General features: G+C 35.2%; 1 protein-coding gene across 2 annotated transcripts; it reads left to right on the plus strand.

Moving 5' to 3' along the window:
• Positions 1 to 11372: 11372 nt before the first annotated feature.
• LOC129275960 (polyamine-transporting ATPase 13A3-like) lies at positions 11373 to 49851 on the plus strand. Of its 2 annotated transcripts, none has more exons than XM_064109656.1 (28): positions 11373 to 11454; positions 15613 to 15780; positions 16548 to 16630; positions 20207 to 20450; positions 21231 to 21388; positions 21888 to 21957; positions 22396 to 22530; positions 23339 to 23405; positions 24183 to 24311; positions 24888 to 25064; positions 27528 to 27638; positions 28673 to 28719; positions 29111 to 29299; positions 29849 to 30055; positions 30805 to 30912; positions 31272 to 31425; positions 32238 to 32358; positions 33379 to 33503; positions 35909 to 36084; positions 37362 to 37472; positions 38013 to 38092; positions 38837 to 38989; positions 39267 to 39363; positions 43013 to 43085; positions 43537 to 43687; positions 45939 to 46090; positions 46391 to 46575; positions 47559 to 49851. In XM_064109656.1, exons 1-28 carry the CDS (start codon positions 11404 to 11406, stop codon positions 47739 to 47741), a joined length of 3705 nt encoding a protein of 1234 aa, XP_063965726.1. In that variant the 5' UTR covers positions 11373 to 11403; the 3' UTR covers positions 47742 to 49851. The 2 variants fall into 2 exon arrangements, with proteins under 2 accessions (XP_063965726.1, XP_063965727.1); XM_064109657.1 differs by having other exon boundaries at positions 20279 to 20450.
• The last annotated feature ends 16070 nt before the right edge of the window (positions 49852 to 65921 follow it).

Genomic DNA, 65921 nt, shown 5'->3' on the forward strand with positions numbered 1-65921 from the left:
TTATGGTTTACTTTCGTAAACTATTAAAATTGGGTATTCCGGGGGTACCCATCTCAACGTCCACAAGTGATTTTTTAGTCATGAAATGAATTATTCATAATTTAATTTTCTCTGCAATTGAATGCTCCAGTCTTCATGGTCTAAGTATGTATGATGCATAATTCACATGTGCTATTATTTTGAAAAGATTTAATTCCCAATTTATCATAATATTTGCAATTTTGTCATAATTTTTCTTTTTGAAAATTATGCTATTTTGTGACTAAGGCTACGCCTCGTCTGCTCTTTTTACCGATAATATCGATATCAAGGTATTCTAGTTAGGAAGCCTTTCGAGAAACAGGTTTAGTAAGATTGGAACTAACTCCGTGGTTGGTGGATAAAGATATGACTAACTTGTCCATGTGTTGAGAAACGGGCCCCTGAGTACCCCAAACCTAGATCTACTCGTAAATGTACGGGCGCCCTTTACTTTGATGACGTCATTATCAATTAGCGAATTAGCTGCAGTGATACCGAGACCGAGTCTTCGTGGCATTATTCTTGTTAATTTTCGGCTGTATTTGGCCTTTTGCGGGATGTTACTAAGATGAAATTCGATGTAGTAGATTTCTACAACGAGCCGCCAATTAGGTAAGTTAATGTTTTTTTTGCATGTATAAAATAGGGCAATTAGTAGTTCTAACATATTTTGTCAGCGTCATTTATGTCCCACATATCGAGTTTTGTGTTTGTCAAGTTCCTCATTAAACGGCCCTGCCCTGCTGCGAAATTTTTTCCTTTCGAACTCTGCAATTTGCACATTTTGTAATTGTATTTATTGAGACAAGTAAAACATTCAAATTAATGTCAAGGGATAAAAAAAAAGTGTTTGAAAAACATGTACAAAGGCACTTTGAATCCCAAAAATATGAAAGATGTAGGCTAATTATTGTAGGCCTACACTGGCCTAACGTTAAATTTAAACATCAGAAAAACAATCAGAAAATAAAACAGTGTAAATTACCATAGAAAATGGCATAGCCATGACATACACTACCGTTCACAATTCTTTGACTCACTATTACCTGTTTTTGCCAGAGAACAATAAAATCAGTGGACCAAATCTATTCTCTGGTTGAAACCACTCTGGGGCTACACCGCTATTCCAACGCGTGTTGGAAAAGTCGACGCCAGACGGGTACGTTTTGGCCTTGAATTTCCAGCAAATTAATCAAAATTACGGCCTAAATTTAGGTCTATGTTATCAATTATATACTAATTTCATAATTATAATGTAAAACGGGTACTCACGGGTTCTTTTCTTTCCAAATTTTGTGTTTTCATCGCCTCTTCTGGCCAACTCTTGCGATGGATTTTGTCGCCATAGGATCCTGTACGTGCAAATCCAGGGCGAGTTGTCACATGACGCTCGCGAGTCTCTAGGGGTAATGGCCTTTAATCAAGGCGTTCTTTTTGCTATAATTTTATAATGACGCTTAAATATCGAAATCAATGTAGACGAGTCTGTGCAGGGGCATAACAGGGGTATATAAGAGGGGGCATAGTACATGTCGCATGTGGAAGATACAAGTTACGTAATGTAAGTCCCGAGCACTAGCGTACCTAGGGGGGGGCAGTCTGCCCCCCCCCCCCCCGATGAGTCACAAACCCATGCAAATTACATATCTCTGCCCCCCCGGCCCCCCTGACGAGCTTGAAAACCTATTTTGCCCCCCCCCCCCGACGAGCTTGAATACCTATTTTGCCCCCCCTGGCGAGCTTGAAGACTTTTTTTTTGCTTGTCAAATTTTTTCTGGTACGATTGAAGACCTTTTTCATTGAAGAGCCTTTTTTCCCTTTTTTTTTTGCTTGTCAAATTTTTTGGCGGCCGATTTTGCCCCCCTGTGGAAAATCCTAGGTACGCCATGCACTGCCCGCGCTACATGTATGTTGGTAGCCCTGGGACCTCTGGATATTAACTAATCCAATTTAATTACAGATGGCAGATTTTTTTATTATCTGAGTAGCCCCCCCCCCCCCCGGATTATTTGTTCTCACATTACTTTCCTTTTTAAATTTCCTTTCGTTCTTTCTTTCATTTTTCTTTCTTTCTTCCTTCCGTTGCTCCTATGTTTTTTTTTCAGGTGAAATCCACTCGGGGGATGGCCAGCCATGCCCCCATCTGTTTATGCCTCTGAGATGTAGGCTATACTCATGATCTTAATCTTCGATTTTCCAAAGTAGGGGGGTGCAATTTCTCAAGTAAAATTTGACAACCCCCCCAAAAAGGTTATCACAGAAAAATTGTCATTTTGTCTCGCGTAAGATTTGACAAGTAAAAAGAAAAGATGGTTACTAAAAATAAAAGACTCATTTTGTCCGTGTAATATTTGGCAAGCCTCCCCCCCCCCCCAAGTTTAACATATCGGAGGCGCGATGGCTCAGTCGGTAGAGCAGGGGTTTCGGATTCCAGTGACCCGGGTTCGATTCCCAAGTGGTGCGCTAGTGCCCTTAAGGCTTATCCTCATTACCAGGTCCCTCGGAGAGGACCTTAAGCCGTTGGTCCCCTGGTTGCTTGCTCACAGGCATTCGTGCTTTTTTAGCAGTCAGGTAAAAAATCTCGATATAACATAACATTAAAAAAAAGTGAAGGTCATTTTGTCCTGCGTGAAATTTTAAAAGTAATAAAAAGATGGTCACTAAAATTGAAGTTCATTTTGTTTGTGAAATATTTGGCAAGCCCCCCTCCCAAAAAAAGGTTTTAACTAAAAATGATTGAAGGCCATTTTGTTCCTCTTAAAATTTGTCAAGTATAAAAAAAAAAATCACTAAAAAATGAAGGTCATTTGTCCCACGTAAAATTTGACAAGCCCCCCCCCCCCCTAAAAAAAAATGAAAGGTAGCTGATAATGATTGAAGATAATTTTTTCTTGCATAACATTTTACAAAAAAAAGTGTGTTACTATTTGGCGAGCCCCCTACCCTCCAAAAAAAAGGTTTAATTAATAATGATCGAAGGTCATTTTGTCTCTCGTAAAATTTGACAAATAAAAAAAAAGTTGTCACTAAAAAAAGAAGGTCATCTTGTCGCGCGTTATATTTGGCAAGCCCCCACCCCCCTAAAAAAGTTTGTCATTAAATATAGAAAGTCATATGTTCAAAGTAAAATAAATTTGGGAAGCAAAAAAGAAAAGGACAAAAAAGAGCAAAGAATATGAACAAAATATCCCCATTACAAATATTGCTGTGATTCTCATAAGGAGGTGGGGGGGGGGGACTTAACTTTGTACGAACGACATTTTTTTTTTACATCCAAAATATTGACTATGAATCTCAAAAGGTGGAACGGGCCAGAAATGCTCAACCCCCCCCCCCCCCCCCCCGATCTGCCATTGATTCCAATCGATAATGACTTTTCCCTGCAATACTGATGCTTGAAATCAAGATACTGAAGATTGATATATTGTAATATAAATTATGAACGTCTGACAAAAAGATAACCAACCGATCACCTGACCGATCAGCTGACCAGTACGTGAATCACATCGTAGTTGATCAGTCCCCACAGCGTTTGGAACGCTCACCAAGAATTCAAGAAAAAAGACTGAAAATGTAAGTTTAACCTCAATCCATTAAATTTCAAATGTCGTAGAAGTTTCCTTATCATGTTTAAAACTAATTAATACCTAAATTGTTACCATCCACTATGTATTAAGGCGTACATTTGCCAAAGTTCTTGGGTGCAAATAGAAACGGCAATGTCTAACCGGTTTTATCACTGATGTCGCCTATGAGGTCCATACATGTAATGTTTGGACCTCATTGGTACTAGGAGTGGTTGAAACAGGGAAAAGTGATTCAAACTTTAATGGTGACTGGTTACTATATAGACCAAAAGCTTCGGTCTCTGTAATGTTGGTTGTTCAGCTGAACTCCGTTGGCTTCACTCACCAAATACAGAGACCAAAGTTGTAGCGCGATCTGTACAGGGGTCTCAATGGCCATATGTTTATGTGTATTAAGTTCGGATAAAACAGGGCAGTGAAGTTGCGCGACAGCCGAGGTAAGTCACTGTTTTTGTTCCTTTTAACTTGATTTTCCCCGTTTTTTGGCAATTAATGCCAAGAGGGAATATTAATTTGCATTTTGGTCGCGTTAATTTTCAAAAGTTTTATTCATTAAAGACAAAAATTGAAGAGCCCCGACGGGGGGATTTTGCATTGTAAGTCCCCTAATGGTGGCTGCACGATAGCGAGCCGTCTGTGTATGAGGAGAAATTAAAAAAATAAAAACATGTTAAAAATCTCCTCGAAACAGACGGCTGCCAGCTGTCTAGTTAGTATACTACTATTCTAACCTCGCAATACGTAGCTATCATAGCCGGTTCGACTTAAAGACATTCTCGTATCTGTCACAGTGTTAAATTGGCGAGATCAAACACATAATTTCTACAATCACTCAAACTTTTTATAAAATAAAAAAGACATGCACGGGAAAATAATATTGTACTACACAAAATTATTACATTTAAAACTTACATCGTGTACTTTGAGGTTCATAAAAATCCATTTTACAGAGACGATCTTGTCACTCGTACATCCAAAAAAAGTTGCGATCTTGAAAATATCGAGTTTCGCGAGATTTGACTTCGGGTTTTATTTTCTCATATCATCGCCATTCGATGAAACATCAAATTTCTTTCTTTGCGAACATGATTTCGAGTTCGAAAAGTTGTTTTGATGCTGGAAATACAAAACGGGTAAGTAAAATTGTGTTTTTTGAAGTGATTTTTTTTGCATAATTCATGAATATTTGCAATTTTTGTTCGGCCTTTATTTATCTTTTATTTCTCAGGCGACGTTTTCTTGATGCCGATGTATGAATTGGGGAAGGTTTTTTTCTTCGGGCGATGGTTATTTTCCGAGTTCACAAATGTGTCGCATATCGCCCGCAAATCTAAAACGCAAGGCGATGTGGGACTAATGAATCATAATTTTTCTTGAGTTTGAGCGAGGATGAACTGGCATTAATAATGACCCTTTTGAAATGGTTGTTTGATATAAATAACAATTGGTACCTCTAATGAATAACAAATGTGGCATTGAACTTGTGCAGTGATGAGGTGAATTGATATGAATAGACCGAGCGGATCGCGATCGAGCTCTGTGACTGTGTGTCGCTAGCTGGTGCATATTGGCAGCCAAAAGGGCCAAAATTAACAATATCAAAAATCAAGAAACCCTCAGAAATAAATGTTCACATGTAGTATCTCAGTCTTTCATAAATAAATGCAGCCTCTTTATTTTTGACGTATTTACTAGTCGTCCAAAGTAATGTTTTCATTTCTGAATGTCATATTTCTGAGAGTTTCTTTATTTTTGAGATTATTAATTTTGACCCTTTTGGCTGCCCATAAGTGCAGTGGTCACGCCGCCGGTAAAACACGTAATCTACACGTGGCGTGTGTGTGTGTGCATGTATACAATAAGGGCTTTTAGGAGCAGTGAACGTGAACGACGTAGCAGTCCTCTGATCGTTCGAGTCAACGTCGTCGTCTGCCCTCGTTCACTACAGATGCGAATACTTTAGATTTCACTCGACTTGTACGTGTACGTACGTCCACTTGAAACAGCGCGATAACCAGCGGGTCATGACACGCTGCCCGACCCGGAAGATCTGGCGTACCATCGCCCGGCGACCCGGTCGGGTGATGCGAAGGTGCAACTTGTGCACATGTGCCCTTTCACTTGCTTTGATTCCTTTTTACGCGAGTTGGGATATATATCGATGTATATTTTCGAGATCAGAAAGCAATTTCAAATATGATAAACATAATGCATCGTACAACTTACATTAATTTTGTGAAAAGTCACTGAAAACTGTCTTTTAAAAGGGAAAGGTTGATCTTCATGCTGGGCTTGAACGGTTAAAATGACGTCACTCACGTGCACGTCGTCTATGATTTAGGAGAACCGCAAAATGGATGTGGCGAGGTTCTCAATTTTGATAGTGGATGTGTGTGAAGACCTGAGGCATATGGCAGGCCAAAAAATGACGTCATTTCGTACCAGTCCACTATGTGGACGTACATTTCTAAAAGTGCTCAATGACAAGTCATGTGCAATCATCAGGCGTGAAGCCAAAGGAGACAAAGGGGGTATGTCAGCCCCCTCTTCAAATACAGTATATATTTTTTGACAGCAAATTGGTTACATCAGGGATGGAAGGGGTATATCTCTTTTCAAACATAGTATTGACACCAGGGGTGGATCTAGGATTTTCCAAGGGTGGGGGGGGGCACATTTTCCCGAGGAAAACGAAAAAAAAAAAAATGTTTTCAACCAAAAATGAAGTACATTTCTTCTACGAAAAAATCTGACAAGCAAAAAAAAGTCCTCACTTTCAAAGGGGGGGGGGGGCACACTTAAGTTTTCACAGCATTTAAATTTTAATTGTGCCTCTCAAGGGGGGGGGGGCACAGGCTGGCTGTGCCCCCTTGACACCAGAGGTTAGTTACACCCCCCCTGGGCACCCCCAATTTAAATGCATGCCCTGTCCATGACCAGTGGAGGATCCAAAGGGGGGGGGGGGCACATCCTACCCACCCCCTTGAGAAGTTGAGAGCCATTATAAAACAAAAATTGATGTAAAATGCTGCTTTTACACGTGTACCCTCCCCCTTTTATTGGTGGCGGCAAGCCAAAAAAATATTTTTGGGGGGTCCACCTGAAAAAAAAAAAAGGGTTAACCAAAATTTTAGGGGGGCCCATCTAGGGGGGACCCAGGGAAAAAAATTGACAAGGGGAAAAAAAGGGTTATCAACAGAAAATTAAGGGGGTCCGTTTTTTTTTTACTCCTCCCCCCCTTCATGCAGGTATATCCTGGACCCGCCTCTACTGCAGCCTTTGAACAAAAAAACTTACACAGCTTGTAATACACAGCTTGTAATACACAGTCATACAAATTCAAATTTTTCAAATTAAGTTTATTGATATAAAATCCTGACATTGAAGGATCATCATAAAAAAACAAAGAAACATAAGAAAAAAAAAAAATAGAGCATAAGCATAATATAGTAACAACGCGGTACACACAGCATACACAAAACCATATTTCATATTTTGCTCCGCCCCCCCCCGGCTCTCCCCTCCTCACGCATAAAGCCTGAATCTTCCCACTTTGTACTTGCATCAGTCAGCCACTCTCGTGATCACATGACACATGCACACACAGCATATCCACATTCAGCATTGCTGGAGTCATCGAGGTACATGTACAGTGCAACATGCAAATGAGTGTTGGCAGCCAAAAACACTAATCTCATGAATAAATTAGCATGATGATATTTTTTAATATTTTGACATATACTTCTTCATCATAGAGCCTTGACACTCTTCCCATAGACGCATAAGCGAGACCTACACACCCGGATAGATTTCCCTAGAAAATCCATAGAGGGTGAAATCGGTTTGTACTGGTGAATTTTATTTATCTATGAACCTTCATACGCCTAATGCGTATAAAAGGTATACAAATTATTTCACTATAAATGGCAAAAATGAGAGGTTTCTTACCAGACAGATCTCGTGTAGATCCCTCGATCCGTTTGTCAACAAAGCAAATACAAGGGCCTGACCCTTGAACCGCTTCGTTATGACGTTACTTCGATTAGCGATGTTACAAAATGCCGTTGTGAAGAACAATAGATAAAAATTATTATTTAACAAATAGTAAAATTTAATACGGGATTATAAATAATTATTAGTATTATGATAATTATTTATAATCACGTATATTAAATTTTACTATTTATTAAATAATAATTTTTTCTGCTCGCGCTTCGCGCTCGCATTAATTGTTTAGTTATTTAGCTATCCTGTTCCAGATTACAAAAATTGATTAAAATTGTCCATTCTCTATGAAGAAATGTCAAAATGTTTCAGCTCGCGCTTCGCGCTCGCATTATTTGATTGTTGAAATATGTAACGTCCTCATGGCAAAGTGCAAGCAGTTCATAACAGGTACCTTTTCGATCAGTTCAAAACGTATATAAAAATTTTCTGCTCGTGCTTTGCGCTCGCATTATTAATGTAAGGAAGATCCCCAATTACTCATCCTTTTCATGATTTACAAAACACGAATAGAGCTGTGTCTCATTCAGTAGGTCTCAATCTCAAAATTTTCCTCTCGCGCTTCGCGCTCGCATCCATTGTTTAGTTAATTCTGTTTAAGTTACAAAATTGCTTATAATTTCCATTCTTTATGAAAGATGCAGATAAAAAATGTCAAAAAATTCACCTTGCGCTTTGCGCTTGCATTATTTGATTTTTAAAATATGTAACGTCTTTGTGGCTTACTGCAAGCAGTCTTCCACAGGTACCTTTTCCATCAGTTCATTTCTGCTCGCGCTTCGCGTTCATAGTAATTATTTAATTGAATACACATCTTTTTCAGGATAACAAACATTGCCCAGAATGCTTAGATTTTAGGAAAATTACATAAAATTTCCAAAAAAATTAGCTCGCGCTTCGCGCTCGCATTATACAAATAAGGTTTATGATATAATATATTTATGTTGATTTATGAGAATAAAGCTAAGAAGTAACTATTAGGACTACCCCTTCAAGGAAACGAAAATTCATCTTGAGCGGCCGATTGGGAAAATATGGCTGAAAAAATTCCGGGCCCCCCTATTGACGAAGGCTGGATCCGCCCCTGCATAGATAACATTTATAGATTTATGTAACAAATAAAAAGTTTAAAAAACGTGATTTGGGAGAACAATTATAGAATAGGCCCTAGACATAATGTGACAAAATGCTATAATGACTCAATGACAAATCTTTTTGAGTTGTAGATCTACATGTAATTGTGGTGTGGGCCAAAATGATAACATAATAGATACCGGTAATAGGTCTATAAAAAAATTAGATCTAAAACGTTAATCATAAATTAACTGTGAGGCATCATGCGCACTATGCTCACCTTACAAATATGAATATTTATTAGCATCTCTACCATGATCAGAGAGACATACAATTTACAAGGCAGTGAGTTTTCCGTGCTAATTAAATAAGTCTGTCGAAAATGATAGGACAGTAGTCTAGACTGACTCACTCGTTACCGCGTATTATTCACCTGACGGCGAAAAGTATGGGGTGGGACTGTTCTGAGGTCAGTGCCGCTTCCAATCTCATTTCAAGGTAGGAACATGCGAAGTAAAAGAGTCTGACTTACCAATTGTTGTGTTGACCCAAAAGTAGATTTTGGTTTTACTCAAACCGGATTCCAATGTCTAATGGGTGAAATATCGTCCTTGATTGTAAGATTGTTTATAAAATCGTGTAAAATCATCAGGAAATTTGTCATTATTCTCATCTGACCCATAGTCTCCTATGTAGGTACAGCAACATGCCCTCTTGTGCTAAATAACAGAAAGCTACTGCTAGCGCGACCACCACTGATCAGTGGCGACCACAGAGCTGGATAAAATATGCTTCTACCCGTTTCCGGTGAAGCAACATATTAGGAAGCTCCGAGATCCAGCGACGGTAGTCGTTTTCCCACCTGACATTCAATATTTTGTTCACTATTTTTTAAACTCTAGAATTATCGTTGTCACAGGCGGTGTAAGCGGAGGGGGGGGGGGGGAGTACACGTAGGCAGGGGGTGGTTACAGGGGTTCAAAGCCCCCTTCAATTTTTTTGATACGCAAACCCCCCCCCTATTTTTATTTTTTTGCTTGTCAATTTTTTTGGGTAGGAAATGACCTAAAATTGGTGGTGAAGACCTTTTTGATCCCCCCATCAATAGACCGATGACGGCCATCGGTCACGAAATGGTTGAAGATTGAATGCCGCTTAACTCCAGCATCTATGGTGCGTAAAATCTCCTTTTGATGGGTAAAAAGGGGCGCAATAATAAAGAGAAAATAATAGAAAATACAATCAGCTTACCACATTTCCAAAATATATGCTGGAAAACACTGAATTTTTTTGACAAGCATTCAGGATCAGGTTCTTCTTTGACCGTTCGCTGTTATGTTTGTAATACAGCTGAGTGTATGGACGCACCAGCCAATCATATTCGTGTTACCATTTTCGGTACATGAACTGACAATGGTAACACGAACGTGATTGGCTGGCACCAATTGTGTAAGAGCAGGGAAGGGGAATATTAAAGTATTAAGGCTTTCAGTGGTGCTTGTCCATGAAAACCGGGCATTTGGGTACCAACTTACAAAGTTCTGAGTTTGTTTAAACCATACAGAGCAGTGTTATTGTTTAAAAAAAAAAAAATCGTGATTAACTTTTCATAATCAACAATATTTTGGTCATATCGTGTTTTTAATGCGATATATCAACACAATCATAAAACCATTATCAAGTATTTAATATTTCAATGTTGCATAATTTTGATAAGAATGATATCAAAGTATTGCCCAGCACTATTCTAAGACTTAAGTATTATAATACTGTATTAAGTTTTTAATTGAAATATTCTAGGCATATGAATATTTTTGAGATAGTGAAGCAAAATAGTACAGAGAAAGTGTAGGAGGAATTGAGCTCATTAGTGACAAGGGCCAAGTTTAATCTTGAAAATTTTAGAGATAAGGTGGGGGGGAGGGGTGGAAGAAGTAATTACTGAAAATCTAAAGGAAATACATTCCAACTTTGTTTATTTCTTCTTCAAAATCTACCTAGAATACTTATTACATGTGCATGTGTCTACCTCTCATTTAATACATGTACAGTACATGCTACCTCATCTGCCTATTATGTCTATTGAAGGATTTTTTTTTTACTTGCTTTGAAATAATTACATGTAGGTACTTTTTTAGATACTTCAAGTCTTGAGTTACTTTCCTTCTCACATAATTTTCACATCTCTCTTTCTCATTGAAAATGCACTTCTCAACTCATTAAATAGGGAAAAACTGAAGTGGCAAGGGCAGGGTATCTTTTTCATGAAAACATTGTAAGTACATACATGTACAGTATTCTAATGACCTGATTTGTAGCAACTTACATGTATAATACATGTACATGCATACAAACAACGTATTGGATCTCAAAATTCATGTAGGCTACATGTACATGATGATGTAACTATGAAGGGTGGGTGGGTCATATCGCCAATTGCCTCCATTCTTTCTTCCTACAAAAATCTTGTTATTACTACTTGTAGATGTATACTAAGCCCATGCACTTTTAATACTTCAAGCACCATATCTTGATGAAATACAATGCACACCAATATTTGAGTGTCGTTGAATTTCTACCTAAGCACACTTTCACTTTCATCACGAGCCTCTTCCAGTGTTGTTTTTTTTTGCTATATAAAGTTAATGTTCAGTGTGATTATTTTCAATGTTATTTTTATCGCCCAACAGATAACACAACCTGTCAACTCTGCAAGATGCAGAAAAGCCAAGTAAATGTTCTAAATCGTGGCACAGAGGATGAATTGGTAAGCATATTCTTTACCTTTTTACAAAATTTAAAAGGATTGATCAGTCTTGAGAAATATGCTCAAATAATAATAAACAAATATATCAGGCTTGAGAAAGTATAGTGGAATTATTTATCCGAGGCTGGTCTGGCAATTACTATTTTTCCCGAGGGGCGAAGCCCCGAGGGAAATATAGTAGTTTTGCCAGTCCAACCGAGGATTAATAATTCCCACTAATGCTTTCGAATGAAACGCCTGATATATTTGTTTTATATCCTACTTTTAATAATTTATAACCAAAATCTATGCGCTGAGCTTGCAAATTGCTGGTTACCTGCGTTGAATTACCTACTTTTCTCCGAGCCACCGCGCTCAGCGGAACGCAGGGGGGTGTTTCATCAACATTTTCATCTGACAAGTTGTCAGATCTGACATCTTTCTCTGATGTTGATTGGCTGAGAGGTACTGTTACTATGGTAACTGTCGGATAAAATGGGACTTGTCGGATAAAACGTCCGACAAGTCCTTTCATGAAACGCCCTCCAGATTAGTGTCTGCGCTGACGCATCGCGCTGGACTTGCGCGCCCGGGAGAGAGAGCGCGCAAGCCGGTGCGCCGAGATATATCCAGTTTTGTGAAATAATGACGTCAGAATATTGGTATATCCAAAAATATATCGAGGTCTGACGTCACGCAACATCATAGTTGAAATATATTCGGTCACATGATGCTACTTGAACCAATCACTATACAGGATTCAATCTATGTAGGATATAATAGGCATTATATAGCGCTATCTATCTAGAAATAGTCTATTCCAAGGTGCGATGTTATTATTATTACCCCGGCTTTAGCTCAAGCTGCCTTGCAGCAATATGCATTCAAGGAATTAATCCTGCCGGGTACCCATTCACCTCACCTGGCTTAATTGCAGCACAATGTGGATAAATTTCTTGCTGATGGAAATTTACGCCACGGCTGAGATTCGACCCCACAACCCTCTGTTTCAAAGTCAGAAGACTTATCCACTGGGCCACAACGCTCCAAGTGAATATAATCAAGTTTGTGATATGCACTCCATTTCATTCCAGCTGACAATACCCATAACACCCTTTCCCCCACTACTCATCTGGGGTCCCGTTTCATAAAGGTCACAACCGTTGTAACTTTGCCATAATGGCAACTACCATGATAACAGGGCTCAGCAGCCAATCAAAAGCAAGGTTGCCATGGTAGTTGCCATAATGGCAAAGTTACAACAGTTGCAAGTCCTTTATGAAACGGGCCCCAGATCCTTTAAAATAGGGCTTCCTCTATGGACGATTTAAGTTTGAATTAATATGTTGGTAATTAGCATTGTCCCAATGTTTATATTAGCATACATGTACGTGTAGCACCACCAAGCTTAAAGAGAAATTCCAGTAGTTGCAGTAAACACTGATTTCATGAGAAAGTCTGTAAAACCAGGCTTAATTGTCAGTATATCATCGAGGATCTAGATCTGGTACAGTTACATAAACTGAACTTTGTGAAATCTTGAAATCTAAGCTGAATAATGTTCAGACTGAACTTCCCCAACACAGATAAGCGCACGTGGGACAGTGTATAATTATTGCTTTGAGCGTCGGGCCCGACGCTCTTCCCGAATCCTGTGCTTATTTGCTGATTTCTCAGCAATTACACAATTTCTTCCAGAATCCTTTGGCACATGCGGTTTATTTATACAAACAGACACTTTGGTGGTCATTTCATTGGATTCTGTACGAAGTCATTTTGATATCGTTACCAAAACTAGCATTTACCTTTAAAATGAAGCTGAAAATGAATTTTGAGTCTAGAATCGCCATTGTGATTTAAAATATGTTATTATGTTTTGTATCCTAATATTACCTTCGGTGTTTGTGCCAGGGCAAGTCAATCTGGTGCTGCTCAAGGTCATTTTTAGTTTTACTAATATTTTTTAAATTGTTACTGGTGGGAGTATATAGTACCTGTGCCGAGTTGTATAAGTTAAATTCTTTGAAATCTGTGGGTACAATACACATACATGTACATCGGTATAGCGTACACTAAGGTATATTATAAACATGCACATGTATGCACTAATAAAAAAATCAATCTTTATATATATTTTGTAAAATGTACATGTATGTACAATGTATTGAAGTTGTCTTCATTAGGGTACAATTATTTAATTTTTGTTCAATAATTATTAAGAAAAAGCAAAATGTACACACTTAACAGAACACCGTACAGTACACTCATATCCATGGCATGAGAACATTCATTATGAATAAACATGAAACTTGTCATTTCCCAATTTCAATGTTACAATACACAAGTATTGCCTAAAAGATTTCACAAATATGCTTGATTGTATGCACAGAAGAATAATATAAAAAAAAATATGAATTTGTCAATGTGAGCAACTGTGGATTATCACACTGGCAAGTATCCAAATAGTGAAGGACAAATTGGGTTTTTGATAACAGTCTTTTTTCCAATATCAACCAAGTTTACAAGGCTTATAAATTCAATGCCACAAGTAATTTATTCATCACATTGATTCAAGATTTCTGTAACATACAGTACACTGTATTGTATTACCCTTGTAAACTGTGCTTTGTACGTATAAAGTGTGTACATGTACATACATGTACATTTTTTTAAGCCTGTACAGTTTGATACTTTTCATCTTGTGATTTCCCTTTTAATGGAAATTTTGAAAATCATGTACATGTACAGCTTGTGGAATTTGGATTAAAAGGAAAAAAGATCTCATGTGAATCCCCAAATTTCAGATTTTAATTATAGTGGCAATGACAATAATTTTTGCCCCAATTTTACATTCTAATTTGCTAGGGTTTAAAGTAAATTTCAGGGTGACAGTACATGTTCATTTAATACAGTGTAATTCTGGATTTAGGTTGAATCCTAATGATTTATTTTACAATCTCAAGTGATTTTATTTTAATCATTTGAGATTTAAGAACTTATGTTTAGGATTCAAACTAAATCCAGAATTTGATTAGTCCTTACAGTCTTCCTGGATTTATTTTAAATCTGTGCAATTTAGATACTTAATACTTAAAGGTCAGGTCCACCCCAGTAAAATGTTGATTGGAATAAATAGAAAAAAAATCAAACTAGCATAACGCTGAAAATTTCATCAAAATCGGATGTAAAATAAGAAAGTTATGACATTTCAAAGTTTCGCTTATTTTCACAAAATAGTTGCATGAACGACTCAGTGACATGCAAATGAGACAGTCGATGATGTCCCTCACCCACCATTTCTTTTGTTTTCTATTGTTTGAATTATACAATATTTCATTTTTTACAGATTTGACAATAAAGACCAACTTGATTGAACCATAGCATTAAACAATGCTAATTCCACATGTTCATGGAGGAAATACCTGTTGTTTCACTTGACAATGAGGAGAAAATTAGAATATTTCATATTTCATGAAATAAAATACAAAAAAAATAGTGAGTGGATGACGTTATCAGTCTCCTCATTTTCATACCGACCAGGATGTGCATATAACTGTTTTGTGAAATTAAGCAAAACTTTAAAATTTCATAACTTTTTTATTTCACATCCGATTTTGATGAAATTTTCAGTGTTATACTTGTTGGATTTTCTCTTTTTATTCAAATCAACTTTTTGTTGGGGTGGACTTGTCCTTTAATGTATTTGATTGGTCAGACCATTGTTGTTATCAGTGGTATAGTAAGTTATGATAATTTTTCATCATATATTTTTTTCTTTCTCCTTTTTCCTCTATTTTTCTTCTTCTTACATGTAGGTCCTATTCTTCTTGTTCTTGTTATTTGCATTTCCTCTTCTCCTATCCCTTTCCCCTCTTGTTCTCGCCTTAGCTCTTGTTCCTATTCTTCTTCATCCTGTTATTTTTTTCACTTTTGTTCTTGAAATTATTGTGATTGGTCATCATATTTGTTGACATTGTTGTCTATTTCTTTTACTTCTTCCCTCTCCCATACTCTACCTGTAATCCTACATGTACCCTTTCTTCTTTGAATGAGTTGTGAGGTGTAGTAGTTGAGGTAGCATTACATTTTAAGAATGGTCATTATCTAGAGAAGAATGATTGTTTTTAGGGGCATTTCTCTAACAAATAATGATTTTCTTCCCATCTCATGCACCTGTAGGTATGCACAGGGTATAGGCGTAGCATTGCGAAGACCATTCTCTGTGTTCTTCTGTCGGTCATCACTGTTGGAGGACTTCAGCTAGTCTTCTACTGGAAGCCAGAATGGCGTCTTTGGTGCACCTCGTCAAAGTGCGTCTTAAAGAGAGCCACCAAAGTCCTTTTGCAGGTAACGTAATGATAATCCACATCTGTTATGTAAAAAGCATTGATTGAAATGCTTAGAAGGTGTTATTTCTTTAATACACGTATGCTATGATTTACAATTTCAATTTTAAACAAACTGTTAATATGAATGTTTGTATACAATTTAGACACTGAAGTATTAAAATATAAGCTTTTGGTCTCACATTTTGTTTCATAGGCCATCTGCAGTTCCACCAAATTATTGAAGAAGTAATTACACTGTACATACAATAAGATGATGAAGACGATGAGATAATGAATAATGATGATGATGATTATGATTAGTAATGATGATGATGATAATGATAGTGATGATGATAGTGATAATGATATTGATAATGGTAATGATGATGAATATCCTAATGATGATGATGATAATGATGATGAATATGATAATAATGAAAAAAAGTAATGATAATGAGAACCATAACAGCAATAAGGGCCATTACCACAAACAATATAAAACAAATGGTGGTGATGATACCAATGTATTATTTTGCATCTGGTATGAATTATCAGAGCTCTGTTTGATGTACAGTTAATAGCCCAATAATTATAAAACATCAACATTTGTTGCCATTCTTTTTTTATAATCTCTACTGTATTTTTTATTCATCAAATTAGTTTATTTCAGTTTTTTAAAATGTCAACAGTAAATACATATAGTATATAAATACCTTACAAGATTAATTTGATATGTAAACCTTATTTTCATCTGAATCTCTTAATTCTTCTCTTTGAATACTTTAGAATCAGTATAAGGAGGTCTGTGTCGCCGAGGTCAAATCTCGTCCACTATCAGAAGCAACTATTAACAGCTTACATATAAACAGGTTTGTTGGGCTACATACCATTTTCTTTGGGGGGGGGGGGTGGGGAGTTATTTCCATTTACACTGTATGTCAAATCAGGAATGACATGATTTGTTGTCTTTATCAGTGTTGAAAGTCTTATTTTGTTTTGTCTTTTATTTTGCTGAATTCCAGGAAATATAACAAAATGTTTGTAAAAACCATTGAAGTGTTTCAGGCATTTTTATAATAAAAATAAAAAAAAGATTGCACTGTGGATGAAGTTTTTTAACATATTACAATTATTATGATTATTATCATTAAAAGTAATAGAATTAATTAGTAAATTGCATAAAGACAAATTTTAATAACTTCAAGCTACAAATATGAGAATTTGAAGGATTTTGTAGGTTGCAATTGTTTCATGCTGAATAATGTTAGTAGAAAGGTTGCTTGTGCATGGTGAATGCTCCAATGTATTAAAGCATGGGGTTTGCCTGACATATACAGTATTTGGCAATGTAATTGTTGGTTTTGGAATCCCCTGTACATGGTAGATTTAATTTCCTTCAATGCTTATTGTGCACCTTCAGCCCCATATGCATTGTGCACCCTTTCAAAGCATCCGTATGTCACAGTTGCACACGGTTATAATCTGCCTGTTTCTGTAGTGTTCAGTTTCATATCATCATTATCATGATGTCATTTTCCCACTGAAAACAACCCAACAATGTTTATTGGGTAATGGGTGCATATGTAGTGCCGATACAATTATATTTGGTACTGTACTCTCCTACATGTACATGTATGTATGACTCAGGACTATAAAATGAATAGAATTTACAATTGCAATTTACCTGAACACAAGAAATTATCTTTTGCCTTGGACCACCTTATAAAGTGTAATGAATAAGGGCAATGTTGATTATTTTAATAATCTTTTAATTTAAGGATCTACAATACATGTATGTTCTTGCAGTTTTGTATGGAAAAAAAAATGCATTTTTGCCCACAAATGTTCTTTAAACTAAAAAAGTTGACACACTTTGCTTGATAAAAATGTGATTTTGATATTTGGATAGAAAAATATCAATTAATTTCAGATATTCAAATTGTCAGTGTTAAAATGTGATCATTTGGGAACAGGTTGATTTAAAACTCTGTAGGAATTTTGGTTCAGAAGAGTGCAAGCTTGTGGACTACAGTTACACAATGGTCAGATAATAAAGTGCAGATTTTGTCACGCGGTTATAATAATAAGGAAGTGACTGTTCCTGAAATAAGTGAAAAAATCTAGGTGTTCATAAATACAGGCGTCTGTCCAGTCGAGGGTAACCTTTTTAGGATTTCTCAAAGGCGTTTGCACTTTGCCATACTAGAAAATACATGTACAAATGTATTGTGTAATGTACAGGTATATGTCACCAGGCATAAATTTGTATGATTATGCCAAAACTTATTGAAATTTGTTGGCATCAAATTTTTTTTTGTTGATATTTGTTACATGTACATTACCTTATTTCAAAAGAACAGAATGCATTTCTAATATCAAAATTATAATCTTAGGCTTTAGAGGATTTTTATTACCCAATGCTGCGAAATTAACCAAATGGCTGCAATGCAATTAACCAGCACCTGCTGTGCAATTATGTAAATAAATTCTATGTTTGCAAACTTGTACAGGCACAGAGCATGTTTTACAGTTAAAGCTTTCATTTATATTGATCGGCATTTCAAGACGGCTGTATGACTGCATTTATGCTCATTTAAAACCACATAAAGAAAATGTTTTGTGAATCATAAATGTTTTAGAATCACTTTTAATATATTTACTTTTTGAAGCACAGTCATTATGTTTCGAAACACAGTCATTATGTTTTGAAACATTTCTGTTAGAAAATATTCTTGCTATTTCTAATGCAGATTGATGCTCAACATGTCCTTGTGAAGATAAAGGTCAACTTCACTGAATGTTTTTGGCAATGAGAGCCTGTGAATACAGTGATTAAAAACAAACTCTGTTGCCTTCAAAGTAATCTATTTGAGCCAAACTGTTTGCTCATTAAATTTGGAAAAAAAAACCCACAAAAACAAAAACACTATGAATCATGGAGGAAAGTGATTGCTTGATTAAAACAAAAACAATTCATGATGACCAACATGTCTTAAAACCTTTGAAATAACACAAAGAAGAAAATAATAGATTTTTGATGAACTTGTTCTTTAATGATAATGAAATGAGGGATGAATGGCACCTTTGAATGAAATAGGTCATGTTGTGCCTCTCTTTTTTTAATAGCATTTGATGCGTCATCACCGCTGCATAATTACAGTACACCTATCAGAACATGTTGCACTGTACATTGATACAGATACATGTAGTGTACACTGTATTCAGCAATTAAAATCATTGCAATTGGTGTCTGCTTATCAAAAATCATCCGATACTACATGTATAAATCATTTATTGTTTTTTTGCTTGTATCCCATTTCTCCCTTGTGTTTTTATCCCTGTCCTGTCTTTAAATAAATCCTTCCAAATGTGTGAAATTTCATATTCTGCCCCTTTAAAATTACCAAAATAATTCAACTATCCCTCCTTTAAAATTATTCACTTTTTGTAATTTTCTGTGCTTTATTGTACCATCTGCATCTTGCTTTTTATTGCATTTACATGTATTTGATACTCCTTTGTTTTGCTTTGATATTTTGTTGACTATACCTCATTGCTTTATTGTTTTCCTTTTCGCCCATTTCCCTCTTGCTCTCTGTGCACCCTTATTACCGGTATTCATCCCTGTCATGATTTGCCTGAAAAATCTAAAAACTTTCCTCACTTTTTGTAAAAAATACACAATTATAATCATCATTCAACTTAACATGGAATTGAATTGAAGCCTTTCCCAATCTGATATACACATGTATACATATCAAAACCACTCTTTTTGCACACTTTTGTACATGTACATATTTCTGCAATAATCTATACTGAACTTGCTAATGATCTTTCACAATCTGCAAAAACTAATCAACCAATCAAACCTCACTTCCTGTGAATTGTATCAAAATCTGGAACATGTTTGCAAATTTGTGCATATGCTATGCACACACGTGTATATATATGCATTTATAATTGACAACAATGTTATAATACACATTTGGTATGGGTACATGTATGACAACTTGAACAATACTGTTACCTCTCATAACATCTTTGTATACAAAATTGATTTTAACCTTTTCCATTTATTCATGCTTATAACCTTTTTGACATTAAAAAACAACGAAAACATTTTTTTTATAATCCTAATTCTTTGATATCATGCTTTGTGTCTGTGACACTTAACACCCAATCAATATCCTCTCTCCTTTGATATGGCCCTTCATGCTACTTGTTACCAATACATACCTGTAATATTCGGCACCATCGTACCTTTAAACCTCAATTAACACCATAACATACTAAACACCTAAAAATATTGTTTACCTTGGATATGTTCTCTCATGCTATTTACATGTATTATCTATACATAAAATATAAACATCATGCCTTTAAACCTCATTTAACACCTTGCATCTTTACACCCATCACTGCACCTTACACTACACTAACCTCAGCACCCCAACACCCATGCCCCACATGGCGCAAGAATGTGAACCAGATCCAAACCAAGTCAGCGTTTTCTATAGCACCAGCACAGAAAACCAGAAGGACACCGAAAGCTCAGACGTTGCGGTGTTAGTGGCGGGAGGAGACGGTGCCAACAACGGAACACACTCGCACCTCTGGTCGTACTCCAGTATGGATTCGGATGAAGAGATTGATGACACAAAGGCACTTATCAACATTAAGAAGAAAGAGGTATGCACAAAACACATAGGCTGTAATTCTGAACTCGGGTTTAATAAGCCATGGTCTTTTAAAGTCTCAACCGATATATGGGAAGCTAAAATGGTAAAAAAGTTGTATATTACAATGTATGCATTTAATGTTTATAGGAATCTTCTATGTTATTATAACGAATAAAAATATTGTGATTTATCATTTCAAGAGAGTTTGTAATGCTTTGAGTGTGGAATGTGACAAGAAATTGAGCATCTAGTTACATGTATCGAGATTTGCGTCACATTTGGCTTCTTGTAGTTAAACTATTCTACCATGGCTAGAGTTCAGACTACGTGTCATACAGTATTCTAACATTTGGGCATTTTAAGTAAGAAAAACAACTCACAGAGTTAGTATTATCATTTCAAAAGTAATTATGATTAAAGTATTTGAAATCCTTTCTGTTTTCTTCTTACTTTTGTTGAATATGTTAATGTATTTGATTTGACCATACACCCATATCCCTCTGCGTCTCGGAATAGTTTACTAGATAGATGGCGCATAATATGCTGTGTTTATTATTATTATTTTATTGTTCTCATAATCTCATTCCTTGGCTTAACAGTGATGCCAGCTCTCTCAATTCCATCATCTATGTAAAGGCTCCTGACCCTGTATCACATAAAACAAAGTCATATGAATGAACATGTACCTGTATATATATATATATATATTACAAAATGAAAAACATCACAAACAAACATGGCATTTTTAATGGCTCAGAAAATATCAATTATGTTTTATCATCCCTTACAGAGTGAGAACATCTTTCGATACTTTGAACATCACAAGCTGTGCTATTATTGGAACGAGTCATGTGACAGCTTTCTTAGACTGTATGCCTTAGAGGAAAATACACAGTGTGCATCCATTTACAGTTACAAGGGTTATGACAGTGACCAAAAACAGCAGAGGTAATTTTTCATTTTTTTCAATTATTTTTACTATTTATTTTAAAATTTTGCCAATTTCTTCATCTTTTCCCTATTTAATTTCCATCGTTTTCACTTTTCTTAAACCTTTCTCAAATTAGGTCCTACTTGTACATATGTATGTACGGTACTATACATGACATGTATATGGTTACTTTTTGTTGAGAATGATTGTATGAATGAGTGTATTTTATGACAATGTTTAATTACAAGTTTTTGCCTTGTACATGTGCAGAGAGATTTGATGGCCTGCACCTTAATGCGACTTCTATACAGAATTCAGTAACATAAAAAGAACTATATGTAATTTCAAATTAAAAAAAAAACAGTCATGGATGCTGATTTAAATGTTCCTTATTTACATACACATATTGGAATGAATTTTTCATTTAAAATTATGCCTCCCAAATATTGCATATCAAATTCAAAAAATATTTCTCACTTGATTTTTTTCAAATGGTTCTGTTCATCTTTTCCCTAGGCAAGATATCTATGGAAGAAACGTCATTGATGTTGAAGTCCCTTCCTATTTAAAGCTGTTTGTGAAAGAGGTATGTATTAATACAATACCAGCATTTTTAAGCATTTGAACTTCAATATGATGGAATGATATTAAAATGGATGTAATCAGAGTTATATAGATGTGTAATATGGGTACACTCTGGAAAGGGACTGAAAATATAAAAATTTATCTCACAATAGTAATGTTTTATTAATTCATGTATGAAATATAAATCACGTACTGAGTGGATAATTGGATTGGCAAATAAAATGTGAAAAAATAAAAAATTGAGTAGGCAAAAAGAGAAGGGGAACAAGAGAAATACAATGAGAAAAAATAAAATTCTAAAGATTCAGGTATGAAATCCGTTGAAGATCTTTCAAATTTTTAGCATCATTTCTGAATTCTAGAGAATCACTATGTTATTCAAATATTATTTATGCTTTGTTTATTTGCTTTTATCCCTTCTTATTTCCTTTTCTTTTAGGTATTGAATCCATTCTACATCTTCCAAATTTTCAGCATTATTTTGTGGATCATGGAGAACTATTTTGTCTACGGAGGCTGCATCCTCGTCATCATAATAATATCACTTGGTGTATCGCTGTATGAGACAAAGAGAGTAAGAACAATTGATTTAAACATTAATTCCAGTTGTGATGGTGCTCTGAAAATGAAATTTTGCAATGGGTCCTACCAAACGACAGTCAAAAGTGTTCATCTTTATTCATGAATAAAAAATAAATTGTGCTAAAGGATTCAAGCAGAAGATGAATAAATGTTGAGGAATTAAAAAATAAGCATGACATTATGTTCTGTAGACTGGTCTTGTTCTTGGTATTAACAATGCACAGGCCCAAATTTTGTTGGTTATTAAAGCCTAGATTCCATTATTCCATAGCATTTAGTTTATGAACGTTTGAACCATGTCAGAATTTAATCACTTAATAGATCTATGATGTTGTCGACCAATTAGCCATGATTTAAAGTTGGTCTCTTGAAGATATTTATCACATCATTTACATGAACTTCAGTTTTTCGTTAAGATGTGAATATGTACTCTCTGGAGGGGCATGGATAATCCTGTATGAGATTCCACAATTAAGAAGAAAAAATATGTTCATTTTATTTAGTTTCATCTATACTAAAGCCCATAGCACACTTAATGACCCATATGTGTTCTGATTTCGAAAAACAAAAAGTGTGATAGCATTTGTGTTAACTGCAATGCTTTTTGTTCATATGTGTTGTACTGTTTCCTGTAAATATAATAGACACTGAGATTTGGTAATATATAAATCAATTCAATTGATATGAACATTCTAATGTATGAAATCTTAATGATCACAGTTCGGTATATCAGCATGGAGATATCTTGAAATATTAACATATTACAATTTTTTTTTAATCCCATTTTCTAAATTCTGCAGCAATCAATCGTCTTACATGATATGGTGGCCCATGAATCTACTGTAACTGTATGCAGGAATGGAACAGGTGGGTAACCAGACATAATGAAGTTTACCTTGTGCCGGCAAATACATTTAGAAGTTAAACAGAAAGAAGACTAACCCCCCCCCCCAAAAAAAAAAAAAAAAAACCTAGACAATCAGGACTGTGGAAAATAAATGGAATGTGTTTTCCTAAAAAATATTTCCTATTTTACTGTTAACAGAAACTTTGCTTGTAATTCGTTTTTTTGGCTAAATTCATTTTATATCGATCTGTAACATACTTTACATTATTCATTAAAGAAATTCCATATATGCAATATATACATGTGTGTATATGCCAAAATATGAAATAATCAAATCAATCTTTGTGATGCCTGCCTCTCATGTTATGGAGTTTTCGCGAAAAATGTTGGGCATTCTATCAGGGTTAAATTTCATTATTTTTAGGGCAAGGCTACTTTTTAATAAAGACCATTTTATATATTAAGGGACAAATTGGGAATTTTTTAAAAGGGCAATTAACATTATCCAATGCCAGTGTGATGGGCATTAAGGCTAATCAAGAGGGCATTCAAGGCCAGCCTTAAACTTGTCATATGAATATTGAAAACACAGACAAATCACTTCAGGTAGATCCTATATATGCAAGAGATTGGATGTAGTTTAGGGAATACTAATAGTCCCTTTCATTGTTCCAGTATTTGTGGGTAATTTTTGTTATTTGAGTCGAAATGCTGTTTATACATGTACCTCCAAGTGCACAGTAGAAATATATATCAAGGGAAATAAAATATTATCATCATTAATATCTCATTGGCAGAAGAGGAGATAAATTCTGGTGATGTCGTCCCTGGTGATTTAATCTACATCCCACCACATGGGTGTATAATGAGCTGTGATGCCGCCCTTATCAGTGGAAACTGCATTGTCAATGAAAGTATGCTGACAGGTAAGATCGATAATAATCCTGTTTTATATGTATTATAATTACACATTCATGTACAGTACATATATCACTGAGGATGACAATTGTGTATTGAAATTATGTCAGTTTTGCATAAGTAGGAAATTTGTAAATGTGGCCATATGGTTTTTGCTTTGTTTTGTCATTATTCATGTCCCTTGGGCAAGAATTACTACAAGAATTATCAACAAGAATTATGAATAAGTAATGGAGCATAAGGATAGAGCTGATTCCAAGTGATGTTTTTGTATGAATAGGTGCACACTTTGGGTTGAATGTTGATGAAATTTTGAGGAAATTTGTAATAAAACAAAGCTCTGGGCTTGTTATCTTAATGCATTGCATGTTTAACTGGTGTAGCATCACATTGATCAATTTTAAGTGTAAATTAAGATATAAATGAGATTTTTTTATATTCTATTCATGAGAGAACCTTGTTGTAAATATTCAAATAAGCATGTTATAATAGCTACATAATTGATGTTTTTCAATTACAAGTAGTATAATAAGATTTTTCTTCAAAAAGGTGTTTTTTTCCTCTATTTTTTTAACGATCTTCAGGAGAAAGTGTACCAGTGACCAAAACACCCCTCCCCTGCCCTCCCCCTACCGAGGGGGAACCCCCACAGTACTATTCCCCTGAGAACCACAAGCGACACACCCTCTTCTGTGGAACAAAGGTCATCCAGACAAGGTACTATGGCTCAGAGAAGGTCAAGGCTGTTGTCATAAGAACAGGTGTGTATCTTACATCCTCATAATAATAATGATAATAATGATAACCATAGTAGTACTAGTAGAAGTAATAGAAGTAGTAGCAGTAGTAGTAGTAGTAGTAGTAGTAGTAGTAGTAGTAGTAGTAGTAGTAGCCAGTAGTAGTAGTAGTAGTAGTAGTAGTAGTAGTAGTAGTAGTAGTAGTAGTAGTAGTAGTAGTAGTAGTATTCCTAATAATGATAATGATAATGATGATGAGGTTGATGATGGTGATAATGATGGTGATGATGATGATGATGATGTTGATGATGATGATACTATTAATGATAATAATAACAGTTCTAATATGGTGCGTATCGCATTGTGATATAATGTCCCAATGTGCATCCAAAGGAATACATGTAGATATTATTACCAGGTTTTAGCCCACTACCTTTTACAGTGCACAAGCATTCACAGGAATGAGTCCTGACATGTCCCCCTTTACCTCACTTGGGTTGAGTGTAGAACAGTAAGGATCATTTTCTTGCTGAAGTATATCAAGCCATGGCTGCAATTTGAACCCATGACCCCCTGTCCAGAGACTAATTTACTGGGCCACTGTTCTCTCCAAAGTATGTTGGGATGTTTTTTTTTATAAAGTTTTTTATCTTGCACAATTTTACACATGACCGGTGACCAATTTTTGGCTGTAAATCAAATTTCAATGATTTTACTTTCCAGCAATAGTTGAAATCCAATTTTTTATAGATTGAAATTCACATAATTAACAAGCATTTGAATGAGAATTCAACAATTTTCCAAAATCAATTGAGTTAAATGAAATGCACTCCAATTATGTTAAAATGGGGGAAAATGTGGAAAAAAAGTGATCACCAGTCAGTGGCTCATTGCTTGTGTCATGTTTTCCAGTCTGTTTGTGGCCTCTTGAGATTAATATGCATGAAACTGCCTGCTTCATTTTGAACACGATGTAGACGCACATTGAAGTTGGCATATTTATTGTCTAATAACCTGTGCCATGAAAATGATGATACCAGCATAATTTTATTGCAGGTTGGGTGTTTTATGAGAGCTTTGTTTTCATAGAAACAAAAAAGACCCAGCTTGTATAAAGTGGATTATAGGGCTGGAGGGTATGTCCATGGATTGAAGTGTTTTAAGTCTGCAACAATATATTTTGCATGTATATTGGAGACAAGCAAATATGATTTGAGATTTTATTTTTCTGATATTAAACCAATAGAAAGATGATTAAAAAAGTACAAATATATGCTGTACTAGGTTTATTATTGGGGCAGACCCATAGTAAAATGGCATTATTTAAGTTACCATACTGTAGCTACAGGTGGAATTTAATGAAAGATATATTTGTTATCATTATGTGTATAAAAATAAGCTTGGAATAGAATTGTTTCAATAACCACACCAGTAGCCCGTTGCAGAAAGAGTTGCGAACAAACGCAAGTAAAAAAATCTGGCGCAACTTGATTTTCAGCCAATGTAGCACCCGTATTTGGGACTTGATGTTTTGACTTGCATTTAAAGGCAAGTCTTTCTGCAACAGGCCCCTGAAGGTTTTAATATTTGGTACTTGTGCAACAAAGTATTGTTTAAATATATTGATTTGTAATGATTATATGGGTATATATAATTTCATAATGGTAGTACACAAGATTCATATTGTGCATTTTCCATTTTAATTGGATGCCTGAGGCGATTCAGAGCAAACATAATAATAATAATAAATTGGTGCTTATATAGGGCAATAATAAAACTGCTCTATGCGCTTTACATATACAAATTAAACTCCAAAAGTTAAATACAATTACACTACAACAAAAATAAGTATGTTTTTAAATGTCTTTTATATGATTCGACAGAAGTACATGATCTAAGATGAACTGACAAACTATTCCATAATTTGGGACCACAAAAATCAAAACTTTTAAAACAACTCTAGGAATGTGTATAAATTGAAGTGTCTTTACTGGAACGAAGTCTGTAATGTGGCCGGTGTGGTGACATCAGAAAAAAAAATGTTTTAGGGTAAAAACTTGGAACAGTGAATGAACCAAAACCATTTTAAAGAATCAGTTTGAATAATAATGTAATTCAATTTAAATGTTTCTGGACAATCTTGTTGAATGCAAAATAAATGAATATGATACATTTTCAATCAAATCATTTCAAAATATGAATGGATAAACTTAAACACATTATTTTTGGGCAGTTTTTAGAATTCATAATTGCCTAAAATAATGTGAAGTAATTGAAAATCAAGGAAACATAACAATTTCTTTCTCCCTGTGATAAACATGAAGGTGTTGAAAATCCTTTAAACATTTTATGATAACTGTTTTATCTCTGTTTTTTTCGGGGTTTTCTACTATGAATAGTGACTTAGTAAGATTAATCCTAATTCCTAAACCAAGTTAAAAATTTAACAAGTTCTGAAAACTGTTTTATCTCTTTTTTTTAATTCAGGGTTTTCTACTATGAAAGGTGATTTGGTGAGATCAATCCTGTTCCCAAAACCAGTTGGATTTAAATTCTACTCAGATTCTATGAAGTTTATTGGGATTCTTGCAATATTAGGTAAGTATATTGTACGTTCATGCATGCTATCACCGCCAACTGTTCACACATTTTGTTTCCTTTGAATAATCTTCCCCTTTGACGCATGTACGTAAACACCTGCTTTTACAGGGTTCCCACAGTCATGGAAAATCCTGGAAAAATTTGTGGTCATGGAAAGTCAGGGAATTAGGAAAATTTGTGAAAAGTCATGGAAAAGTCATGTAATTGCATTTACCTCTTGGCTATGGCAGCTTTCCAGATTGTCGTGTCTGGCAACTCTCATACTCTGTGATCATTCTCTGCTATTACATTTGGTGTTCATGATTTCCATTTTTCCCAGTTGTTTGACATCCCAAATTCTACATAACTCCCGGGACATCACGGGAAGTCATGAAAAGCAGCAATTTAGTCATTGAAAATTCATGGAAAAGTCATGGAATTCTGTTTTCAAATTTCTGTGGCAACCCTGTTTTACGACCACGTGTACAGAAAAACAATCTGTCCATAGAGACCACCTGCTCATAAAGGCCATATATTTTGTCTCCCTTACGTTGTCTTTATAGACAGGTTTCGCTATACATATACGTATTGTATTTGACTGTCCGCCATGTGCATGACAATGGTTGAATGAAAATCTACTGTGGGAAAGTTGGAAAGCATAATTATGAGCTTTCAAATTAGTTTCATGCCATTATTAAGGGAGAATATCTCAGTCCCATGTATTTATATTTATGCATAGTAGATGGGAATTTTTAGCAGAACTGTGCCAAGTAATTTGCAATGTACAGCTAATGCCACTTGTAGATGCATTATAAGTAACTTTTCTGATCATCTTGAGGCAGTTTATCCATAATTGTTTCCCATAAATAACGCTGAACTTGAAATCTTGAATCATTCAATCATTAAAATTTGAAGAAAAAATGAAGTAGTTGAGTTTGCTACAATTAATCTGTATATTATTAGCACACACAGTATGTTATATATTTCAAGAGCTATGAATTATTTTGAGCTCTTTAATGAAAGCTTTTTCTTACCTTTGTGTTTCTCTTTAGCTTCCATTGGAATTATATATTCTGTGGTTATCTTAGCACTCAAAGGTGTAAGTATATATTCATTTATTTATTATTCTGTTATACACGTTATAAAGCTTCATTAATGATCTTGAATATCTTAATTACTGGAAGGTTATTTTTTATTGTAAAGAATGAATATGATATTTTTGTGTGTCTGTTGATCTATCATGTGGTATAATATGATGTAGCGTGTGACCTTTGGTTTTGATCTGACTAGTGTGATGATTTGTCGCATACCTCATGCATATAATAATAAAGAGAAGATTTAAATTCAAGATTTTTTTGTGAAAAGATACCCCTATTTTCCTACACTATTTCTGCCTTTTCTAGTATCCCTGGGGAATACTGGTTTATATGCTCTTATTTTTCAAAATTTCTCAATGTGTAAGAATGCTACTTTTGCTCCATCACTAATAGGCCAAGGCATCAGACATTGTTTACAAAGCTCTAGACATCATCACCGTGGCTGTGCCACCATCCCTGCCAGCGGCCATGACAGTGGGGACGGTCTACGCCCAACAGAGGCTGAAGAAAGGGAAGGTTTTCTGCATCAGCCCTCAGAGAATCAACATCTGTGGGAAACTCAAGCTTGTCTGTTTTGATAAGGTAAGGCTAAAAGTTTTGATTGATCTACAGAAAATGGCCAGAATCCAATAAATGTGTTTAAGTCACTAGTACTCTGTGATTCGTAACATATAGAAACCTGGAGTAATGTGGAATTAGAAAACACATTTTTTCAGGCTGAAAAATTAGATTTCAGTGGAACATCTTAGAAAAAACCAGCCTGCAGCGTTTAGCGTATATGTTTGCCAAGATTTATTTAAATACTTCAGTGTATGTGTGTATCTTGCAAACTTAACGTTTAGTAAATAGAACTGCAGTTTTATGATGTAATTTTGTGATTTGAATAATTCTGGTCACTTATCCCATATTAGCTCATTAAATTATTTTAACTTTGTAATGTCTTGTTTATTAGAGGTGTATAATTGAACATACATGGAAGTAATCTTCATTTTGATGATGATAATAATGCATCTTACTTGTATCTCATATTGAAAAAATATAGAAAATATGCCTGGTACATAGAGGTGATTATAAAGAATGAAATGAACCATTAAAAAGATTGAATATTTACTTTAATGAATTTCATTTCAGACTGGTACTCTGACAGAAGATTCTCTTGATCTCTGGGGCGTGGTACCCCTCCTGGACCGGACCTTCCAACCAGTAGTCCAGGCTGCCAGCACCCTTCCTAGAGGTCCATTCCTAGCCGCAATGGCCACCTGTCATTCACTGACCAGGATTGATGGAGAGCTTGTGGGAGATCCCCTGGATCTGAAGATGTTTGAAGCTACAGATTGGGTAAGATGATGGGTGTTGAAGGTGAGGTGTTGATAACTGGTGTTGGTGTTTTTGGCAATTCTCAACACCAGCCACAAGATTTATTTTGTATTTTCATCTAATTTCAAGTAAATTCATTCCCAATCTACTGGTTTGGTAAGATATCACGCAATTTTAAGTTGGGTGTTGAAAACTGTTGTTAGTGTTTTGGGTAACTCTAATGCAGGTAAAAGAAGATTCTACGTGTTTTCACCTAGCATCGAAGAATGAGTGAATTTATTTCCATTTTACTGATTCTGGTGCTGGTGTTATGGGAAGCCAGAAAGATATTAGTTTATTTCATATTTGGTGTTGAAGTGTGGTGTAGGTGATAGGCGAAGCCAGAAAGATATTAGTTTATTTCATGTTCAGTGCTGAAATGAGCTGGCGTTAGTATTTTGGGCAATTCTAATAACAAGCCACGATATGATATGGGGTGATTTCAAGTTTGACATTAAAGGTTGAGCGTTGAGTTTTTAGTGAAGTGATCAATATTTTTTTTTCTTTCTTACCATAGAGTTTGGTGCTGGAGCTCTTTCAGTAGTCTCATTAATGATCTCAGCACCAACACCAACAAAATTTTGCTCTTGTGATGTGAATGGAGCCAGTGTATTGTATAATAGTTACATCAGATAGAAGAATATATGACCTTCCCATAGTTCACAAGTTTTTGTGTGTGAAAATTTAGCAAATGGTGATGTTAGTTTTGTTCTTAATTTATACAATTGTAGGAATTGGAAGAACCCGGACCAGACACCAGCCGTTTCGACACACTAATACCAACTGTTGTGAAACCCAAAACCAATGATACCTTGTATGCAGCTAGTACAGAAGGAGAGGTGAGATAATCACTTGATTAATTACTAAACTGTTTTATTGATTATGTAATTATTAATTGATTGGTTGATTTGATTGATTGATTGATTCATTCATTCATCCATTCATACAAACAAATATATCATTCATTCATTCATTCCAGCTGTGTCTATTAATGCCTATCTGAAATGACATTCATTCATTCAATAATTTAATTACATACATCTAGTATCTTTATTTATTCATTCCTTCATTTATTGTTACTCTTCTTTATCCTTCTATTCTTCCATCATTAATGTATTACATAACACTACATTTTGTGAGAAATGATTCTGTGTTTCACAAGAATTCATGAGTTATTCTTATATGCCTACTTTCCCAGGAGGTGTTTGAGATTGGGGTAGTACGTCAGTTTCCGTTCACATCCAGCCTGCAGAGAATGTGTGTAATTACCAGGACGATGGGAGCCAAGTATATGGATATATATGTGAAAGGAGCCCCTGAAATGATTGCATCATTATCAGACCCAAGAACTGGTATGCTTTCCCATATTACCCTCTATTTCTTCTTTCATTCTCCAGTCATTTTATGTAAATTGTTTCTGGTATGGATATATGTATTTCTCAAATTTTCACTATTTTAAGATTATTCACCTATTTTGGCCTTTGGTTTGGAGTTATTATTCAATGATCCCTCAATCTTCAAGAAATAATCTTAATTAAATTGATGAATTTTCCTGGGGAAATCATTCTATTTGCTGCTTTCATTGATGTGGAGCGTTGTGGCCCAGTGGATTAGTCTCCGGACTTTGAAACAGAGGGTCGTGGGTTTGAATCCCAGCTATGGCGTAATTTCCTCCTGCAAGAAATTTACCCACATTGTGCTGCACTCGACCCAGGTGAGGTGAATGGGTACCCTGTAGGATTTATTCCTTGAACGCTTAAGCGCCTATTAATATGGCGGCTTAGCTACAGCCGGGGTAATAATATGATACCAAGTATCAAAGCGCAGTTGAGTATATGCACATAGTAACTGCGCTATATAAATGGACATATTATTATTATTATTTGCAGGACTGCTTATTTATTGTGATTTGGTAATACTGTACATGTACATGTGTCTAGTCCCCATTTCATACAGTTTGGGATTTTCGTTGTTCATAAATCAATGAACACTTTGATTTTAGTACGAGACACGTTTTCTATATACCTTACCCAATTTATCTTGGGCAAGTGATCAATGGGTTAAAGGGGAAGTTCACCGGGATTAAATCCAGTCTCCCCTTTAATGGGTTAACAACGCTAGTAAGTCTCTTACCATGAATATTTTTTTCTCTCTTTTTTTACAGTTCCTGAGGATTTCCAGGAGGTGTTACAGAACTATACTCAGCAAGGCTTCAGGGTTCTAGCACTTGGCTGGAGACAGATGGATCCAAAGTTTTCATGGCATCATGCACAGAAAATACAAAGGTAATACTCTGTTTTTATCTTAAAGCTAACTTAAAGGGAAATATTTATATCTTTATGAATAGAGTAAAATTCACAGAGCAAAATGCTGAAAATTTGATCAAAATGGGATAAAAAAGTTAATGAATTCTAAAGATTTATTCCGGTGAAACAGTTCAAGGCATGTCTTCATGAATATTAGGTGGGCTGATGATGTCACATCCCCACTTTCCCTTTTCTTATGTTATGAGAAAAAAAAATCCGTAAATCATAATTGTTTCATTTTTTCATAAATGTGTAAATGATGCCTCTCCATTATTATGTAATAAGTTGCAGCAATAAATAACTAATGCTCTTAATCAGTTGTCAATCCACTTCTTTTAGTTCTGGGTAGGAAAATTCAAATAAACCTTATTTCATATAATAAAATACAAAAGAACAATTGGGGATATGACATCATCAGCCCACCTAATGAATATTCATAAAGACATGCCTAGAACTGTTTCACCGGAATAATGCAAATCTTTAAAATTCAACAACTTGTTATTTGTTATCCGATTTTGATCAAATTTTCAGCATTCTGCTCTGTGAATTTTCCTCTATTGAGATATAAATATCTTCAGCCTTGAGCATCCCTTTAATGTAGTAACAGCAAACAATTATTTTATAAGACAGTCTTTACAGTAAGACAATGTTAATTGACAATGTTAATTATCACCATATTATAATGGGGGGGGGGAGTTGAGGCACACATGTAGATTTGTGGGAGGGTGGAGAGTATTAAAAAGGAATAATTACCAAATGAATGAATAAATCAAATTTCATGATACCTCAGGTTTACCAGCATATCCCCCTGCCAAGTCATAAGGGGCATATACCACAGGTTTACCAGCATATTCCCCCTACCAAGTCATAAGGAGCCATTAATCTCACCCCCTTTCCTGAAATTGAATTTTGCCTCATCCAAGCATAGATCCATCATGATTATACTCATGCATGATCTCATTCAATTGATTGCCAATGTAATTTTTATCTGTTTTTCAGAACGGAAGTTGAATGTAATTTGACGTTCATAGGTTTGTTGATCATGCAGAATGCCCTCAAACCAGTCACCACAGAAATCATCAAACAACTCAACGATGCTAATATACGCACTGTTATGGTCACCGGTAGGTTATCTTTGTAATATCTAAGTAGTATTTACATAATATCTTTGTTGTATCTTATTAGTATTTATTTGCATTGTTATTCAAAGGGCAAAAAAAAATCCCATATATGGACAGTTAATTGACATTCATACATAAACTTATTTCCAATTTTCAAAATTTATGTGATATGGTCAAATTATCATCTTTTGTATTCATTTGCCCTTGTTATATATATATATTTTTATACCATTTATCTATTCGAATGTAACAGTTTATTAAAATCCACCTGATTTTTTTAAGAGTAAATACATATTAAATACCTAGTGTTTTGTTTTAAAGTTAACTTTTGTTTGTTTACTGGAGGAATAGGAGTGTTCATGTCTGTGTCATTCGTCTTCAAGCTGTTTGCTTATTTGTCTATTAAACAAAAAAGACAAGAAAGTACGTTCAACTTTTGTTTTCAATATCATATGAATAAAAAAAAACTAATGAAGGAGATCAATGAACCTCTGTTTGCATTCCAACTTGTTTATAAAAAAGTAGTTACTTTCACCCATCCTATATTTACCGTGTTTATACGTGCATCGGCTTTTGGTTCAGAACCAAAAGCCGATGCAGAATCGGCTTTTGGTTTATCTTACACCGCATTTACACGCTGTCACAGCTCGCGTGGCAAAAACCTGAAATGATCCGCACACAATATACGTCATAATAAAGACAACGCTGGATCAGTGCACTTACAAGTACGTCATAATGGTGAAGTAAATAAAATGCATGCTAATTGCCGATGCAGAATCAGCTTTCTGTTTACACGTAAAAGAAAAGCCGATTCTGCATTGGCTCGCGGTTCTGAACCTACTACTTTGGTGGTGCAAAATTGTAGATTCTGCACCGAGAGCCGATGCAAGCTAATCGAGTTTACGCAACCAAAAAGCCGATTCTGCATCGGCTCGCTGTTCTGAACCGCGAGCCGATGCAGCGTGTAAACACGGTAAATGACAGGAGGAATGCAATGTACCAGTGAAATGTACATTCAGGCTTTATTCCTTGTGAATTTCACCTTGTTAAAATAGCAAGGGCTTGATTGCAGTTGTTTATTTCAGTGGTATTGTAGATTACAGATCCTGTAATATACCAATGAGAAAAATTTAGAGCACCTGTTAATACCTCAAAGTGTTTTTGACTTAACATTCAAGAGGTCATTTGGAGGTGAAGTAGGATGATCTAATTATTTTATATCAATAATGATAATAATAATAATGATATCTTATTGAGCTAGCGCAGCAACAGTTCCTTTGGATACAAATATTTTATGCACGTGTATATTATAACTAATTTAATATAGATATAAATAGAAATCTTAAATCACAACAAATACAGTCTTGTATCAAAACCACTGAAATTCCCAGCTACATCTTGGTGGGGCCCGGTGCCCTTGTGCTTGCTGTCCCGTTCACCGACAATTTAAGAGGCAAGCCCGGTCAGCTCAGTACTCACAGGAGCTGTAGCAAATAAGGGCACCAGCCCCCATAGGATGCCAGTCAGACCAGTGTGTGATGACAGAGAGTGTACCTTAAATGCATACAAAACAAATATTATTTCTTAAAAAATGTACATTTACAGTGTATACAGATTTAGTTGTCAAGGTATTAAACGTTGAACAAATAGGTCTTAAGATGTACTTTAAATGTGTCATGCACTTTAATGGAGCGAAGTGACTTATTTTATGTATTCATCTTTCATACCTGCAGGCATTACTTTATGTTGCCATTGGGTAATATTTCTTAATAGATTTGCCTGAGGGAATACAGTTTGAATTTGTTTGTATTTATTTTGATGAGTGAGAGAACTCAGTCATTCAAACAGACAAGATCTCAATTAAATTTGAAAATTTACCTGTCTGATTATTTCATTATCAGTTTTCAATATTCTCTTCATGCTACATGTACATGTACATGTAGCACTGTAATTATTTAATTATGTTGATATTTAACATGTTAATAATTTTAAATGAAATTTATCACTATAAATCTGTGCCATTGAAACAATTATTAATTCATTGTATGCAGCTTATCTTATTCTTGTGTGTTATTGACAAAAAATCTTGTTACATGTTTGCAGGGATGTACGTCAATTTGTGTGCTAACATATAAATACACCTCAATAAATGTGTTCCTGTCCTAATCATATCAAATGGAAAAATTTTCTTTTAATTTTAATGAATAGAATACTTTATTTTTTATGAGAAATGAGGAACATCAAACTGCAAATATTTGCAGTCTATTTATTTTTTATATCAAAACATTTGCAAATTTGTATACACATGCACTTCCAATACGGAAGAGTTAATCTATTGAGAACTTCGTGTTTTAGGGGCCATACTTTTCCTTATTCCCTCTTTTATCATTGTGAAATTCCTGGAACAGGTGACAACATGTTGACTGCTATCAGTGTTGCAAGGGATTGTGGGATGGTTGGTCGCAAGTCAAAGGTCATCGTCATCAACGCCCACCCTCCCGGTGCGGACCAACCTGCTCGTATCGAGTGGAGCTATGACACCATGCCAGATAGAAACTCAGAGTGCCTTTCTTCAAATTCAGAGGTATGGATATTTTGTTTTGAAGAAGATAATTGATATATAAGGCTCTGCTCAGTAATAAACAGTTTACATGCACTTAGTTGAGGCATGTAAACATGATTAATTCCTGAAATGGACAATAAAACAACAACTATATAATATCGGTAAAGGAAATAATCTGTTGTCTCACGATGCGGCAAACTGAAATTGCAACGTTTTGACTGCACCTGGTAGTCTTTGTCAGGCAATGAAGTGGACAATCGCTGCGTGCGCCTTTTATACCGAAAGCTGCGTGCCGTTGGTATAAAAGGCGCACGCAGCGATTGTCCACTTCAATGCCTGATGAAGACTAGCAGGTGCAGTCGAAACATCACAATTTCAGTTTGAGACAACAGATTATTTGCTTTACCGATTCTATACTACCACGAGAGCATGTATTTATTTAGGAATTGGTGAAGCTATAAGGAGACAAATGTAGAGTAGTTTATTTTGATATCATATACTGATTCAGATTCAGATTAACATTTATTTGGTATAAGATAAAAATCAAGTTACAATAATATATATAAACAACGTAGTACATAAAATACCAGGATTGCTAAAAAAAGTTAAAAACTTGTAAACAAGCAACCCTCGACATACAAAATAATGAAATACAATGAATATATGTACAATTACATGAGATACAAAAAAATATATATATAACATAAATACTGGCTTTAATGGTGAAAACTTCCACAACCCAAATTCACTTGAAATTGGTCCATAGGGCCAAAGATATTGCCATATGAATACTTTGTTAGCCCATTGAAATTAGTGTTTGATGTGGTTCTTAACTGTTATGATCAATGTCATTAACACTGATTTCAATGGGCTAACTAATTATCCATTTGGCCATGCCTTCGGCCACCATTAATAAATTCATGTCAAATTTTGTTTGTGTAGGTTTTTCATCATGCTCTCCTCAAATAAGGTTATGAAGAATACTGAAATGCACAAAAGAGCCAATGATTAGCATCTTACTTTGGTACTTAATTGATGTTGATTTACTATTCATTATTTCCTGCTTTGCTTGACTTGGTCTTGCCATTAAGAAATAGTTTTCAGTGTTGGTCATGAAAAGTATGAACTCTACGTTTTTAACAGAACACATACTTTTAAACAGAAGTTGTCAACTAAAATTGTGATAGCTTGTTAAACATGTAAACTGTCCTAACATAGCATTATGTGCAGTCATGAAAACAACAGTTTTTGGGATATTATTGTTGATATTTATTCTTACCTGTTTTGTTTGACTTTAGTCTTACCATGAAGAGATAGCTATGAGTGTAGATCATGAGAAGTATCACTTTGCGGTCAGCGGCAAATCTTTTGCCGTTCTCAAGAGCCATTTCCCAGAACTTATTGACAAGGTGAGTTCTTCATCCATAAAGCGTACATTTGCCATATTTGAATGTGCAGTCTTTACAAGTGTGAACATGAAAATTGGTTACCATTCCATCTAAGTTGATATGATAATAATATGCAACATTTCTAAAGTGGTTAATACAATATTTCTAAGCACTCCATACTATAACCCTGGTTTAAGCATGCCTACCCTGATCAGGCGCTCAAGCATTGTAGGAATTCCTTCCTACCAGGTACCCATTTACTACACCTGGATGGAGATTGATGATTGTGGATAAACGCCTTGCCAAAGGACGTGAGTGCTGTGATGGGATTTGAACTGAGCCACAACACTCTACCGGTTGACCCCCCCTCCCTCCCTCCCTCCCCCTCCCCCAAATTTTTAAGTATTACTTACAGCAAATTCTACTTATAATAAGGTGCATTAAAATACCCTCCATCACAATTTAAAGTCAAGACCAGGCACTAAGCTCTATCTCTAACAGTTAAAGTACATTGCATTACTTTGATCTAAACTTTATTTCTTATTTTCTTTTGCAAAACAGATTGTTCAAAGAGGAACTGTCTATGCTCGTATGTCACCAGATCAAAAGACACAACTTGTGGAAGCTTTGCAAAGTTTGGGGTAAATATATGTTTTTTTAAATTTTATTTTTTATTGGCACTTATTCATTTAATCAGTTGCAAGTACTATGAGATAATCAGGATTATGAATTGAACTTAATATGAATTATCAAGCGAATATACATGTAAACTGAATTCAAATTTGATTACATTTAAATCATATTCTTAGGAAATAGACAAATCTAATGTGAAATATATATTAATTGTATTCAATAAAAGTTATGGTCTGAATTTAATCATTTAATAAGAAGCACAAGGTATGGCTTAATTAGTCTGTATTTCTAATGTATATGTGATCATATCAATTGTATCAGTTTTATATCAACCTTGTAATTTGTTTTGCATAAAATAGGGAATTTTGTATTGATTGGCAAAAAAAAACAGAATTTATTTGAACTTCTCAATTAACATAATATCTGTTGGATTTTTTTTTGCCCTGAGGATGGGCAATATGAAGCAAGAAGTGCACATTTTTCTGACTTTCTGAGTTTTGCTGTTAACCCATACAGTGTCAATTCAATAAATTCATTTTAAACTTGTAATATAATGCTGTATAGGAATATTGATATTCAGACATTTTTGGTGTATTGATATTCCCGATTCACAAAATATGTGCATGCGCTTTTTGGAAACTGAATGAGAAATATGAATCAAGAAGTTTGCATTTTTGCATGCATGAGCATATTTTGATTGTTTTTTTTATATTGGTTTATTTGTTTGTATGGTGCTTTTGTATGTTTTGCAGATACTGTGTAGGGATGTGCGGTGATGGAGCCAATGACTGTGGGGCTTTGAAGATGGCTCACGCTGGAATATCTCTATCTGAAGCAGAGGCTTCCGTTGCATCTCCATTCACCTCCATGGTGCCTGATATATCATGTGTGCCTAATGTTATTAGGTAAGATTTTCGTATTCTTCCTTCTTCTTTTCCTCTTCCTCTTCTCGCCCTTTCTCCTCTGATCGTCTTGCTGCTTCCTTTCATCCTTCCCTTCTTACATGTATTTTGCAGTACATAGTTTGCATACATACAGACTTGCAGTTGATACATATCATAAGGTTAGTACTACCCTTGATGCTATAGAATGCTGAAGGCGTAATTTTCATCAATATTTGGTGGTATATTAAGTTTTAATCATTTTATACTAATCTTGTTCTTCTATTTTTGTGATTTCCAGAGAGGGCCGAGCTGCCTTGACGACCTCATTTGGTGTTTTCAAGTACATGGCTCTGTATAGTGTCATCCAGTTCACATCTGTTATGATTCTCTACTGGGTGAGTTGTGAAAGCTATATTATGGAATATGAAGTTTTCTATATGTGACTCTCCACCTCTAATATCAACCATAAGTCACAGGTTATACTTGTTCAAGTTAAAATGTTATTTTAGATCATATAACACTGATAGGAATGGATATTCATTTCATTATTGAAAAAAAACTTAATCAAATATTACCTCAAATGCCACCCCAAACGCAAGTTTTCCTGGACTGCTTGGAAGTTTCACCAATATTAATAATATTCCACATTTATATAGCGCTTAATACATCGGAACGACGTCTCTAAGCGCTTTACAGACATATTATTACCCCGGTCATCGGATCCTTGCATGCCCGCATACAATGTATGCACCTTCTCCACTCCCTGGGGAGCATTCCAACAAGAGTTCCAAGACTCAATTGCTAGGCATACTACATATAGCCTTTTACATCCTACCGGGTACCCATTTAACACCTGGGTGGAGAGTGGCAAAGTGTGGATTAACGCCTTGCCAAAGGACGCTAGGCCATGGTGGGATTCAAACACACGACCCTCTGATTACAAGGCGAGAGTCAGAACCGCTACACCACGACGCTTCCACCAAGATTGCACAGTGTGCACATTTCCTGCTTGAGTGAACCCCAAACTTCAAATCTTGTTTTCTCTTTATTTTTCAAACTCTCCCTTAATTTCTTTCTATTCAATTAAGTACCTGCATGGTTTATTTTTTTTATAAGTTTTTACAACTTATATAATAATAATATGTTGCATTTATATAGCGCTTTTAACAAGGGTTTCTAAGTGCATTACAAAGGAATAACATAAAATCATAATACAAATTATAGAGCATATACATTTCATATCATAACAAGAATTAAGTCAAGTAAAGGCAATAATAGAAATTGATCACAATCACAAACAATTACATTAATACTTAATAATACTTGATAAATTAGGACAGGAGGAGATGTACATGTATATTGAGGAGAGATTTGAAGGATTCAAGAGAGGTGGACTGACGGATATGTCAGGGAGGCTATTCCAAAGAGTGGGAGCACTAAATGCAAAAGTAAATGTACAATATATCATTATTAATCTCTTTTTTCAAACTAGAAATCCGTTTATTGTGGGTTCAAGGGTCAAGGGTCATATACCGTGCTTGATAATACATGTTTATTGCAGATGTTTAATTAACATAAATTTATGTACGATAATGGAATTCTTCATGTCGGTTAGTAATTCTGACGGCATGATGAACTTGGCCTCTTGTAAATTACAAAGCCAAATATGAACAAACCAACGCATAGGCTATCGATGATGTGCAAACGTGTACACAATGTTCATGCATTTAATGTATGCTCAACTCATTAAACGCTGTAGATGTAAACGTCATTATTGGCAGGCATTCATGGGCGCTTAAAGATGCATGTAAGTAGCATGAAGCATTGTATGTTATGGGGTGACAATGGTTATCAAAAGGTGTCGTAGTTTTCATTCATGGTTTAATACACATCGCCCTACATGCTAAGAAATATTAATGATATAAATGATATTATTTTGTTCTTTTGTAATGCATATTCAAAATAGAATGTGCATATAAAATTAAACAAGAAATTAATGTAAGAATATGGTTAATTAGAAGGAACAAAGTGCAGATAAGTTAGCTAAACATAATTTGCCCACAGCTGCGCAAACAAACTTATGATTACATGTTGAATGTTGTCATGAGTTTATTTGCACAGCTGTTGGCATCAGAATCATATCATTATGACATCATGATTTTACATGTATGGGTGCAACTTATGACCTCCTTTTGAGACTTGAAGCTTATAATTTGTGTTCATTAGCATCCGTGGCGCAATTTGCCTCTATATTATCTGGATGCTGAAAAAAGTTGCTGAATTTTGTCTCTTATTTTAATGAGGTTTCAGATGACATCCAGGAGATTTGATGAATACCTCATTTTAGGAATGATACTGGCTTGAAGAAATTAAGATGCACTCCAAAAAGAGCACACTAGACAACCTCTATGATTAATGTCAATATCAAAGTGTTCTTAAAATCAAATCAGATTTACAAAATGTACTAGTACTTGGAATATTGGAAGTGCCTTGAGTCAACATGACTGAGGAGATCTTTCTAGCATCAATCTAATCCCACGTTTGAATGACAACATTGAATTACTGGGTATACATACTTGCACCGAAATAGAATCCATATATGTAATTGCAGAACTTTAAAGCAAGGTTTCTGTTTTAGGGAATGTGAAAAAAATGTTGTGAATTGTTTTCAGGGTATTTATGCTGAAATATAGAAAAGTGGTTGACTGCAAATGATTGCGGTTGTAAATGCCTTCACATTACTATTACTTTAACCTGTTGGATACTTAGCCCGCATATATGCGATCTGGAGTCTATGGTAAACATGTGTCATAGCAAAATCATTCAGTTTCCAACAGGTTAAAGTATGCTCCTTGTCTTGATGAAATACATGTTATATGAGTAATCATAATGATGATGATGATGATGATAGTGATGAAGAGTAAGAAGAAGAAGAGTAAGGAGAAGGAGAAGAAGAAGAAGAAGAGGAAGAAGTAGAAAGAGGAGGTGGAGGAGAGGGAGACAAAGAAGGAGAAGAAGAATAAGAAGAAGAAGGAGGAGGAAGAGAGGAGGTTGAAGAAGAAGGAAAAAGAAGAAGAGGAAGAAGTAGAAGGTGGTGGTGGAGGAGATGAAGAGGAAAAAGAAGAAGAAGTAGAAGATGATTATAATGATGAATAATGACAATGGGGGTGATATGGTGGTGATGCTGATCATGATGGTGACGATGCTGGTGGTGGTGGAAGTGTTGGCGAGGATGGTGGTGATAATGATGAAAATGATGACCATAATGATAATGATGATGACGAGGATCAAGTTGATATGCAAAAGAGATATTAATTCAGGGGCTGATCTGTGAATACAGTGAAAAGCGAGCCACAAACAATTTTAACGTACTTGATCTTTGGTAGGGAAATATTAAGAATTTCACCCTTGTTGCATATTTTCTTACACCATTGGAGAATATTACAAAGGTGTCAAATGGGATAAAGATCATTCACACTTTAATAATGAGTGTTGGAGCTCACTGCAGCTTAGTCAAATTTGTAACTGTCAAGGCCGGCTTATGATTGTTTGCTCATTGTCAATCCTGGAGCATGTTTCCAGCCATGTATTGACTTAGCTTCTTCCTCTCTGAGAGGTAGCAATGAAGTCATAAAACATTCTTTTTGCCTTTCAGCGCTGTTTATACATGTGTGCTCTGTAAATATGATAATGCCAAGTCCATGCTGATAATTATGATTTTGTTTTGAGTTAGCCACTGAAAAAAATATGCACTCTGTATACATATAAAGGTTATATAATGACTTGCCTTTTATACAAGCTCTGCTTTTCTTGTCAAGTCAGTTAATTTATCTTCAATATTTGTTATGAAATGTCATTGAACTCTATGTATTATTTTGAACATGTACTTGTACTGTTACTTGGATTATATTATTTTGTTGAATGGAAATAAGAAAAAAATCGAAAATGCAATAATCCTGTGAAAGCTATACTTGATAGGAATGTAATTGTTACTTGGTCTATAAATATTAATTACATCTATTTTTACTTATTTTATCTCTTCAGATTGATTCAAACCTTGGGGACTGGCAGTTCTTGTACGTGGATCTAGTTATAACTACCACAGTGGCTGTACTCAGTAAGTTCTTAACATAGTCTTTTCAAACTTTTTAGTTGAATTTTCCGAGCTTTAAACTTCTATGTTATATTTTGTGACTGCCAAGCTCAAAATCAATTAGAAAAATAGAAGGCAAGGTTCTTTGGAATATGCCAAAATAATGATTTGACTGCAGAAGTTATACCAAGAAAAATTGGCTGAAAAAAAGCTTTTCTTTTACATGTACCTATTGACAGAATGTGAACTTCTGATTTTTATAAAAATGCTAAATTAATATGCATTTAAGAAAATTTATATTTTGGTGATTGCTAAAAAATTGAAGAGGCCTTGCAGAGTATTCACAATTCAAGTTTGAATGAATCAAGACTGTCCGATTTGTGATCTCCATGCATTCTTCAACATTGATTCAAGTAGTAAGAAATATATTTTGTTTTAAACCTTAAACTGAATTTAACGTCCTTTGTCATTGTAGTGGGAAGAAACGAAGCATATCCAAAGCTTGTGAAGCAACGGCCTGCGGGGAGTATAACCAACCCAACGATTCTCATCTCAATTGTATCCGAGATACTTGTGGTAGCAGTTGTACAGACAACCGGTTACTTTCTTCTTTTTACACAGCCGTGGTAAGTATAGCATGATTCTTCGAAGGCAATTAGCTTGAGTCTTGAACAACATGTATTGTACTTGGTGCTTGGTATGATGTTCCTCCGAAATACTCCAAGAAGAGTTTTAACTGGAGGTGTGCCGGAGAGTGTGGTCTAGTTTTGTAAATTATTGGGTCTTTAGTAAGGGCATTTTTTAAAGTTGTCGTTGATGGCTGGTCTACAGTTTCTGGTAGAAGGCCATTCCACTGGTTGATAGTTCGGATGAAGAAGGAATTGGCAAATGAGTCTGAGTTTGTGTAGGCCTACTGCTGTTGGAATTGTCGGGTGTGTCCTCTTCTGCCTCTTGATGGCTTGGGCTTGATGAAGTTTTCATGATCCATGTCCAGTTGGCCATTCAGGATTTTGTATAGAGGCAAGTTAGGCGATGACACTTTCTTCTTTCACGGAGTGGGGCCCATTCTAAGTCGTTAAGGATGGCACTGATGCTAGTGTCATGTCCGTACATGTTAGAGACAAATCTAGCAGCTCTGTTTTGAACTCTCTTAAGAATATTTAAATGTCACACATTTTTTACCCAGCAAAGCAAATCAATTACAACTATATGAGTATAGTTATTGATAAATACAGATGCACAGCTACCATAGAAAATGTAGAGGAAGAATAACACATTTGTATTAAAAGGGAGTAGGAAGAAGGGTGAGAGGGAGGGAGCAAGGGAAGATGAGAGGGATAGAATGGAGGAGTAATAGAGGGAGGGAGGAGACTATGGAGGACGGGATGGATAGACGAATGGAAGGATGGATGAAGGGAGAATATGGGTTCAAGGGGGTAGGGCAGAGAGGAAAAGGGGATAGAAAGAAAGAGGTGAAAGAGTGAGAAATGGAGAAGGTGCATGTTCAATTATTTGGAGAGAGGAGGAAGACTGGAGGGTAGATATTGAGTGCAAGATTAAAAAACAATCCTATTTGCATGCTCTCCAATTATCATTATTGTAGCTGATACTTTGGGATATCAACTATCAATATCAACATCCAGGGTAATTTTGTTGGGATATGCACTTGCAAAAACAGCATGACAGCTGATCAATGCTATCGTATGCATACAGCTTGCTGGCTCAGCTCATTATGAAAGTGTGAATTTCTTGGTTTCACTAGTTCTACCAAATTTTAAGAATACAAAGCATGGATTGATTTCAACGATTCAAAAACTGATTTTTGAGTAGATGATGGGAAACAACAGTCAGGGCTCCCAGCCCATCAGGGAAATCAGGGACAATTATTTTACTTTTTTCCAGTCAGGGAAAAATCAGGGAATTTGATAAAAAAATACCTTAAATCAGGAAAAGAAACGCCTCAAATGAGGGAAAAATCTGGGAATTTTGATCGGCCCAAAAGTAAAAAACACGGTAGTCAGTCAGACTCTGTTATACTTTGTTGCATAGCAAAACAACATCCATTGAATGACTGGTTACAGTGGTTTTTAGTGTAGCCTCTTTGACTGCAGTACAGTTTCTACACTGAAAATACATGTAATTCACTGCAACAACTTAAAAAACATGCGAGACTGGGAATGGGTTTAAATAAGTATCAGGGTATTTTTAAACTTCATAAGGGAAAAATCAGGGAATTCTATTTTCTTGAAAAGCTGGGAACCCTGAACAGTTAATTGTTCGCCCAGGAAGTACCCCTCACATCACATCCAGGTACTTGGAAGGAAATTTTTGCCACTGATAGTCAATACCATTGAGTATTGGCTATATTCAATGAGGAGAATTGGCTAACTACATGGCTGTGTATTATCCATACAATCAATCATGGTGATGGAAATTAATCTTTTTTTCCCCCTTCTTTTTCTGTTATTTAAAACCCATAATGCTCTTTGTTATATTTGATCATTTTTACCCTACACTACCTTTAATAACCCATGGTTAAAATCACAACTTATTTTCCAGAGGGGCTCACCAGTACAAGCTTTGCTTTTTAATAGGTCCCTCACTTTCATTTTCATACGTTAACTATGACTGTAGTTTTCAATTATTCAATTATCAATATGTGTTTTCAAAACTACAACTTAATTATTTAGTGATCAATTTTGTATATTATTTGTCACTGAAGTATCTAATTATGAAGTAAATTCTGCTTTGTATGTTATGTATCTATATGTTTGTTGATATGTTGATTATTTGAAAATGAAAATAAAATAAACTGAATTGAATTGAAAAAATGCCAGCAGTGATTTAATAATTAAGTTTTTGTTGTTTCCTTGGTAGGTTTACACCGTTGACTCCAAGCCACAACCCAGATGACAACATCCTGTGCTATGAAAACTCTGTGATTTTTCTCATCTCGTCATTCCAGTACATCACCCTGGCAGCTGCCTTCTCTAAGGGGGCGCCCTATCGTCTTCCAATTTATACTAATTGTGAGTATCAAGCATCTTATTCCATCTGTGCAAATATTCAAGAATATTTTATTTGTATTACAATTTTCCTTTTTTGTCTGGGTTGGATTCTGCACTGGTTTCCAGTAAGGCAGTGTGATTGTTTTTCAGCTTAGAATTCAGGATTTCACAAAGTTCAGTTCATGTAAGTGTACCTGATCTAGGTCCATGATGAAAAAGTGACAATTAATTGTAGTTTTAGAAACTTTCTTGTGAAATCAGTGTTTACTGCTGCTTCTTTTATTCAAATTTAATTTCTGTTTCTTTGTCTTTTGTCAACAGTTCTATTCTTGATCGCACTCATCGTTCTAGTATCTACAACAGTGGTGATGCTGTTCTTACCGGTTCAGTGGTCTGTGTTTACTAACTTTCTGCAGCTGAAACAGATTGCTCCAGTCAGCCTCAAGTTTGCCCTTATCATCGGAGCACTGGTGCTATTTAATATCCTGTTTGCCTTTATCATGGAGGTAAGAAAGTTCGTGATATTGATGGAAGGAAGGGAGGGAGGAAGGAGCGAGGGATGGAGGATGGAGGGAGGATGGGGAGAAAGCTAGAAAGAAATAAAGAGTTTGTCCTAATCATTGGAGCACTAGTGCTATTTGATATCCTGTTTGCCTTTATCATGGAGGTAAGAAAGTTTGTGATATTGATGGAAGGAAGGGAGGGAGGAAGGAGTGAGGGATGAAGGAAGGGATAGATGATGGAGGGAGGATGGGGAGAAAGCTAGAAAGAAGAGTTTGTCCTAATCATTGGAGCACTGGTGCTATTTCATATCCTGTTTACCTTTATCATGGAGGTAAGAAAGTTTGTGATATTGATGGAAGGGAGGGAGGAAGGAGTGAGGGATGGAGGAAGGGATTGATGATGGATGGAGGATGGGGAGAAAGCTAGAAAGAAAAGAAGAGTTTGTCCTAATCATTGAAGCACTGGTGCTATTTAATATCGTCTTTATCTTTATCATGGAGGTAAGGAAGTTGATGGAATGATGGATGGATGGATAGATGGAGCAAAGGATAGAGGAAGAGGGGAAGAAGGAGGGATAGTGGAAGGGAAGGGAAGAGGGGGGGGGGGGGAGGAAGGATAGGGGATGAATAGGGAGGGTAGAAGGAGCAAAGAGAGAGGGTGGGTTTGGCTCATTCTTCAACATCTTCTATACTACTATTATGGAGATGAAAAACTAGGAGGTTCAGAGTGTAGGAGGGAATGGAAGCAAAAGAGAGGATAATGACAAATAAGAGGGAGAATCAATGCATAGATTTAGGGAATGTAGGAATTTGGAGTTTTAACATTCTATATGAGATATAGAATAAATATAATAGGAGACAAAGAATGACGGAAAAAAGAGGTAGGAATAAGATGGTAACATAATGCTATCCCTGAGAGACTACCAATGCACTTCAACTGCATATTCCCTGCAAATATCTTTTCCTAATTTCTCTTTGTCATGTAGTCTTGCGTTGTCGACTTACCCGCCCTCAAACGAGCCATCCGGCCACTGCGTTGTAAGAAGAAGCCCAAGAACCGGTATAAACTGGTTGAAGCCGACCTGAACAAGGACCCTTCCTGGCCTCCTGTTGGACATACTACGACCACCAATAGCAAGATTTTCAATGGGAGCATCAATTCTGCGTGATGATTCTTGACGGTTTTGCCTAAAGAGCTTTCTCATTTTCACAAACATTTTGTACTCAATTCCCACCTAAGATTAATATAATATAATGAAAAGCACTGCCGATATGACAATCAATTTACATATTTCAGTGACGTCATTTGAAGTTAACTTCTGTAACAAGTGTGTTTTTGTAACTACCTTGTGTCATATAACTTATTATCAATGATATGTGCTAAAATTCTATGAATTCGATTCAGTTATTTTCAAATGACATAACTTCAATAACATCATAAGATGTTAGGAATATTAGACAAGTAGCTTATAACTATCGTTTGAATGGACTGTATTCTGAAGTCCTTGATTTAGATCATGGTCTAACTATATGCTAAAATGATGGGAAGTTGAAAATATCAAAAGTCTGTTTACATCGTTTGTTTCTTATGTTTACTTTGCTCTATCCACCACGACCTGACAGTTATGAAAGATTTGAGTGTCAAAATAGCTGATGAATCTGTTTACATGACTAGACGATTGATCCCCTATATGTATTTATTTGGCAAACAGTTCCAATAATCATTTTTAAGCAAAATTGTCTGCTTGGGTTTCTGACTTGACAGTTTCATCTTCAAAATTATTTTATTCCATATTGTTTTTATTCAATGTAATAATAATAATATGTCAATTTATATAGCGCAGTTACTATGTGCATATACTCAACTGCGCTTTGATACATGGTATCATATTATTACTGTAATGATAATGATACTTTCCAACAAATTAGAATAATTGCTTTATTTTTAAAAAGATTTTTGTTGTTGATGGAAGTGGAATGTGAATAAAAATTGTACTAATTTTGTTATATGAGGTGGAGGAAAATGGTGGAGGATAAGTCATCTTCAGTTTTTTAATACTTTTAATTTTCTAATATTCAGCGATTTTATCTTTATACATGTTATACACTTTAGGTGCAATGAAGTGAATCTAAGTTCAATTTCTGATTTGGGTTTATTATTATGCCATTGCTGAAGTCTAAAATGCACTCAAATTTGAGTAAAATCTGCACACGCTATGGAGATGGTTATGTGTATCTATTTCTCATTTTATTGTGGATTTTATCACGCCAGTAGGTATGGACAGCCAATAGACGAGAAATATGATTTATACCAAAATATGTAAAGTATAGTACAGCAATTGTTTATTTATGATAATTTACATTATTGGCAGCCAATGGCTGAAAAATATATGTTTACATAGATCCAAGATGAAGAACATAAAATAACATCATACAAAGAGTGAATAAATCATAAATGTAGACATGCGATACATATACACAAAACAAAAATAATTGATATAAATTGAATCAATCAATTTATCCTGTACTGCAAATTCGGCTTTTTTGCAATAAGATATTTTGCACTATGTGTACATATATCTGTTATATATTTTTTTACATTTGTTATACAGGAACAGAAATTGATTCAAATATATTATGTTCTATTTATTGTAGTATTGTATGATGTAGATTTCTTTTCATGTATGCACACTTGTTTGAACATTGATAGTATATTGATGAAAGCTACTTCTATTGTATATTATTATCTAAATACCTTGCTTATTTATAAGAGACAGCTTTAATATGTTGAATACAATATCTTATTTAATGACAATACTTCTGAGCTAGTTCACAACAATAAATTATGTTTTCATTGATGAAGCTCAATATGTCGATATTATGTGCATTTAGATTAGAAAAAATTAAAAATTCATGGAGTACATTTATATAATATTTTGTGATTTAATATAGTTTTCATAGAAAATAATTTTTGTGTGTGTGTTATATGTATGTATTAAACAAAATGCTTTATTTTCACTATTAAATGAAATACATGTACAGCACATGTATCTACATGTTCATATAACATGTTCTTTTATCAGGCTGTGTACAGTAATAACCCTGTTCAGGTTTTCTATGTTATTCAGTTTTTGTGATATCATTACTGTACAAAAATACGTAGATAAGAAGAGTATACGTTCTGTCATAACTTGTCATGGTTTTTCTTTGCAGAAAGTTTTATGTAAAGGTAAAATATTTGAAACATGCAGACATTTATTAAAAAGGGTCATTCTTGAATTTTTAGTTGTTTTCTCTTATTTATTAAATTTGTGCATTTCATAATACATGTGAGTTACACCCCTTTATTAAATAACCCCTTCGCATTAACCCTGAGAAATCGGTCGACAACAATTCTGCCGTCACATGACAAAAGGAAGCTACTCTGTGGAATTAGTTTCTTAGTAAATGAGGAATATGTCAATCGTTTTGTGTGCAATCAATTTATGTGAAATGAATTACTTGCTTTTATATTGGGGGCTATGGGACTCCATGTATAGCATACAGAAAATATCCCAAATCAAGCAAAAAAGTAATAGTTGTTTACTTTTGTCACGGGACGGCAGAATGTACCGAACACCATGCATTAATCACTATGTATACTTAGTCTGGCCGAAATGGTCCTGTTTGGACCAGTCCAGCATGGATTAATCCAGGAAATGGACTCTGAACTAGCCATTCATGAAAAGCTGTGCACATTTAATTGTGAACAGAGCCATAAATTATCTACCTCCACGTACACCCCCCCCCCAAATGGTGCCAGCGAAAATACGTGATTGCTCAAAATGCGGGATGGATGTTTTCAATCATTCAGCTTATAAATTATGGATCAGAATAACAAGTAAATTATGACGTGCCAATAATCTAATCAATTTGTGCTAATTTCACATTCCTCCCCCACAGATCAGAAAGGAATTGCATCGATTTAGATTGATGGATAGCTTGCCATTAAATGGACAAGTCCAGATTTATTTTAATTTGTATTCAGAGCTGTGTTTAGACTGATATATTACTGAACAGCACAAACAACAGTGGCTTGAATTATTTAAAACCTATTCTATTTGTACTTATTATCCTTCTAGATTGAAATGATTTGGCCTAATCCATTATCTCTACACCCTTTTTTCTAATACCCATTTGGTCTAATTGCCACCGAGCCGATTCATCGTGTCAAGGGGTAATCGCAAAGGGTGTTATAGCCAGTATGGCTATGCACTGTATGTGCGGCTAGCCATTTTCTCATTTAATTCAATTTCTCGATATCAGTCATTCCATTCTTGCTATCAGGTATATTTGCATTTTGATAACAGATTTAGATCTTTTTATAAAGAATCATCTGTGAGGTTAACAGAAGGCAATGCCTGATATATTATATTTTTATTTTAAAAGACGTGTTGGAATGCTCCCCATGGAGTGGACAAAGTAATACTTTGTGTGCGGGCATGCAAGGATTCGAGGACGGGTGAAATAAGTCAGTGGGTATCAATAAAAAGTTTGCATTTTGAAAAAGTCCTGGGAATTAAAAAATATGCAACATGAGGATAATTTTTCACATACCGTACTGTATATTCTTTGGTTTGGGTCTCATCTATCAAATTGAAGTAAAATTTTTGACAGACTGTTACACTTGAGTGAGCACTGGCCATTTTTGTAAAGCTCACAGAAATCGGTTTGAGCAGAAATGCTAATTTTCACGCTCTGTCAAGGACAAAAGGCAAAAACAAATTGACCGCACTCGGTACATTTGTCATACATTCCTTTTGTATTTTTGGCAAATTGAAATAAACCAGATTCATTTATAAATTTTGAACAACTTTGCCATCCAAATTAACATTTCAATCCGAGGTAAACACAACGTTTACCTTTTTTGTGCCAGCTGGATCTGAGGACATATTAATTTAAAAATTAAGTTTTTATCATTTAAAGTGGGACCACATTTCATTTAATACTTGTTTCTCCACATTTTCCCAAGCTTGACAATGATTAACAAAACAAAAATATATATGCCATTTCATGTGAATCACAGCTCCGTGTAAAGCAAATATCACGGCGATGGCCTCGGTGTGTGAAGGGCGGTGCATAATGGCACTGTATGAAGTGTTTTGGACAAGGAAACAAGTAGACAATGTATAAGATATCTTCAAATCAATCTTCCTAGATAAGCCCAAGTGTTCATCATTAACGTCTACTTTTATTCATGTAACTATTTCTAAGTTCTGCGCAAATCATTTTCACGAACTTTTCAAAAGTAAGTGGTGCTCACTCAAGCAGAAAGGTTTTTCGAGTTTATATATCGTCATTTGCTTAAAGAGATCTGTGCCAAACTTTAAATGTGGAAAAAGCTTCAGGATACAATTTTACAGGATTATTTCTAAGTGTAAACTTTTTGTGACGATCATTCAGCCCATTTACAATGACGTCCTCAACTGTGCATTATTTTTAATCCATTCATCATGGATCTAAAATTGCACGGTTGATTACATTGCAAAACATTCTAAAACACTCGATGTGACAGCCCCTTTATGCTATGTCCATTTTTTTTTATATTGGGCTTATTCATTCACTTTGTTTTAAGACTAATATCCTGTATTTTGAGGCACCATTATTGATTTATTACTATTATTATCATTATTATTATTTTGTTAACTATAATTATTGTTGTTATCAGTATTATTATTATTATTATTATCATCATCATCATCATCATCATCATCATTATTACTATTATTATTATTATTAGTAGTAGTAGTAGTAGTAGTAGTAGTAGTAGTAGAAGAAGTAGTAGTTGCAGTAGTTGTAGTAGTAATAGTAGTAGTAGTAGTAATAGTAGTAGTAGTAGTTGTAGTAGTAGTAATAGTAGTAGTAGTATAAGTAGTAGTATTAGTAGTATTAGTAGTATTAGTAGTAGTAGTAGTAGTAGTAGTACTAGTAGTAATAGCAGTAGACTATCATCATTGTTATTGCTACTCTTACTATTAATAGTTAATACAAATATTTCATAATATATGTCTTTTGATGGGATTTTGTACATCTTTTTCACAATTAAGCCACTGATATATACAACATAAATCATTTAAAATTTTGTGTCCTATTTATATTTTTGTTTTATTCAATTGAATGTTTAATCCTTTGATTTGGTAACTTCAAATGTCAACATTTTCTTCATATTTGTTTGTGAAGGAAATATAATGACTAATGAGATATAGTTGACTGTACAGGTCATTGAGTACAAAATGTTTGCTATTCCTCCCATTGTTACCAAAACATATGATGAGCGCTTACTTGCACATGCCTATTCCGTCTTATGGAATGTATTTCCTAAGTATATGAGAAGTATACATGATTTAGATAAGTTTAAGACTTCCCTAAAAAGTATATGTTTAACTTGTAATGAATTCAGTGCCCACCACTCTTTACTTACTTTCTATTTTCTTTCCTTAATTTCATCCAAGTACATAGGGACATGCGTATATAGCTATGTGTTATGCGCTATAAAAGAACTGTTAATTATTATTATTAATGTTTATCTGTAATTGATATTTTTGTTTACAATACAAACAGTAGAATTGTACACACTGTATAATATTCAACGTTTAGCAATGACTGAATTAATAAAAAATAAAATATGGAATAACTTTCACAGTGAAAGCGCTCTCTGGCTCCTGGAATTGTAGTTGACATTGTATATATCAGTATCTTGGCATTGTATTGAGAAGTGTATGCCATATAGCAGTATTTTACTTAATGAAATTCTGTAAATAAGTCAGTTAGAGTAAGGGTGAGTGACTTTTCATTCAATTGGCAATAATTTGATGGCCAGTTTAATCAAGATGTTGTTAGTGATTCTAGCAAGTGGACACCATTTAATTACTATTTTTTGTTCTATTTTTTTAAATTCTGTGGTAAAGTTGAGGGTTCATTGGTTGTGTGTGTGTGTGGGGGGGGGGGAGCTCACCGAACTTCACCCCCTCCTGCCCCTGTATAAATCCCAACAAATAGCTACTGGCCTCCATCACATACACAATTTAGCAAGCGTGTAATTACTTGTGCATTTTCTGTTTTTAATTCCCTGATGATATTGGGGGCTGCGTTTGGGATAGCTAGGGTTGGGTGTTCACCCCCAACGACCCATTTAAGTGCTAAGTGGTATGCACCACATACACATTAGCCATGAAAAAAAATTAGAGATTAATTTTGTCTCGCGGCGTCGTCAACATTGAAATCTTTACCAAGGTTAAGTTTTTGGAATTTCATCATAACGTAGAAAGTATATGGATCTAGTTCATGAAACTTGGACATAAGATTAGTCAAGTACCACTGATCATCTTGCATGAGTTTCAGGTCACATGACCAAGGTCAAGGGTCCTTTAGGGTCAACAAACCTTGAACATGTATTTTTTAAAAATGTCATCATATCTTTGAAAGTAAATGGATCCATTGTGTAAAACATGGACATAGGGGCATTCAAGTTTTACTGATCATTTTGCAAAAGTTTCAGGTCACATGATCGAGGTCAATGAACTTAGTATTTTATTCTCATATGAATGGTGTTTTGGTTTGAATAATTATTCATCTGAGTTGTTTTCAAAGTCTCCACTGATGTTATATTGATGCAGACGAGACTGTCATAGGTGTTCCACTTGTTGGTACTACTTATGGGCAATCCATTCCTGCCTGATGTCTATATGTGCAACTTCACATTTTCTTTTATAATTTTACAAATGTTCCACTATATTTTGTAATGTGAGATTATTTCTCTGCCGCAGATTTGATGAAAGACGCACAAAACAGTTAATCACCAAGGAAATATGGGTTATGCATGTATTCCAAGGATACATCTACCTGCAGTTAAAAAAGGCATGTTTCAGTGTCAGTTGTTTCCAGCCCATCCCCCTCATTTCTCGCGATTTCCAGAAAATGAAAACGGGTTATACCGGAAAAGAGAAAACAATTAGCAGCTAAAACCAATTTCCTCTTTCGCACATCATCTGAGAGAGCATTTCTTGACGACGAAGTTCATATTTTTGTATTATCACATTTTTTTTATTACAACGGATTGACCTTGTTCAGACATTTGGGTTTGATACTCAGATATTAAACAACTGAAGCCAAGCTCACGTTCTATGCGATCCGATTTTTTAACAAATCGCATTTTGCATAACATGTGAAGGTTCCAAGAAGTAGAATTATTTCATTGAAGTTCGGCATTGTGTTATGGATAATAAAATCATTATTTTGCTTTGCAGTGAGCCCTGTGGTCGGAGTAAAGTCCAAATCGGCCTCAAGTCGCAGCCGATGATGACGTCATTACAATTTAAAATTTAATTTGCTTTTATTCATTCAGGGAGGATCGAACTAGACTGAATTTCGATTTCAGTAGTTCTTACCGTAATTCTGAACTCTGATCGCTAAAATATTATTTACTGGAATGTCCATCTCAAATGTTATTACAATTTCTTTGAAATTCGTATCGCAACGAATCGCATAGTGTGCGCCGGGCATAATAAGAGAACGGTCGCTTTCAAGTATTATGAATGACTTTCATTTCCTCTGAAATTTAATAACGACCCGCAGGCATAGGAAGTGCTTTTTTCCTCCATTTATTATGTTTTTAATTTCTTTTTCATTGAACGTTGTTTTTATTCTATTGAACAACTGAGAAAGACAGATCACTGCCCAAGGTTTCGTGTAGGGGTATAGGAGATAATGAAGAGAGAGAGAGAGAGAGAGAAAGAGAGAGAGAGAGAGAGAGAGAGAGAGAGTGAGAGAGAGAAAGATGGAGATAGGCGGAGGGGGAAAGAGTGAGATCATTATCTGCTTTGATATCGTGGTACTTTTGTCATGTTTGCGGGGTTATCAGATTGAATGCTATAAGGTTCACTTTTCTTCTTATTGCAACCTTAGATCTGTATTATATATTAAAAAAATGTGATTATGAGTAAGATAATGATTATTATCATCATTATTATCATTATTATTATCACTATGATTAAGATTATGATTATTGTCATCATTATTATCATTATTATTAATATTATCATTATCATCGTGATTATGATTAAGATTATGATTATTATTATTATTATTATATCATTATTATCATTATTATTATTATTATTATTATTATTATTATTATAGTTGTTATTAGTATTATTATTATTATCATCATCATCATCATTAATATTATCACTTTTATCATTATCATTATCATTATTTGTTTGGCGTCACCTGTGCCTAGGAGGCTTAAAGAGAACTGAATTACAAACATTACAAATTTCAAATGCTCATAACTTTCCCATCATTCATTCAATTTTCCTCAAACTTTTGTTGATCTGTTTCTTTGATTTTTTTTCAACAAGCTATTTTAATTGTTCCAAAGGAGCACGGTTTTTACACTACTTGAAAAGTTATAGGGGCTGTCGGTAAACTGCCGATTCGTCTATTGCCAACTCTTACACTCAGCACATGGTCTAACTTCATTGAGTCTAATGCCATTCCTTCCATACATTCCGTCTAACAACCATTTGGGTCCAATAATCACTTCGTCTAATTACCAATTCGTTTACGAACCAGTCGGTATAATATCATTTTTCTTTTCATTCATATCGCCCAATCAACACTAATCCAATAAGACCAAATGGTTTATGGACTAAATGGCCATTTGACCAACTGGTTATTAGACGAAATGGTGAGTGGACGAAATGATAACTTGACCATGTGGATAGTGGACGAATTGATGATAGACCAACTCGTCTACAAATGATTGTAGACGAGTTGGTAATTAGACGAATTGGCATTAGACCAATAGAAAATTAACCGGGGCGGTCACCCTCCCGGGACCCTTCCCTCCCCCTGCAGCGCCGCCCTTTATAATACTAAGCGTATTGCCACGCTTCATGCTTCATAAGACTTATTATTTATTACCGGCGTTCTTGAAAGAAGGATCGGTTTTTTAATCAGATTGGATGATACCAACTCGAAAACTTATCCCTAATTTCATTCGGTTTCATGTGAATTCATAAAACCTCTACCACGGAGTTTAATATCGTCACGGTTGTGTCACATGAGATGGAAAACGTAAATGGTTTCTTGAATATAATCTCGTCATCGTACACCGAATGCTCACAGACATGAATTAGGTGTGGGTTGACAATAATCACGTACTGAAATTAGTCTTGTCTACACTGCAATGTTCGTGATACCTATACAGAGTGCACAAATTGAGATGATGTAGTGAGTATGGGGGGGGGGGGGGGAGCGAAAGAAACAGGAAGATGAGGGGAGAACGAGGGGGGGGGGGGAATTATTTCACTTCAACATTGAACATTTACGGTCCATCATGTTCAATATGGGGAAGGGGTGATCAGTCACAGTCCGCTTTAATTATGATTACAGTCATAATGTTTAATCATATATCTCGAATCCAATTTCCACCCCCTGAAAATTACAATAATCATTTTTTCCACCTGTCTACCCCTTAAAAATATAAGCATTATTCAACAGTTTCCAAGGGATATGAGAGCAATGAACTATCCAAATACACCTTTCATGGATATGAGGCAATAATGTCTTGAGACTTTTTTCATCCGTGTTGTAAACTAATAGCAACTTTGCGGGTATTTTTCACCAACATATAAAAAGATGCTGGCATTTAGACTTTTAAACAACTCTGATGAAAATTCGAAACGCAGACTTTTACGACTTTCAAGTGATGACTTTGTGGTATTCATTTCATTTCCCTGTCTTCTAATAAAATCAAGTTTTCTTCTTTCCATTCACTAGGCAGGAAGTAATAACACCTAAATTTCTCTTTTTATAATCACCAGCAATGTAAATTCCATCAAATTTCATTACTAGTGACATTTATGCTATAAACAATCTTAAAAAATAGGGAAAGTTATTTGTTATTGGTAACTAAAGTCCAGGTTATTGAAAAAAAGTGCTGGGGGCGCTGAAGCCCCCCCCCCCACCTTCCCGGTTTCCTGGCCCCTGTTTAAAAGGTAACGTTCTTCCTGGCGCCAAGGGTTCTCTAAACATAAATCTGCGAGAAACGTGCTGTTAACAATTTGGCAAAAATGAATCAAAGAATACGAGAGTTTTCATTTTGTGACGTCACATGCAGTCAGCTGCCAAATTCATCGTGATTATGATAGCACGCCATAAGGGGCAGTCTTTGGTGGATAACAGCGCTCTAGCGCAGTGGCGTACCATGGGTCACGGCATGGGGGGGGGGGGCACCAGCAAAATTTTTGAGTCACTTAGTGGGCACGCGAAGCGCGCTCAATTGCCAGGTATACTGACCTATAGGAGACATATTAAGGACTGTGTTATTAAAAGGATATGTATCTCACTAATCAAATAATGCGAGAGCAAAGCGCGAGCTGCAAATTTTTGATATTCAGACCTAAAAGGAGACATTATGAGCAACTTTTTTATATAATAATGATACGTACCTGTCTCACTAAACAAACAATGCGAGCGGGAAGCGCGAGCTGAAATTTTTCTATAATTATCCCAAACAGGGCCATTTTAAGGACTATTTTTTAGGAATCTATTAAGAGTATACATATCTCACCATAGTCATCTAATGCGATTGCAAAGCGCTTGCTGATTTCGTTAGAATTACATCTAAACAAAGGGAAGCACTTTTTGTAGTCATTGTATTCATGATTATCATGCGCATCTCACTAATCAAAAATTGCGAACGCGAAGCGCGAGCTGAAAATTTAGGAAATGCAGACCTGAAGAGGGGCATTCTAAGGCTTGTTTGTAGGAATTCACTAAGACCATACGTATTTCAATAATCAAATTATGCGAGCGCGAAGTGCGAGCTGAAATTTTTTGATATTCAGATCAGAAAAAGGAACATTTTAAGGAATGATTTTAGGAATTCATGAAGAGCAGACTCTCATCACCAATCCACTAATGCGAACGTAAGCAAGGACTGGAAATGTTTTATAAGAGGGGTCAATCACTCTAGTAGTCATTAAAAAGAAGGATATGTCACTACATTAAACAATAATAACTCGAAGTGCGAGGAAATATTTTTGGTGTATATTGAAAACGGGATGTTTTTTTAGTACAACATGATTATACAATGCATGACAATGCGAGCACCAGAAACGATGAACACATAGGCCCTGAGCAAATTATATTTCATGAAGTTTTGAAAAAAATTACTATGTAATATTATTATTATTATTATTTTATTTGGCATTTCAAAAAACATAAAGAAATACAAACAGATCAGACACAAGATCAAAATTGTACATGATAGACAAAACAAGACCTGGATTAGAGTTGGAGAGGCTGCCTGGGTATGGGAAAGGCTAACTTAATAGCCAAAACCCACTTAATAACATTACATAATATATATAATATAACATATCTTAATGTACAATAACTTCTTCTTTCCCACTACATTTCTTTTCCTTTCTCCCTCCTTTTCTCCTTCCCTCCCCCCTTTTTTGCCAGCCGATTGGGAGGGGGGGGGGGCACGTGCCTCCATGTACCCCGTAGTTACGCGCCACTGTTCTGGTGTATAAGACCAACTCATGTCGTCTACGATTAATTAAAAATTTCGTGCTAAAGATAAGGAAGTAAATATGTAAGTCCATTGGTTGGTGGAGTTTTTCAAGAAAACCATTCATCTGGTCATGCGTAGATTACCCACCAATCACCATGCAAGCCATCTCTTACAAATTTCGCTACACGCTGCGGCACATCAAGGAAAAAACAGCAAACGGGCATTAGGGCTCACATGAGTATTACAGACGCCCATTCACTCACGTGTTAAATCATAGCTCATCAAAAAATCATCAAAAATCAATCCTTCGGTAGATTTTGCTTTAATTCACTGATATTAGTCACAATTAACAGTACATTAAGGCTTGATATGTCAATCGGGTACTTGTCCAGCTCAATCAAAAGTTAAATCATGGCCTGAAATAAGACTAACCATTTCGGCCAGTTCATTGCCAGAAAAACCCGAACTGCATTGTGGGTAATAATAATTAAAATGAAATACAAAAATGCAGTCTAGCCTCCCCAAAGGCCTTAATTATGAAAGAGTATGAACATGACATTGTTTCTATCATTTATATATTGATATACAAACATTTTGTCTATTTTTAATGAATTATTTTAATCAATAAAGTCATGTGATCTTTACTTACGCCTGCGCGGCATGCGCGTTTCCGTTTTACACCCTGGCGAAGGCATTTTCCGGAAAAATAGCCACAAAGCGACTAGTGAAGTGTCTACGTCTACGTTTGTTTACATATAATCAGCTGGGCGCGCGATCCAAAAGTCCGCACCGATGATATCCGCAGAACATACGTGCAAATGCAGCTGAGCTTATATACCAAAAGCTTCAGTCTCTGTATTTTGGTTGTTCCGCTGAACTATATACGTTGGCTTCATGATTTTTGTTCCTTTATCGCACATGATCGTTTATATGAATGAAAACGAATAATAGCTAAAATATTGAAAAATGAAACACATAATTACTTTTTTTCCATAATATATCTATCCTTATATCTATCATATCTGTCTATCCACTATCTATGTTATAAATCAATCTATGGTACTACGTGATACATCTATCTGTTAATTTGTCTATCTACTCTGTCTCTCTCATTCTCTATCTACCTATCTATCTGTCTATCTATCTATCTATCCATCTAACATCTTTCTCTCAAATTCTCTATCTATCCATCTGTCTCTCTTTTATTTCTCTCTATCCATCTGTTAATCTACTCATGTGCAATATCAACACTGCTTCGACTTCCTTCGGGAGTCTATTTCCTCAGCTCCACTTTTCCCTCTTTTGTGCTCGATTCGATTCAATTACTACTTTATTTACTTGTTACCATTGTTAAATGTCTTGTATTGCATAATGAGGTTTTTTTCTTCTGAAGGTTGCCTCCTATTCTCTTTCAAATTCCACCTCTTGCTTTCCCTTCTCTTTGTCTTATCCCAATTTCTTTCCCTTCTCTCACCTCTTTCTTCTTAATCTTTCATTCCGCTTTTTTCTTCTTTGGTGACACTTTACTTTTGGCCTTTTGTATTTATTTATGATACTTTTTTTTTATCTGTATGAATTTGTATTGTATTTGATATTTATCTATAATGTTTACTTTATATTTTGTTATGATTCTATTTGTATGTAAACATTCACTTATTTCAGTCTTTGACTGCTTGTGATTGTATTTTGATAGTTTTTATTGCAATAAAATCCAATATATATATATATATATATATATATATATATATATATATATATATATTTATCTCAAATTCTCTCTCTCTATCCATCTGTCTGTCTTTTTCTCTCTCTCTCTATCAATCTATCTATCTATCTTCTATCTATCTATCTATCTATCTATCTATCTATCTATCTATCTATCTATCTATCTATCTATCTATCTATCTATCTATCTATCTATATATCTATCTATATGTAACTGCAGTATCTATCGATCTGTTAATTTGTCGCTCTTCTCTGTCTCTCTCATTCTTTATCTATCTAACAATTATCTATCTCTCAAATTCTCTATCTCTCTCTCCCCCTCTCTCTATCTATCTATCCATCTTTCTGTCTTTCTCTCTCTATCTATCTTCTATCTATTTATTTATCTATCTCTCAAATTCTATCTCTATCTATCTATGTAACTACAGTATCTATCTATCTGTTAATCTTCTCTGTCTCTCTCATTCTTTATATATCTATCTCTCTCTATCTCTCTCCCTCTATATATATATCTATCTATCTATCTATCTATCTATCTATCTATCTATCTATCTATCTATCTATCTATCTATCCATCTGTCTTGTTTTCTCTCTTTCTCTATTTCTCTTTTTCCGTCCATATATATATATCTATCTATCTATAACATCTCTCCATCTCTCAAGTTCTCTCCCCCATCTATCTATCTATCTATCTATCTATCTATCTATCTATCTATCTATCTATCTATCTATCTATCTATCTATCTATCTATCTATCTATCTATCTATCTTTTATCTATTTATCTATCTATGTAACTACAGTATCTATATATCTGTTAATTTATCTATCTTCTCTGTCTCTCTCATTTATCTATCTATCTATCTATCTATCTATCTATCTATCTATCTATCTATCTATCTATCTATCTATCTATCTATCTATCTATCTATCTATCTATCTATCTAACATGTACCTATCTATCTATAACATCTCTCCATCTCTCAAGTTCTCTCCCCCATCTATCTATTTATCTATCGATCTTTTATCTATTTATCTATCTATGTAACTACAGTATCTATCTATCTGTTAATTTATCTATCTTCTCTGTCTCTCTCATTTATCTATCTATCTATCTATCTATCTATAACATCTCTCCATCTCTCAAGTTCTGCCCCCCCATCTATCTATCTATCTATCTATCTACCTATCTATCTATCTATCTATCTATCTATCTATCTATCTATCTATCTATCTATCCATCTCTCTGTCTTCCTCTCTCTCTCTCTCTACTTCTATCTATCTATTTATCTATCTATCTATCTATCTATCTATCTATCTATCTATCTATCTATCTATCTATCTATGTCTCTATCTATTTATCAGTCTTCTATATCTATCTTTCGGCATCTAAGTGTATCAATCCATCAAACTTCAATTTTCTTTCTATTATATGTATCTGTTTATTTTTATTTTGTCTGTCATTCTATTCATTTAGTTAATAATTTATATTTAGAAGAAAAAAAACTTTTTCATAACTTTTCATTAAAAAACGTAACTGCAAAAGCATGTTCGGATTTCACTCATATGACTGCTCTCTGTACATGAAGTGCCGAGGAACTCTATGCTCTGATCAGTAACTGTGCAGATTGCATGCGGTGGTGTGGGGCTCGCCTGTGTCGCACGCTGCAACCAGCGACGTGTATAGACTCATCACTAGTCGCTTTGTGGCTATTTTTGCGGAAAATGCCTTCGCCAGGGTGTAAAACGGAAACGCGCGTCCGGCATGCTTTGCGCGCGGATGAATTACTCTCATAAAAATGTGCCCATTATGCCAAGATCTGACGCCACGCGCCCATTCCAACGTTTGTCGCCAAGGTACGCGATAAGGTCGCGCTCATTCCAAAGTTTGTCGCCAAAAGGGGCCGCGGAACGGTTTTCAAAGTGGGGGTGGGCTGATCATGCAAAAAATCACAATCATATGGTCATTTTTACGTTTTTGTACATGGTTTTGGAAAAAAGTGGGGGGGGGGGGGGGCTGAAGCCCCCTAGCCCCCCCCCGTTTCCGCGGCCCCTGGCCAAGGTACGCGATGAGGTCGCGCCCATTCCAACGTTTGTCGCCAAGGTAAGCGGTGAAGTCGCGCCCATTCCAACATTCGTGGCCAAGGTACGCGATGAGGTCGCGCCCATTCCAACGTTTGTCGCCAAGGTACGCGATGAAGTCGTGCCCATTTCAACGTTTGTCGCCAAGATAAGCGGTGAAGTCGCGCCCATTCCAACGTTTGTCGCCAAGGTTATATAGCGATGAAAAGGCTCCGCTTCCAAATAGCGTTAGCACCTCGGACTGTGGCGACAGGGAGAATGTTTCATGAAATGACTTGTTCGAGGTTCAATCCGACATTATCCGACAGTAACCGAGGTAAAAGTGCTTCTCAGTTAATCAAATCCAAGGACATTTGTCATATACGACAACTTGTCTGACAACGATATTGATAAAAGCTGCCCTAGACAAGTACTCCCTTGCCACTGTAGATACTGTACTGGTCAAAATGATTGAAAACGAGATATTTTCTAACGGAAAATTTCATGACTTCAAAATGATTCGGATGTAATTGGATATATGATAAAAACAAACCTAGGTAAAGGGAACAATTGAAAACGAGCTTTCATAAGACACGTGCCTTTCCCCAATTAAATTTAGAGTCATTGCCTTTATGAAGAAATGATGAATGAACACAGAGGATTCTTTTTCCAGAACAAACTTGAAAAGTAATTTAACTATCGAAACACTGGATCAAAGAAAGAAAAGAAAGAAAAAGAAAAAATCACTTGGAAGATGCAACCTAATTACTTTTATGTTTATATTTTTGTTGCAAAATCTAATTTCTTTGCTAGTTTTTCATAGTGACGCTACATATAACGATGTTAAGAGTCAAACGATGACCCCACTCTATACATGTATAAGTGTAAATGATAATTATTAGAAAGCACTGTTTCGTTGCTTAAATGATGAAAAACGGTAATTGATTTACCAACATAATTGTCCGAATTTCATTTTATAAATATCAAATATTTCAATTTTGTAGAGTCGATTGTATACAAGCTCTGGCACTGAATCATAATAAGTTATCATTTTCTGAATTAAAAAATGGAACCAGACCATGTTTTAAACAATTGGATGAATATAAATAAAATATACAAATAGAATATCCCAGCCATGGCGTAATTTCTTTCGGCAAGAAATTTATCCACATTGTGCAGCACTCAACCCAGGTGAGGTGAATGGGTATCTGGCAGGAATTTATTCCTTGAAATGCGTGTGCGCTGTAATCTGAGTAATTACGGCTGCCAAGCTACAGCTGGGGTAATAATATCCAAGTCCTTTGGAAGCGCATAGAGACATTATTCATTGTGATATGCGCTATACAACAACTGTGTATTATTATTATTATTATGCATGATTCATGTAAAAGAGTGGATTAAAAATAGTGAGCATGTGGTACATAATCAGCATCCCATGTTTGCATGTATCGTTTTTTTTTAATCTGTACTCACGAAAACAAACTATGTTAAAAATTATTGAATAGTTCAAACAGTGGATGCAACTATTATTTTAGTCATTTGTTACTATTCCATAATCGCATTTGGCTAAGTTTCCTTTTGACTAAAATTTAGCAATACATAGTCTTATGAAAAATAATATTTACTCACCTGCCGAGTCATAATGGTCATTTTAACACAATGTATTCACAGTGTTATAACTGCCCCACTTTCTTACTTTTCAGCCGATTTTGATAAAATTATCAGTGTATAGTGTTTGTTAATTTTTTTTGGTTTTATTCAATTTGGTCAACATGATTTTACATTCTATTATGCTTTCATTTCATTTCCTTTCAAATAAACATTTATTTTCCTCCATTTTACAAAATTTCTTCATTTTTGAAGAATTCATATGAAATCAATTACCATAAAATATATACAACTTATGTTGTATATATACAACTTCTTCTGCAGAAGAAGGCGTAGGTCCCTAGAAGCACATGCTTGTGGCGGGATACGCCTGTGGACATATAACACAAAATACGATACAAAGATAAGAAGGGCTAGAAAAAGAAAAGAGAAGAAGGGAAGAAATGCAAAGACCTTATACCTTATACCTTTGACTATATTATGTATATTCCGACAAGAAAGCTATTACCATGATTGCGCTGAAGAAAGTTTCCATGCAGGTCGTAGTTAGCTTGAATTTTTGTCATTGTGTATGAAAGTATGTGGGTATTGTGTTGTGTGTGTGAGGGTGGGTGCGTGCGTGTGTATGTGACGTACCGTGGCCGAGTGGTCTAAGGCGCCTGGCTATACATAGAAAGTCCGGGGTTCGATCCCCGGCACCCATGCCCGTGAGCAAGGCATTTAATCTACAATACTCTTTTATCCTGCTTTCAAATAAATGGAAATGCTATATGCATTATTGGTAACTAGGTGTGCCTTGTTAAGAAAAAAAAAGTGAGCTCGCGGGCGTGTGTTTGTGTGGATACGTGTAGTGTGGGTAAGGGTGTGTGTGTGTGTGTGTGTGTGTGTGTGTGTGTGTGTCGGGGGGGGGTGTCAAGGTTGTAGAAAAATATATTTAATATCAAACAATTATTCATTCCTTAAGGATTCGACACGTTGATTCGTGTTAAGATATTACTTAAAAATGTAACCGAAAGAAGATTTTTTTTTTACGTGGAATAAAACAAACGAAGTATCGTTGTCTCCTCATCACCTTTGTGCGTGAATGTGTTTTTATATTAGATGAAATGGCAACACTTGGAATTTTCAATAAAATTCTTACAATCAGTAAGCAATTTACTTTGAAATAAAGGAAGTGTCCGTGACAAAGCCCAAGGATTTATGAATTATGAATAGAAAGGAGAGAGGATTATTTTCTTTGCAAAATGTCATCAAAGTGCCTTTGCCTGTGCAAGCGAAAAGTAATATATTGGAATAGGCAGAAACAAAGTCGGTAAGCATGGCAGGGAGAGTATATTGCTGAATATTGATTGCGTATTTTCTTGGCAAATATACTTTTCTTTGTTAAGTGTG

The sequence above is a fragment of the Lytechinus pictus genome, chromosome 14, assembly GCF_037042905.1.
Source record: "Lytechinus pictus isolate F3 Inbred chromosome 14, Lp3.0, whole genome shotgun sequence".
In the NCBI taxonomy this organism is placed as follows: domain Eukaryota; kingdom Metazoa; phylum Echinodermata; class Echinoidea; order Temnopleuroida; family Toxopneustidae; genus Lytechinus; species Lytechinus pictus.

Excerpts from the sequence above, each read along its gene's own strand:
- LOC129275960 (XM_064109656.1), top strand. The coding sequence starts at position 11,404 with ATGCAGAAAAGCCAAGTAAATGTTCTAAATCGTGGCACAGAGGATGAA. Across the intron at positions 16,631-20,206 it reads AACAGCTTACATATAAACAG|CACCCCAACACCCATGCCCC; the intron begins GTTTGTTGGGCT and ends CACTAACCTCAG. Across the intron at positions 32,359-33,378 it reads CATGCACAGAAAATACAAAG|AACGGAAGTTGAATGTAATT; the intron begins GTAATACTCTGT and ends TCTGTTTTTCAG.